General features: G+C 37.2%; 5 protein-coding genes across 5 annotated transcripts; 3 read left to right on the top strand and 2 right to left on the bottom strand.

Moving 5' to 3' along the window:
• Nucleotides 1-13,410: 13,410 nt before the first annotated feature.
• Nucleotides 13,411-15,213, top strand: LOC121776625 (organic cation/carnitine transporter 3-like). The gene has a single exon (XM_042173817.1). It carries the CDS (start codon nt 13,411-13,413, stop codon nt 14,974-14,976), a length of 1,566 nt encoding a protein of 521 aa, XP_042029751.1. The 3' UTR covers nt 14,977-15,213.
• A 13,078-nt stretch (nt 15,214-28,291) lies between these two features.
• LOC121776437 (NAC domain-containing protein 45-like) lies at nt 28,292-29,916 on the bottom strand. The gene is made up of 4 exons (XM_042173612.1): nt 29,687-29,916; nt 29,332-29,597; nt 28,891-29,151; nt 28,292-28,578 (listed from the first exon to the last, which is right to left on the bottom strand). Exons 1-4 carry the CDS (start codon nt 29,841-29,843, stop codon nt 28,369-28,371), a joined length of 894 nt encoding a protein of 297 aa, XP_042029546.1. The 5' UTR covers nt 29,844-29,916; the 3' UTR covers nt 28,292-28,368.
• A 5,586-nt stretch (nt 29,917-35,502) lies between these two features.
• LOC121775905 lies at nt 35,503-37,251 on the top strand. The gene is made up of 2 exons (XM_042172994.1): nt 35,503-35,731; nt 36,810-37,251. Exons 1-2 carry the CDS (start codon nt 35,531-35,533, stop codon nt 36,990-36,992), a joined length of 384 nt encoding a protein of 127 aa, XP_042028928.1. The 5' UTR covers nt 35,503-35,530; the 3' UTR covers nt 36,993-37,251.
• A 10,514-nt stretch (nt 37,252-47,765) lies between these two features.
• On the top strand, nt 47,766-63,232 carry LOC121777041 (protein FORGETTER 1-like). Its single transcript, XM_042174170.1, has 32 exons — nt 47,766-48,446; nt 51,508-51,573; nt 51,666-51,839; nt 51,917-52,047; nt 52,221-52,297; nt 52,792-52,970; nt 53,077-53,154; nt 53,982-54,114; nt 54,648-54,708; nt 54,777-54,858; nt 55,333-55,461; nt 55,569-55,712; nt 55,937-56,036; nt 56,121-56,249; nt 56,799-56,866; nt 56,974-57,146; nt 57,238-57,331; nt 57,410-57,507; nt 57,584-57,719; nt 57,839-57,945; nt 58,892-58,987; nt 59,075-59,162; nt 59,262-59,382; nt 59,577-59,688; nt 59,763-59,886; nt 59,953-60,030; nt 60,115-60,233; nt 61,450-61,503; nt 61,589-61,691; nt 62,284-62,412; nt 62,663-62,774; nt 62,857-63,232. The coding sequence occupies exons 1-32, from the start codon at nt 47,988-47,990 to the stop codon at nt 62,895-62,897; spliced, it is 3,795 nt and encodes a 1,264-aa protein (XP_042030104.1). The 5' UTR covers nt 47,766-47,987; the 3' UTR covers nt 62,898-63,232.
• A 90-nt stretch (nt 63,233-63,322) lies between these two features.
• On the bottom strand, nt 63,323-64,838 carry LOC121777042 (metacaspase-4-like). The gene is made up of 2 exons (XM_042174171.1): nt 64,471-64,838; nt 63,323-64,201 (listed from the first exon to the last, which is right to left on the bottom strand). Exons 1-2 carry the CDS (start codon nt 64,814-64,816, stop codon nt 63,351-63,353), a joined length of 1,197 nt encoding a protein of 398 aa, XP_042030105.1. The 5' UTR covers nt 64,817-64,838; the 3' UTR covers nt 63,323-63,350.
• Nucleotides 64,839-72,089: the final 7,251 nt, after the last annotated feature.

Genomic DNA, 72,089 nt, shown 5'->3' with positions numbered 1-72,089 from the left:
CCATCGTTTTAATTATTTATCTAAAAATATTCCACTATTCAGGTAATTATAATTTACTAACGCTAATTGTTTTTAGAATAAAATTTCCCATAAAAAAATTCAGGTGATCGTTGTGGAAACCAAAATTACCCATTTTATTTGGTTTATTACTCCATGCGTCACATGTTACTCACATTTTTCTTTTTAGGTCGCAAAATTGAGATTGATTTTTAGTATAATTAAAGTAGTATTTTAAGTGCAATGAGATCACTTAATAAAGAAACACTTAACTAATTATAATATACTTAATTAAAATAGTATTTTAAGTGTAATGAGATTACTTAGTGTAATTAACTATAATATACTACCTAATTAACTATAGAAAAGTGCAGGTAACGTAGATCATAGGGAGTATTTGTTTTTATTATTTGGTTTGAACTTTGAAGTTACACATCACACATAATTGTCATTTACTATTCTCTCTATCCCAATAAATATGAAACATTTGGTTTCTGGCAGGGGATTTGATACAATGTTATTTTGTGAGTTAATGAATAGAGTAAAAAAAGAAAGATGAAAAAGAAGAGATGAAGTTGTTTCCATTTTAGGAAACGTTTCATTAACAACCATTTTTGGATAAATGCAACAAACGATAGGACAAAAACGACCCTTTATCCCACTCCTAATATTTTTTGTAAGTAACATCAATAAGATAACAAACGGTTTGGTAAAGCCAAGATCCATCACATACTTGGAGCCAGTTCATCAACATAACACAAATACTATATCCTTGAATGGTCATGATCTGAAACATTTATTAGGATTGACAAATATAGAGTGAAAGTAGGTAGGTATTAGGATTGAATGATCTGGATATCAAGTACTCAACTGAGAACTCGAATGGTCATGATCTGAAACATTTATTTTTCTTATAAAATTGATCCGACAATTGTGGAAAACCCCATACCTTTTATATTGAGTTGTAATGACCACATTTATAACTTTAATCACATTTCCAGCTTCCAGAATTTGTTCAGTTGCTTTCTAGTGACTCACCTCACTGTATTCAATCAATGTGAAGATGTAAGCTTTTTCAAATATGATCAGTTTGAGTTGTAATTTCTAAATACTCCTATTATATTGCCATTGTCTTCCTAAATCTATTTCTAACTTTAAACTGATATGATCTATATTCATTTTTAGATAGTATAAAGATAAAACTAGGCACTAACATAACCTTTTTTTTAAAATTACTCGTACTATTTTATTTTACACTACATAAGGTATAAGCTGGTTTGTTGGGAGTTGGAGGTTTTCAGACTTAGGATTTGGTTTACATGTATTTTGTGTGTATATGCGTTATAGGTGAGTTATAAACCCATATGTATACTGGGTTTTTGGCATCCTTTTTTATACTTGAATAGCTGCGAAAAAAATGCTGAAGACATTTTCTTAATTTGTTTAAGGATGTTAATTTATACTTTTAAATACATCATCTACGCATTAAAAAACTTTCTCATTCTTGACGGTTGCTAGTGACTGTGTTCTCGGTTGTGAAGTAAATATAGTAAATTTTATCTTTTATTTTTAATTAGTATTTTTATTTTCAAAAGACTCTGATTTCTTATAAATATATGTAGCTACTATTTGGATAACAAGGAGTATTCGATTAGTATTGTCTGGTCAGCAAACACTAATGGAACCATTAATCAAATATTTTACGGATTTTATACGTCAGGACAAAAGTTTGAAAGTCACATGCATATATGGGGTTGTGATCAATTGAGATTTTTTAGTCTAATTAGAATTGCGATGCATTATCAGTCACTCATTTTTATTAAATGAGTACTCCAGAATTTGCCATATAGAAATTATTTTAGGATTAATTATTTATGAAAGAGCAGAATGGTAATTCCAGTTACTTATTCATCATCGGCAACGGACTCAGTTTTCTCGCTCTGCAGCAGCGCGGATGACCCTGCGTCCTCCTCCTCCGCCTTGTGCGGCTCGTCGGTCTCCGGAGCAACCGCCGACTCTCCAGATCTGGCCTTCACGGTGTCAAGCATCCGCTTGCTAATTTCCTTGGAATAGACCTGCAAAATCTAGATCACGTCGTCATCAGCGGACACCGCATTTCTGGCGACCTCGAAGGCCTCCTACTCGATGAGCTTGGCGGCTTCGACCGCTTTTCATGCGAAACGGTGCTGTATCGCTTGGAGAGAATGGAGGGGGAATAGAGGGCTTAAATAAGGCGGTTCTTCACTGCCTCGCACGTGCGGTCGGTCGGTGTCCAGATGCTAAAGGAAACGTTGGGGTATTTGTCGGCGGCGGCGGTGGCATTTGAACTTTTTGCAAGCTTAATTATTGATTCGTTTATGGAATTGGAAGTTTTAGGGTTTGGATTATCAATTGTGTTGGATGTGAGCTAGATTGGGGAATCAAGCTTAATCATAACGCACTCTAGGTGTTTGGTGATATTCCCTAGTTAGGAATTCGTTGCTAAGAGTTAGATTCAAGATTTAGCTATCTCCCTTTTTTAATGTCAACTACGCACATATAATGTCAACTACATATATAATCTATGTCAACTACATATACAATTCATGTTAACTACACACATATAATTTCAACTACATATACAATTCATGTTAACTACACATATAATTTCAACTACATATACAATTCATGTCAACTACACACATATAATGACAACTACATATACAATTCATGTCAACTATACACATATAATGTCAACTATATGTACAATCCATGTCAATTACATATATAATCCATATCAACTACGTACATATAATGTCAACTACATATATCTACATATATTATACGTAAAACGTTGTTGTTGACATAAATAATATAGGTTGTTGACATAAATAATATAGGTCGTTGACATGAAAATATTTGTTGTTGAGATTAATTATTTGTAAAATGTTGTTGTTGACATAATAGTTGACATAAATAACGTTTGCTGTTGACATCGTAGTTGACATAATGTATCTGTAGTTGACATCGCGCGAAAATGACAATTATGTCTCCTAGTTGACATAATGTCTCCGTAGTTGATATCGCACGATAATTGTGAATGAGTGGCTGAAAATGCATTTTAGTTCTCAATTAGGCCCAAAAATCTCAATCTAACAGGACCCTACGTGTATGTTTGAAAAATATTATTAATAATTTAATAGTATGTGATTTTTAAGAAAATAGAGGCATAATATATGTAGTTTTAGATAACTTTCCCTCAATGTGTCATTTTCAATCATTTTCCTTGGATAGCTCTTGCAAACAATTGCTTTACATTTAGAGTGAGGAAAAATACTGAGGTAGGATCGTGTAGCGCCGTTAATTTCCATTAATTAACTCCATCCGTCTTCAAAGAATATACACTTAGGGGACGTCACTAGTTTTAATATAAAACTGGTAAAGTAAGAGAGAGGTAGAAAGAAAAAATAATTACAATATTGTTAGTGGAGAATGAGTCACACCTCATTAGGCCATCCACAATAGGAATAGCCCAGCAATAGTCCAGCCATAGCCTAGCCACAAACTTCTCTTGCCACATCATCAGCACTAAAAATCCTCTTGCCACATCATCAAGACAAGCAAATAGCCCATCAATAGCCTAGCCATAGCCTAGCCACATCACTCCTAATTATATAAAACAAATAATAATTGACAATCACACAAAATACGGAATTAAATTTACGACACAGATACGGGAAAACTCAATAATATTATTAAAATTTTAAAAAGTACATTAATTAAAAAAACACAACTAAGAATAAGTTTGTCCCACATCGAAAGTGGAACATAAAATATTCAAGGATGTCTCTATAAAAGAGAAACAACCAAGAATGATTTTGTCCCACATCGAAAGTGGAACATAAAACATTCAAGGATGTCTCTATAAAAGAGAAACAACCAAGAATGATTTTGTCCCACATCGAAAGTGGAACATAAAACATTCAAGGATGTCTCTATAAAAGAGAAACAACCAAGAATGATTTTGTCCCACATCGAAAGTGGAACATAAAATATTCAAGGATGTCTCTACAAAAGAGAAACAACCAAGAATGATTTTGTACCACATCGAAAGTGGAACATAAAATATTCAAGAATGTCTCTATAAAAGAGAAACAACCAAGAACGATTTTGTCTCACATCGAAAGTGGAACATAAAACATTCAAGAATGTCTCTATAAAAGAGAAACAACCAAGAATGATTTTGTCTCACATCGAAAGTGGAACATAAAACATTCAAGGATGTCTCTATAAAAGAAAAACAACCAAGAATAAGGTTCATTAAAAAAACATTAAATAAAAAAAAATTTAAAATCGGCTGGGCGATGCGCTCGGCGATCCGGACCCTGCAATGGCGCCGAGCGGATCGCCCAGCGCCCGTATATCGCCTAGCGCTAGGCGGTTGCAATGGTTCGCCGAGCGCACCGCTTAGCGCCGGGGCTCGGCTAGGCGGTACGCTAGGCGCCATTGTGGATATTCTTAGAGAGAAAGGATTTTCCAAATTAGAAAGTGCAAATTCTTGTGAGACGGACTAAAAAGGAAATAGTGCATATTTTTATGGGACGGAGGGAGTACTAGATTAATATACTAATAATGATGATTAAATTTTTAGTTTGAATATATAGTTAGGGGAGCATTAGGGTGTCACCATAGTTAGAGTGACAACGTACCACAAACCTGTGCTGTCACGTGGCACGCTATCCAGCAATATCAGGGGCGTATCCAGCAATATCATAATAAGCGTTTTAGATGAATTTCTACATATTGCATGATAGTACTACGTGGATTGCAGTGTGGAGTGTAGTATATTGCATTATTGTCTATATAGCAAAATAACGGTATCAAAAAGCAATCTGTCTATACACATACTGCAACTGAAACATTCTATGTCTATACTGCAATACTCAACAATCTACAGTGCAATTCACCTATTACTATCATGTAATTTGTAAACGCCTACTACGTGAATATTGCTGGATAAACCTCTAATATTGTTGAATAACGTGTCACATGGCAGCACGAGATTGGTGGTACATTGTCACTTTAAAAATGGTTGTCATCTTAATATAATCCTATATAGTTAAGTGTTAAATAAGGTGAATTAATGTCTGTAAATTGTATCGCGCTCATGGTGTTGGAGAACGCACGTTACACGTATATCATGATATCAACTAGTACCATTTTATTGTATTATTACTAGGAAAGGATCATACTGCATGTGAAAGTTGGAATTGGCTCAACGAATGTTCTAGCTAGGACTAATTAATGCATTTTCCCTAAAATCAGTTTTGAAAACCAAAATAAACACATGATATTTGAGAAAAAGAAATGAATCTGGAATATTACGACGAAAATTTAAGAAATGGAAGGTGCTACTATCATTAATTATGATGCTAGTTACAAAACCGTCTACACTTCCAATCCGGAACTGGGATTCCGATTTCAAAGAAATTGAAATTGGAATTGACTATTCTAATTTTTTTAAAAGAAAATTACAATAGCTAACAAGAAATTCATGTTTCGATTCAAAACATTTGTTTTTTTTAATGATTTTAGTCATTTTTTCTGATTTTTCATCCTTTTTCGCTATTTCGATTTTGAGCCAAAATTAGCAATTAACATCTAAGTTAAATTTTTAAGGGAAATTGGTCCCTAAAACCATAAACTTTACCTAAAATTTGATATTTCTCACAAACTTTAAAATTGGTATATAATATCACAAACTTTACACTTTATTTGGTATTTCCCACAACATGTCTATTACTATATTTGACTAACTTACGAGTTATTTTTATCATACTTGACACAATTAAATCAACGTGATTTTCAACGTGAATTTTTATCCTACATGTCATGAACTTACAAAGTGGTTTAAAATATCATAAAACGTATCACGGTTGCCTACGTAAAATAAGATTTTGATGAAAATATCTTATTTAAGTGGATTTGGGAAATACTAAACAAAATGCAAAGTCTGTGATATTATACACCAATTTCAAAGTTTATGGAAAAGACCAAATTTTGGGCAAAGTTCATGGTTTTAGAGACCAATATTCCAGATTTTAATGATTTTGAGACTAGAACCAATCCTACTTTGATTAAGCCCGTGAGAAAGATATTATAGTTTCAATATATATCGGATCATAGACCTAGATTGGATCGAACTGGCTATTACAGTTGGCGCTTATAATTCTTCACTTTTAACTATACAAGTAGCGTCATTGTCATAATTCTACCTTTTCAACATTTGTCTTAATTTTTGTATTTAGATTTGATTTCAACAAATAAAGTTAATGACATGATTAAATTATTTATAAATTAGATTAACAACAAACAAATGGAAAAAAGCAATGACAATGAGTAGAGTGGTTTCGTGCTCAATTGCACAGTAACGCGTGCAAAGCTACAAAATGATGGTGAGACCATTTGCAACTCTTTACATAAAGCAATTTTGTTTCATGCTAAATTGCTAAATGCTTTCTCGATCTACTTTGTTCCATACCATTATTATTTCCTCGTGTCTTCATTACAAGTCTCATTTTATTATTCTGACCCCTTATAAAAAGTTTCATTTTATTTTTACTATTTTTGATAAGTTAAAAGTATAATTTTCTCTTTTCTCCTATATGAGTATATCACCAACTTCCCCACAAAATTCATGTATAATTAACAGATTCTCTAATACGTCTAATTTGAAGAACCTACCATAATTTGATACTGGAATAGTAACAAATAAAAAAGGTAGGAGTACAACAATTTGATGATTTTAAAATAAGTAAACGGCTCGGCGTTCATATAAAAAGATCCTGTGGGCCCAGTCTTATAAATGGCTTGATTTTGTAAAAGAATCTTGTGTGTTTAATCTTGCTTAGTAAATCATTATCGGAATTAAAAATATATATATTTAAGAGACTAAATAATTCCGCGACATAAATAAGCACAAGACTCTAATCTCTATATATTTTCCTTCATTGTGCTCTGCTCGTGTCTAGTAAAGTCTTCTTTATTTTAATTTCACTTTTTCTAATGGATTAAATTTTAAGTTCAGATTTGGATCGAGTTATAATGATAGTACTGTTTATTGCATCGAGATAATATTTATGATTATTTAACTTAATATGTAATCAGTAAATGATTATTTCATAATTAGTAGAAAGTTATGAGTGGGACAAATGTAGATTGAGGGATGACCGACTTTATAATCATTATTAAATGTAAATTTTATATTAATTAGCGTTTATAATTGTTTTTAAGATTTTATTTTCATTTTGATTAACTTTTACTATATTATTAAGATTTTGTATTTCACACATAATATTTTTAAAATAATCATTAGGAGTACTTTTTTTAATGAATTAAAATGAGAATAATAATCATACAGTATAATATAGGTACGAGTATAATATTTTTCTATATAGGAATTGGTTAAAATAAACACATCTTATTATACGAACTTGAAAATGTTGCATTGAATGGTATATAGTTAATCCTATGGCTATCAGTACTAATTTAATTGCAGTAAAAGAATTAACTTTATACTTATTTTCATTTATCACGTGTCACAATCTTTCATTCTAACTATTCTTCTACATTTTCATCTTTTTTTTCTCTTAAAAATATACTCCTTGTGTAAAAGATGGACAAAATAACTTATAACAGTCGGATTAACCTGTAACGCGACTAAAATTGGTCCAATTGACCTCTCTAATTGAACCTATGGCATGCATTCATTAATCAAGGACATGCATCTATAGTAAACTTTCGTAATCCATGTGCTAAAAATGGTACTTCCTCTTAGACGTATTTTTTTTATCGTCCCACTATACTTGAATTATTTTCTTTTTCTATTATAAAGTAACACATTTGATCATATTGTATCTTACTTTATTCTCTCATCATCTCTATTTTATTTTCTTTCATATTTTATTCACTACTCCATTTAATTTATTTTAATATAGTTTTTATAATCTTTTGTATTGTTCTTAAATAAAAAGATTCTCATTTTAGAATATTATATATATATATATATATATATATATATATATATGGGAACGTTATTTCCTATTCATCCCTTAGATCCTTTATTCTTCTTAATATGGGCCGTTAGATCTCATTCATCAACGGTCCAGATGATCTGCATTATTACACTATAATGGTGTATTATTAGTCGGTGTGCATTATTCAACTGAAAATCTGCATTATTATACTATAATGGTGCATTATTAGTCGGTGTGCATTATTCAACTGAAAATCTGCATTATTAAATGACATGTGGCACCAATCTAACCGTCGGATGACAAAATCGTGGGGCTAAGAATAAAAAGAACAAAGAACAAAAGATACAAAAAGGAAATGAATACATCCCTAAACTCCTCTATATATATATATATAGAGGAGTGATCAAGGTCTAACTAATTTTAAGTGTATAACTAGAGAATAAATCACAACCATACAATATGTCAATCCAAAGGCTAAAAATAAAGGCAGCAAATCTTTCATATTTAATTAACAAAAATAGAATAAGGGCATTATTGGAAACCAAATTTTATGGTAAAAGCATTCAATCTCACACAGAATTGCTTACACAAAATCAAACTCGGCGACACCGTCCTCCGCTCCGCCACCGCTCGCAGCACCGACAGACCTCCATGCTCGTGCCCTCGCCTCCTCATGCTCCTCTTCCGCCTCCTGCAACTTCATATCTCTCTCATCCATCACCGCCAGCCACTAAGAGGTCTCCGACGTAGTCGATGTGGAGCGGCGTCGCAACAATAGTAGAACCCCTCTCTTCCTCGACAAATTCCATCGCGTCAACAAGACGTAGCAAGACTCATGTTGATTTGCTGCAATCTTCATCGTTTACGCTCACGCTCAGCAATCTCCATTGTTAATTGCAAAATCTTCATTGCAAGAGCTAATTTATCCTTCTCACTTGTGGATTTCGCGATCTACTATATCTGTATATCATCTCAAATGATTATTTCTCCATCGTCAATTGTCGATTTCAAGATCTGCTAATTCAATATTTCATCACAAGAGTTGAATTCACCATCTCATGAATTGAATTATGAGATGATCGAAGATGGTGCACTTTAAGATAAAATTAGTTCACTTTACTTCACTAAAATATCAAACATCATATTTAATTCACTATAAACAACATTTCACTAAATATTATGTGCATCACTATAAATGAAAAAATATTACACTATCAGACATGCAGAATTTACTTCATTATATGCACAACATACATCACTATATACTCATTATACATTATAAGGCATGCATAATATGCATCACTGTATGCTAAATATACTTCACTGAAATGAAAAAACTATACACTATAAACAATATTCTTCACTGAAATATCAAATATCATATTTACTTCACTATAAACGACATTTACTTCACTATATACACAATATACATCACTATATGCTCATTATACTTCACTGAAATAAAAATCAGTGCACTAAAGTGATGTATATTATTCATAAAGTGATGTATATTGTTCATAAATTGAAGTATATTCTCCATGTCTAATAGTGTACTGTTTTTTCATTTCAGTGAAGTATATTGAGCATATAGTTATGTATAATGTGCATATAGTGAAGTATATTGTGCATATAGTGAAGTATGATCTGCATGCCTTATAGTGTACTGTTTTTCCATTTTAGTGAAGTATATTAAGCATATAGTGATGTTTATTGTGCATATAGTGAATTATATTCTACATGTCTTATAGTGTACGTTTTTTTTAAAATTTCAGTGAAGTATATTGAGCATATAATGATGTATATTGTTCATAAAGTGAGGTATGTTTGCATGCCTTATAGTGTACTGTTTTTCCATTTTAGTGAAGTATATTGAGCATAGAGTGATGTATATTGTGCATATAGTGAAGTATATTCTGCATGTCTTATAGTGTACTGTTTTTTTTTTATTTCGGTGAAGTATATTGAGCATATAATGATGTATATTGAGCATACAGTGAAGTATATTCTCCATGTCTTATAGTGTACTGTTTTTTCATTTCAGTGAAGTATATTGAGCATATAGTGATGTATAATGTGCATGTAGTGCATATAGTGATGTATATTGTGCATATAGTGAAGTCTATTGTGCATATAGTGTTGTATGTTCTGCATGCCTTATAGTGTACTGTTTTTTCCATTTTAGTGAAGTATATTGAGCATATAGTGATGTATATTGTGTATATAGTGAAGTATATTCTGCGTGTCTTATAGTGTACTCTTTTTTTTTATTCCAGTGAAGTATATTGATCATATAGTGATGTATATTGTTCATAAAGTGAAGTATATTATGCATGCCTCTTTAGTGTACTTTTTTTAATTTCAGCGAAGTATATTGAGCATATAGTGATGTATATGCTCTGCGTCTAGTGAAGTATATTGAGCATGTAGTGATCTTTCTCCGCGTCAAGCTCTTTGAAACGTTGTCAACAGAAATACACTGCACAAGATCACACCAAATATATTTTCAAACCTCACATTTCAATAAGAAAAAAAAACAGGCAGTGATACTTTTTTCCGATTCTCCAACTATTGCTCAAAGAAAAAAAATCAGAAACTTATAATAGATTTTAATTTTACAAACTGGATTAGAAGAAAACGCAATCGCAGCGATCGTGAGGCGGTGAGGAATGGAGGACACAACGCCGGAAATTGACGGAGGAAAGCACGGTGATGAGCCCTAACTATGCGACGACGAGGAATGGAGGAAATAACGGTTGGAATGGAGGAAACATGACGAAGAATGGAGGTCACGGTGGCGGAACCCTATGTATTCGAGAGAGAGAGAAGGAGGTTTAGAGAAGAGACCGGAAGTGGAATGTTCAAATTAGGGAAAAAGAAGACCCACCTCATTTTAATTCAGCAAAATGACCAATATACCCTCGAGTGAACTAAATTATTCATATAGTGAATCAAAAGATGAATATAATGCTAGAATTCTAAAAGTAATCTTAGCCCTTAATTTCTTGATCTTGTGGCTGAAATTTGTTCTCTAGTTATATACTTAAGGGGTACATACATATATATATATATATATAGGGTTTTGATCTATGAAAAATTAAATCTTAATACAAAAACGCAGAACAAAATCATGCGTTTTATATTTTTAGGTTATTGTTAGTATATTTTTAGGTCATTTTAATAAATGATGAGCTAAAATGATATAAAAATGACATTAAACCCAAATTTTATAAACTAAAACTGATTAATAATGACCTCTCCGTGTTTTTTTGGTTAATTAGTAATCATTAAATACTCATCATTTTGGGATAATTCTATGATGCATCTTGTTTGTTTATTTCCTCATTCTAATGTGTAGTATTCATATTTTTACACGTATATAAAAAGTTATAAATAAAAAGGAATTACTTATTTTAAATAATTAATTAAATTAAGACATCAATAATTTTCAGTTATTAAAATAATAGCATACGTTTGTACATATATTTGTGAACCATAAAATGGGCCTCTCCTGATTGCAAATTTAAGATATTTCTGGACAATGATTTAAGGAATACATATTTTTAAAATTTTGAAATTTAACCAAATTCTAGTACAATTGTATCCTAAAAGTACTACCATAAAAAGGGTCTCTTCATTATGAAGTTTTTAGAAGTCTCGTCTCATGTTTGACCTTAAAAATTACTACTATTTGACTTTATATTATATGAAAAATATACAGCATCCCACTTTGGTTGCTGTGCTATTTAATTGTCTGATTTAATTAATTTTTAAAACTTTTATAATGGCATTTAATGTATTAGAGAAAAGTAAAGATAAAGATATTGGCATTTTTTAGTAAATTCTAAATGTGACTTTAATGACGATAGAACTAAAATGGCAATATAGAATTTGTATTGATGGCCAGAGCATGTAATATTTTATTTTAAACATATCGCAAATATACAAACATCATTCTCAGTATGCTTATTTTGTAGATTTATATTTTTCAAAATAGGATATAGTTTAGTGGCGCCAGAACTGGGGTGATTAACCGGTTCTCCGGTTCTCGGTTAACTGAAACCGACCGGTTAAGTGAGGAACCAGAACCGGTACCGGTTCTGAATTTTGATAAAATCGGTTCCTGTTCTAATCGGTATCGACCGGTTCCTAACCGGGAACCAGAATAAATTTAATTTATTTTATATTTTATAATTTCATATTAATATAACTTAATATACTATTACTATTATTCAAGTTTCTTAACCCTATTTTATAATTTAGGTATTGACTTGTCGAATATTATTAGGTGTTGGACTTTTTTAGGTATTTAATTGTTTAAATTTTTAGTTATTGGATGATGAATATTGTTGCTTTGTTAGTTTATACTATTTGACTTATGTTTATTCGTACTTTTAGGTATTAAGTTCATAAATTTTTATATTTTTAGATGTTGGATTATTAATTTTTTTGGGTATAGAATTATTTAAATTTTTATTCGAGTAAAATTTGAATTAAAATTAGATAACGAACCGGTTCTTCGGTTCCAAGCCGGAACCGGCCGGTTCTTAACCGACCAGTTCCAAACCGAAACCGGTCGGTTCCGATTCTTGAATTTAGAAAATTTTGTAACCAGTTAACCGGTCAACCAGTCCGGTTCTAACCGGAACCGGCCGAATAAGCACCCCTACGCCAGATACATCCTATCTTTAAAACAAAATCTAGAACCGGACCGGCCGAATAAGCACCCCTACGCCAGATACATCCTCTCTTTAAAACAAAATCTCAATCATTTCTTGTTTATTAGAGCCCCAAACACACTTAATTAAAAATAACAGAATTAAAAGTTACAAAGAAAAAGGAATTAAACTTATTTTTTATATAATTAAACAAATTAATGATATTAATAATGTTTTTGTTATTAAAATAAAATAAATAGTATATACACAAAACATAATATTATACTCCCTCAGTCTCATGTTACTCGCACTTTTCATTTAGGCCGTAAATTTGGGATTGATTTTTTAGTGTAATTAAATTAGAATTTTAAGTGTAATGAGACATCACTTAATAAGGGAGCTCTTAACTTAAACTAACATATTAATTAAATGCATTAATTCTAACTTAAACTATAAATAGTATAAGGAGTCTGTGACGAGCCGAAAAGCAACAGTGCAAGTAACATGGGACGGAGGGAGTATATAGTAGTAGTAGTATTAATTAACTTGTTTTGTAGGTGTATGTTTTTCAAAATAGGATATAGTTTGGTGGCACCAGATACATAGTACCTTTAAAACGAATCTTAATAAATTCTTGTTTATTAGATAACCAACCACACACTTTATTAAAAATAACAGAATCCTACCATATACTGTATAAATTTGATTAGACTCCACTCACCACAACCATTAACTCTCCCAACATGACCGATCCCCAGCCCCTCCTCTCCCCCGCCCCGGCCCCGGAAAAGCAATCCCCGGCGCCGGATTACCACCGCACCCCCTCCCTCGACGACATGATCGAGCACTGCATCGGCGACCTAGGCTGGAAGCACACCCTCCAAGCCACCCTCGTCTCATTCACTTGGTTCTTCGACGCCCAGCAGACCTTCATCAGCGTCTTCACCGACGCCGAGCCCCAATGGAGCTGCACCAACACCACCGCCCAGTCCTGCTCTAACGTCGACATATGTCAGCTACCCTCCTCCGCGTGGGCATGGGACACGCCCTCCCACGCCTCCATCATCTCCGACTGGTCCCTCCAGTGTGTTGGCTCTCTCATCAAAGGCCTCCCCGCCGCCTCCTTCTTCTTAGGATGCCTCATCGGCGGCTTCGCCCTCGCCACCCTCGCCGACTCCTCCCTCGGCCGCAAAAAGATGCTCGTCTACTCCAGCCTCTTAATGTCGCTCACCGGCGTCCTCACCGCCCTCTCCTCCGGCGTCTGGATCTACACCGCTCTGCGATTCGTCAGCGGCTTCGGCCGCGCCACCATCGGCACGTGCGCGCTCGTCCTCTCCACGGAGCTCGTCGGAAAGAAATGGAGAGAAAACATCGGGATCGTCGGATTCATTTGCTTCACGCTAGGGTTTCTCTCTCTCCCGATAATCGCCTTCTTCTCCCGAGATTGCTCGTGGAGGATGATGTACCTCTGGACGTGCGTTCCCTCAGTGATATATTCGATCTCACTCGTGTTCTTAGTTCCTGAGTCGCCGAGGTGGCTTTTTATCAAGGGGAAAAAAGAGGAATTCGCGGAGACGTTAAGGAGCATGGCTGCTCCGACGAATCGGAGCAGCCTGACGCAGAGCTTCTTCGGCCAGTGCGGGGAGGAGAGAGCAATGGATGAAAATGACATCTTCTCGGCAGCGAAAATCCTTTTAAGCAAAGGATGGTCGTGCAGGAGGCTGGTGTCGATGATGGTGGTGGGGTTTGGGATCGGGATGATCTATTATGGAATGCCGTTGGGGCTCGGGAATTTATCGGTGAATTTATATCTGAGCGTGACGTTGAACGCGCTATCGGAGTTTCCGGCGTCGCTCTACACTTATTTATTTATCGGGAAATTGAATCGGAAGGGGGCGGTGTTGGGGCTGTGTGTGATGAGCGGGATATGCAGCGTGTGCTGCGTGATGGTGAGCTGGCAGGGGATGCAGATAGTGTTGGAGCTGCTTTCCTTTTTCTGCGCCTGCACGGCCTTCGACATCGTCTTGATCTACACGATAGAGCTGTTTCCGACGTCGGTGAGGAACTCGGCGGTGTCGATGGTGAGGCAGGCGCTGGTGTTCGGCGGGGCGCTGAGCCCGCTGCTGGTGGCGGCGGGGAGGAAAAACGCGTTTTTGTCGTACGGCGTGTTTGGGGTGGCGATTGCGGTGTGTGCGATGTTTGTGGTGTGCTTGCCGGAGACGAGGGGGAGGGCGCTGTGTGACAGCATGGAGGAGGAGGAGGAGCGCCGGTATGACGCCGCTAATGGTGACGGAGTGTATTGTATTTGATTTGACTCATTTATTGCCGCATTAATTCTCTGCTTTATTTTTTTATTTTACTATTGTGATGAAATATTATTAAGTGACAAGTGAATGTAAACCGTTTCGTCTTGTTAACTTTCAACCTAATTGATCTTATAGTATAATTAAACAAATAGAGGATCTCACTTCGAGGTCACCGAGATTGCTAAATTCCATTTTAATTATACTAGTAATCCGGGTCAGACGGCCACGATTAATAATTAATTTTGTTTGTTAGTGTTTATTGTTTATATTTAAAAATTAATTTATCCGTATCAAGCTACATACATACGCCATTGTTTTGGGCATGAAAGTTACTGGGTTGATATTTAAAAGTTAAGTAAAAAGAAAGTAGTAATATATAAAATTGTTATGACAGATTAAAACAATTGTGTAATCAAGACAAATAAAAAATATAAAGATATACAGAATTTACGTGTTTCACCAACGTTGTGTTTGCTACGTTCATAGGCAGGAAACGAAGAACAGATTGTTTTCAGATTACAGTGTTGTGTGTCATACTTCCATATAAATGGGTCTCGTTTGGCTAGCGGCAAATTATACAAATTAAAGACATATTAACAAAAAAATGTTGGGATTTACGCACACAAGGCTTTCACACACTCAATAAGATCACACACACACTCACTGTTGTATGAGATCACACAATGCAGAAAACACACACACTCACACTTTGAGTATTGAAGATGATAATCTTGGAGAGAAAACTGGAAAACTCTTTATTGATTAAACTCTATTCTAAACTACATACACGGTGAGCTATTTAAAGCTCTATAATCACGTAGCAACTGCTACTAACTAACTACAAGAAGAATCAAGAAAGCAAGAAGAATAACCGCTACATCTCAGCTAACTAACTGCTGCTCCAACGGCTAGTTCGGCTAGGTTGCTTCTACCTTCTCGGTTCAAGACCGAGCTCCTTTCTCGGCTCAATACCGAACTCATTCTCGGCTTACAACCGAACTCTTCCTTCTCGGCTTACAACCGAACTCTTCCTTCTCGGCTCATTCCAGCTCAACGCCGAGCTTCCATACCGAGCTTCCATACCGAGCTTCCTTACCGCTGAGCTTACCGACTTCTGCCTTCTTCTTCTTCTTCTCGGCTAGTTCCAGGCTAGTTCCAGCTCGGTAAGCCGAGCTTACCGAACTCCTTTCTAGCCGAGCTTCTTCCAACTGAAATGAGCACTCCATTATTACAATTCTCCACCTGAGGGCTCATCTCAGTTCTTGCACAAACATTGATCCATTTCTTGCAATGATCAAACTTGTCTCTACCTAGAGACTTTGTTAGCATGTCAGCCGGATTGTGCAAGGTGTTAATCTTAATCACCTTTACTCTCCCCTTTTCAATCTCATCTCTAATGAAATGCAACTTTATGTCTATGTGCTTGCTCCTTTCATGAAAACCCGGATGTTTAGCCAAGCACATAGCTGAGCTGCTGTCACAATGAATCACCATTGTCTTTTGGTCAAAACCAAAGTCAGAAATCACTCCCTGAATCCAAAAACTCTCCTGTACAGCTGCAGTGAGAGCTATATACTCTGATTCTGTTGTTGAGAGAGCAACAACACTTTGCAACCCTGACTTCCAGCTGACTACAGTTCCAAACATGGTGAAAAGATAACCTGTTTGGGACTTTCTGTTGTCCAGGTTTGCAGCATAGTCTGCATCACAATAGCCCTGCACAACCTCCTCAGATTCACCTTCCCAGCCATTGAACACAATCCCCCAGTCCTTAGTTGACTTCATGTACCTCAATATCCACTTAAGGGCATTCCAATGCTCCTTTCCTGGGTCTGCCATGTATCTGCTAGTCACTGAGATAGCATGAGCCAAATCTGGTCTTGTACAAATCATAGTGTACATAACACTTCCAACCACACTAGCATAAGGGATAGCCTCCATCTCATCAGCCTCTTGCTTAGTTTTAGGGGCTTGTTCCTTTGATAGCTTAAAACTCTGGGACAGAGGAGTTGATGCAGCTTTTGCATTTTCCATTTTGAATCTCTGCAACACTTTCTCAATATAATCAGTTTGCAGCATCCACAGCTTCTTGCAGCCTCTATCTCTCTGAATATGTATGCCTAGGATCTTCCTTGACTCTCCTAGATCCTTCATTTCAAAGCTTGACTTCAGATCTTGTTTAACTTTCTGAATTTCTGTCATAGAAGGCCCTGCAAGTAGCATATCATCCACATAGAGTAATAGGTAGGCAATGGGAGTCTTGCCTGCCTTCTTGATGTAGATGCAATCATCATATTCTGACTTGGAGAAGCCAATCTTCTTCATCTGTGCATCAAACTTCTTATTCCACTGTCTAGGACTTTGCTTAAGTCCATAAAGACTTTTCTGTAACAGGCACACCTTGCCTTCTTCTCCAATCTTCACATAGCCCTCTGGCTGTTCCATGAAGATAGTTTCCTCTAGATCTCCATTGAGGAAGGCTGTCTTCACATCAAGCTGTTGTAGCTCCCAGTCAAGCTGATTCACCACAGCCAATAGAATCCTAATCGAAGTGTGCTTCACAACAGGTGCAAACACTTCATTGAAATCGATTCCCTCCTGCTGTGTAAAGCCTCTAGCCACCAGCCTTGCCTTGAACCTGATTCTGTCTTTATCAGTGGTTTCTACCTTCTTTTTAAACAACCACTTGCAACTGATCAGCTTCCTCTCCTTTCCATCTGTATTCAGCTTGGATTTGTCCACCAAAATCCATGTTTTGTTCTTGAGTAAAGACTCTATTTCCTCATTCATGGCTTCAATCCATCTTTCTCTATCTTTACTCTGCATAGCTTCTTTATATGTGAGTGGATCTGCACCATCAATACCTTCAGCTGCACACAGAGCATAATACACAACATCAGAGAACTTTGTTGGTGGCCTTGTTTCTCTTCTAACTCTGTCCCTTGCAAGCTGATAGTCCCTGATAGAGTCTGATATAGACTCACTAGCCTGGTTGCCCTGAGTTGGAGCCTCTTCTTTATCTGAATCAGACTCACTCCCTGAGTCAATGACTCCACCTGCTCCTAGGCCAACCCCCACAGGCTCCACCTTGAAGAAATCACCCTCATCTTCATTGGAGTCCGGCTTATCTTTCAGGAATGGCATCTGATCCTCCAAGAACACCACATCCCTACTCACCAAGACCTTCTGCTTACCGGGCTCAATACACCAGAGCCTATACCCCTTAACACCTCTCTGATACCCCAGCAAGATACATTTCAGTGCCCTAGCTTCAAGCTTACTTTGCCTAGCATGAGCATAGGCTGCACACCCAAACACCTTGTATTTTGAGTAGTCACTGTGAGCTCCATACCACATGTAATCAGGAGTTTCAGATTTCAGGGCAGTAGATGGGCATTTATTGATGAGATAGGCTGCTGTATACACAGCCTCACCCCAGAATCTGCTGCTCAAACCAGACCCAAGAAGTAAGCACCTCACCCTCTCTAGGATTGTCCTATTCATCCTTTCCACAACACCATTTTGCTGAGGATTACCAGGAACAGTCCGGTGCCTCTTCATACCCTTCTCTTTACAGAACAGATCAAACTCAGCAGACAAGAACTCTAGGCCATTGTCTGTCCTTAAGCATTTAACACTTCTACCCTTCTCTAGCTCAACCTCCTTACACCATATCTTGAACTTTGTGAGTGTTTCAGATTTTTCTTTAAGAATATATACCCACAACTTTCTTGTATAGTCATCAATGATAGCTAGATAGTACTTTCCTCCACCAATTGAACACACCGGTGAAGGCCCCCAAAGATCACTATGTATGTAGTCTAAAGGGGCTGTAGAAGAGTGAATACCTGTAGGATAGGGTGCCTTCTTAGCCTTTCCAAGTATACATTGCTCACAGGGGTCCATCTTGTTGAAATCTCCAGAGATCAGACCCTTCCTGATGAGTTCTTTCAAGCTTCCTTCGGCTGGGTGGCCCAATCTCTTGTGCCATAGCATTATGGAATCATCTGACACTGCATTGCTTTCTCCATCAACAGCCTTAGCCTTCAGATAATAGAGAATATGCTCTCTGTCAGCCTCCATCATCACTGCATCTCCAGATTTCACAAACAATTTTCCTTGACTCATCAATATGGTGAACCCTTTCTGTTCCAGCATTCCCAATGAGATGAGGTTCCTCTTTACTTCTGGAATATACCTCACCCCAGTTAGGATCTTTATAGAGCCATCTTGTAGGCTTAGCTTTACCTTCCCTATTCCTTTGATCTGACAAATGTGGTTATTACCAAGAACAACCGTACCCGATGCTTCTTGAAGATCATGAAACCAGCTTCTATTGGGGCACATATGGAAGCTGCACCCCGAGTCCATTATCCACCTATGACTGACCCCACTGTCACTGATATTCATGAGTTGAGCAGGGGGATCAGCACTCTCCACACAATCAGATTGATTGTGTCCCTCTGAGGCCATCTTTCTCTTCCATGCATGACAATCTTTCTTCAAATGTCCAGGTTTCTTGCACCAATAGCAAGCTCTGGTTTCCTTCTGAGCATCTGAACTTGAGGGTTTAAGGCCCTCAAACTTCTTCTTGAAGTTCTGCTTCTTGAACTTCTTCACATTCAAGGCCTCTGCAGCTTGAACATTGGAGCTTGCAGAGCCTCTGTTGGCTGTCTTCTGGAGTTCTTTGGCCATCAAGGCTGAATAGACTTCTGCATAGGTGATAGGTTTATCTCTTCCATAGATAATTGCATCACTTAGCTGGTCATACGAGCTAGGCAAGGCATTCAATGTGAGAATGGCCTTATCCTCATCTGAGATCTTGACATCAACAGATCCCAGGTCATCAATGATCTTGTTGAACTCCTCTAGCTGCTCAATGATGGACCTATCTCCAGAAAAACTATAGGCATACAGCCTCTTCTTGAGATACAGCCGGTTTGCCAAGGATTTGGCCAAGTAAACTTCATCTAACTTGTCCAAGATCTCCACCGCAGTCTTGGCTTCTTGAACTTCCCTCAAGACCTTATCTCCAAGGCACAGAATCACTGCAGAATGTGCCTTGAGCTGCATCTCCTCCATCTTTGCCTGAGCCTTTTCATCAAGCACTGGAGCCTTTCCTTTCTCATCCGGTTTTGCAAGAACTGCCGCCAAGCCTTGTTGAATTAAAACCGCCTTCATCTTCATCTTCCACAGGCCATAATCATTCTTGCCTGTGAACTTCTCTGCATCAAGCCTTGCTGCCATCTCTGAAACCGTTTGATCCTCTGCAAATCAGCTTCAATATCCCTTTCCCACAGACGGCGCCACTTGTTGGGTTTTACGCACACAAGGCTTTCACACACTCAATAAGATCACACACACACTCACTGTTGTATGAGATCACACAATGCAGAAAACACACACACTCACACTTTGAGTATTGAAGATGATAATCTTGGAGAGAAAACTGGAAAACTCTTTATTGATTAAACTCTATTCTAAACTACATACACGGTGAGCTATTTAAAGCTCTATAATCACGTAGCAACTGCTACTAACTAACTACAAGAAGAATCAAGAAAGCAAGAAGAATAACCGCTACATCTCAGCTAACTAACTGCTGCTCCAACGGCTAGTTCGGCTAGGTTGCTTCTACCTTCTCGGTTCAAGACCGAGCTCCTTCCTCGGCTCAATACCGAACTCATTCTCGGCTTACAACCGAACTCTTCCTTCTCGGCTTACAACCGAACTCTTCCTTCTCGGCTCATTCCAGCTCAACGCCGAGCTTCCATACCGAGCTTCCATACCGAGCTTCCTTACCGCTGAGCTTACCGACTTCTGCCTTCTTCTTCTTCTTCTCGGCTAGTTCCAGGCTAGTTCCAGCTCGGTAAGCCGAGCTTACCGAACTCCTTTCTAGCCGAGCTTCTTCCAACTGAAATGAGCACTCCATTATTACAAAAAAGAAAATAAAAATAAAATAGAGAAAGAAAAAACAAAACACTGCCCGAACCTAAATATTGCAGTAGCTTGGGATGGTCTGAAATGAAATACTGCACAAAGCTTGAGATGGAGGAAATATTAGTTTTATTAGGGATTTATGATACTGTAAAAAATTATATTTATTAGTAATTTTGAATAAAATATATTATACCAATTAATTAGGTGAATTAATTTTAGGTTAATAAATTTTAGAAATGACATGAGTTTTGTAAGAGCAAATAATTGAGAAATGAAGTGAAATGGATAAAATAAGAAAAGAGGAAGAGAAAACCTAGTGAAAATAATGTTAGTAGATTATGGAGTTCACGTCCTAAAATATAAAATTTAGAAAGTTTCTATTATTAAAAAATGACATAAAATGAAAATAGTTTTTTTTAAGAGAATTAAAATTAAATGTATACAGAGTTGAGTTGGTCTTCAGGGTGCACAGGGACCACCTATTTTAATTACTGTTATCAATGGACGAGAATTGAATATATCAATTTTGTAATGCACTTACATGAATTAAATAGATACTCATAATATAAGATCAAAATATTTAATTTAAAATATATTTAACATGCAAAACGCGGGAAATTAACAATTGTAAGGAAATCGGAATCCTTCACATTTTAAAGTTGTTTGAATTCAAATTACATGGAGTTCGAACTTTTCCACGAATCCTGCTAATACATCAATACATTTATAAAAAAATGTGATACATTTATCACATATTCACATGTATAAAAAATGTTGCTCTCTTCAATGAGGTTTAAGCCAACCTTAACCGTCAACTCCTTTTCTGATTACATCAACCAAATATCTATTGTTGGAGATTGTAACTGAGTGAAGTATAGCTAAAGTGCATGGGAGCAATGATGAGGAAAGCTACACACAATCGAAGGAAGCAAATTTCAATATTTGGGAGCCAACGGCTACTAGCCGTTAGGATTTGTTAGTTAGTGGAAGTTGAGCTCGGTTTTGAGCTTGGCTGTTGCAACCGATCAAGAAGTGTAACTTCTCGTTCACTTCATTAGTTTGTGATGTATATAGATAGCAGCTATAGAGTTCAGAGTAGTTAGTTGATTGTTCATCATCATTCTTGAAAGAAATAAAAGGTTCCTATAATTTTCTCCCAAGATATACTACTTCCTTTCTTCTTCGGTTCTTGTCGATCAAACTCTTTTGTTTCAACAATTGGCGCCGTCTGTGGGATGCCAAGTTGATCGATCAAGTGTGTAGAGATGGCAGCGAGGCTCGAGGCAGAGAAATTCTCGGGCAAGAATGACTATGGCTTGTGGAAAGTAAAAATGCGGGTGGTTCTAGTGCAGCAAGGGCTTGCAGCGGTTCTGACTTCGGCTGAAGCAGATGGGAAAGCGAAAGCGCCGGCACTAGATGAGAAAGCCCAAGCCAAGTTCGATGAGATGCAGATGACGGCCCACAGTGCTGTCATCTTATGCTTAGGAGACAAGGTTTTGAGAGAGGTTCAAGGGGAGACCACTGCTGCTGGAATCTTGAAGAAATTGGATGATGTCTACTTAGCAAAGTCTCTGGCTAATCGTTTGTACATGAAGAGGAGGTTTTACTCCTATGGCTTCTCTGAAGATAAATCCATAGTGAAGCAGCTAGAGGACTTTTGCAAAGCTGTAGATGATTTGGAAGCAGTCGATGTGAAGATGAAAGATGAAGACAAGGCGATTCTGGTCTTGAATGCCTTGCCCAGCTCTTATGATCAGTTAAGAGATGCGATTCTCTATGGAAGAGACAATGCTATAACATACAATGAGGTTTATTCTGCACTCAAGGCCAATGAGCTGCAGAAGAATGGCTCTAGAGGGCCGGAAACACCATCAGAATCCCTGAATATCAAGAAGTGGAACAAAGGAAAATTCAAGAAAAGGTTCGAGCTGCCTAAGTTTGATGCATCTGGTGTGAAGGAGAAAAGATCCTGCCATTGGTGCAAGAAGCCTGGGCACATCAAGAAGGATTGCTATGGATGGAAAAAGAAAATGGCATCCGAAGGCAAATCACACACTAACATGATCAGTAGTGATGGTGAAGATGCGGCTGAAGTAATGAATGTGGTGGATAGAACTGAAAAGGGTTCTTGGATAATGGACTCTGGGTGCTCGTTCCACATTTGCCCATATAAGGAGTGGTTCCACAATCTTGTTAAAAGCACACGGATCAGTATTGCTTGGAAACAACAAAGCATGCGACATCACTGGGATAGGGAGCATAAAGCTCAGACTCTCTGATGGCTCAGTCAAAATTCTTTCTGAGGTAAGGTGCATACCCGAGGTGAAGAGGAATTTGGTATCATTGGGGACCCTTGAGAGAAAGGGTTACTCATTTGTGTCTGAGAATGGAGAAATGAAGGTCATCAAAGGGCAGCAAGTCAAGATGGTTGCTCACAGATCTGGGAGTCTGTACTATCTGCAAGCTGCTGTGATTGTTGGTGAATCTCATGTTGCAACCATGAGTGATCTGAGGAGATGGCACCTTAAATTAGGCCACCCTGCAGAAGGAACACTGAAGGCCTTAATCAAAGGGGGTAAGATTGATGTTAAGTGCCAAGAAACTATGGAGAAGTGTGAAGATTGCTAGTTAGGGAAAGCCAAGAAACTGTCATTTCCAACAGGTAACCATACTTCATCCTCCCCTCTTGATTATGTTCATTCGGATTTATGGGGCCTATCTCCAGTCAAAAGTGTTGGTGGGGGAAGATATTATATGTCCATCATAGACGATTTCTCCAGAAAAGTGTGGGTCTACATTCTAAAGGAAAAATCTGAAGCATTCTTGACAATCAAGAATTGGTGCAAGGAAATGCAAACTGAAATCGGGCAGACTCCAAAGATTTTCAGAACTGACAATGGCTTGGAATATTTATCCAAGAATTTTGATGCATTTTGTAAGGAAATGGGCATCAAGAGGCATAGAACCGTGCCAGCTAATCCTCAGCAAAATGGCACTGCAGAAAGGATGAACCGGACCTTGCTAGAGAGAGTGAGGTGTTTGCTGTCTTCTTCAGGTATTGGGAAGGAGTTTTGGGCAGAAGCTGTAAGTACAACTGCTTACTTGATCAATAAGTGCCCTTCCTCGGCCATTGGTGGATCTATTCCAGATGAAAAATGGTATGGCTCAAGCTCAGATTACTCCAAATTGAAGCCTTTTGGCTGCAAGGCGTTTGCACACATTAAGCAAGGCAAACTGAATCCAAGAGCCTTGCAATGTGTGATGATTGGTTATCCAAGAGGAGTGAAGGGGTATAGGCTGTGGTGCTTGGAGCCTAACAATCAGAAGATCATTATTAGCCGAGATGTTGTATTTCTTAAGGAAGATATGCCATTCTTGATCTCTAAGAACCATGAAAGGCAGACTGATAAAGAAGATGAGATCACTGGTTTTGATTTGCCACCAATGGAGAGCCAAGATCGAAGAATGGAGTCAAGTGAAATAGGTGGAGCTTCTGATGGTCAACAAGATTCAGAGAATGCTAATCAAGTTCCATCAGATGAACCCCAAGAGCATCAGTTGGGGAGAGATAGACCAAGGAGAGCAGTCAGAAGGCCAGCCAGATTTGATGACTATGAAATGTTATATTATGCTCTCCATGTGGCTGAGGAGTTGGAGTCAACTGAGCCTACCTCGTACACTGAGGCTGTAAGTGGGCCAGAGAAGGATCATTGGATCCAGGCTATGAAGGAGGAGGTTGAGTCTTTAATTAGCAACAAGACATGGATTCTAGTAGACAAGGCAGATTCCAGAAAAGTGATTGGGTGCAAGTGGGTGTACAAGAAGAAAATTGAAACAATTGATGCACAAAAGATAAGGTACAAAGCTAGACTTGTTACTAAGGGGTTCAACCAAGAAGAGGGGGTGGATTTCAATGAGATTTATTCACCCGTGGTCAAGCACAATTCCATCCGGATTCTATTGGCAGTGGCTGCAAAGCAAGGATGGGAATTGGAGCAGCTAGATGTCAAAACGGCATTTCTAAATGGAGATCTAGAGAAAACCATTTATATGAGCCAGCCACAAGGCTTTGAGGTCCCTGGACTGGAGCAAAAAGTGAGTATGTTGAAGAAAAGTATCTATGGACTCAAGCAGAGCAGCCGGCAGTGGTATCTCAAGTTTGGAGAGAGTTTGAGTAAACTGGGGTTTGCTAGATCTTTATATGACAGCTGCGTGTTTGTGAAGAAGCAGAAGAAAGGGCCCATTTATCTTCTTCTATATGTAGATGATATGCTCATCTCTGGGCCAGATATGGCAGAAATCATAAAAGTGAAGAAGTAGCTCAGTTCTGATTTTGAAATGAAAGATTTGGGGAGTGCAAGAAGAATTCTTGGGATGGATATTTTCAGAGACAGAAAGAATAAGAGACTTTGGTTGTTCCAGTCTGATTATGTTCATAAAATTCTTAAGAAATTCAGAATTGACAACATGAAATGCACTGCAACCCCAATGGCTATGCATTTCAAACTGACCAAAGATCAGAGGGCCAAGTCAGAGGATGAGAAGAAAGAAATGGAGTTGGTGCCTTACTCCAATATTGTGGGTAGCTTAATGTACCTGATGATTTGCACAAGGCATGACCTTGCTCATGCTATAAGCACTACCAGCAGGTACATGGCAGACTTCGGGAGGCAGCATTGGAGTGCTCTTAAATGGACATTTAGATATCTTGTTGGGGCAGATAAGCTTGGGATTCTATTCTCTGATGAAGGTGGAGCTGAGGAGGAGCCTTTGGTGGGGTATTGTGATTCAGATTATGCAGCAAATCTGGACACAAGAAGGTCCCAGACAGGCTATGTTTTCACATTGTTTGGATCTGCAATTTGTTGGAAATCTGGTTTGCAGAGTGTAGTTGCTCTATCTTCAACTGAAGCTGAGTATATGTCTTTAACATCAGCAGTGAAAGAAGGAAAATGGCTACTCGGTTTGATAGCAGAATTTGGGGTGCAGCAAGCTAGTGCTACAGTTCATTGTGACAACAATGGAGCTTTGTGTCTTGCTAAGCACCAAATGTTCCATGAAAGGAGCAAACACATTGATGTGAGACTACACTTCATAAGGGATGAGGTGGAGTGTGGCAGAGTGAAGCTGATGAAGATAAACACAGCCCATAACCCGGCGGATATGCTTACAAAACCACTAAGTAAGGAAAAGTTCTCTTACTGCTGCAGGTTGGTCAGAATGTGTGTAGTAAATGATTGAAGCTTCATCAGTTGAGGTGGAGATTGTTGGAGATTGTAACTGAGTGAAGTATAGCTAAAGTGCATGGGAGCAATGATGAGGAAAGCTACACACAATCGAAGGAAGCAAATTTCATTAATTGGGAGCCAACGGCTACTAGCCGTTAGAATTTGTTAGTTAGTGGAAGTTGAGCTCGGTTTTGAGCTTGGCTGTTGCAACCGATCAAGAAGTGTAACTTCTCGTTCACTTCATTAGTTTGTGATGTATATAGATAGCAGCTATAGAGTTCAGAGTAGTTAGTTGATTGTTCATCATCATTCTTGAAAGCAATAAAAGGTTCCTATAATTTTCTCCCAAGATATACTACTTCCTTTCTTCTTCGGTTCTTGTCGATCAAACTCTTTTGTTTCAGCACTTAGAAAATCTAAAATATACTAACAAATTATATTTGTGATAATTCTTAGTATTATATTGTGTTACACATGTCTTTAATTATTATCAATCTAAATTATTGATTTTCCAATTATGAGTAACGATCATCCATATACCTATGCGGCAGAGTTTCACAGTGTGCATTTTTTTATTTAATTTATACGTGTAGATGCGTGCTATTATTAATACGAGTAAAATGGCCACGTTAATACAATATCTAATAGAAAAATCCCTGCTTCAGATTTTACTATCTACCTTTTCAAATTTCGACAAAATTGTCCTACCTAAAAACTTTGTTAGGATGGATTTAATTCTATCCCAGTAATTTGAACAGGCAGGTCATCCCTTAGTTATAATTAGGAAATTATAAACAGACAAGAAAACACAATCACACACATATATATACACAAATTTAGATAATTTCTTTTCTATCAAACAACAACAAAAAAAGTTCTATCTTTGCATATCTTGACATGAAACCCGTATTTCTTATCTATTTTATATATCTTCTCATATCCCATCTTTTTTATCAAACGACTCCATAATATATGTTGGTTAGTTAAATTTGTGTTTGTTATTTTATCAAAAATGTGTTTGTGATTGAGGGTTATTTTTAGATAATCATATTTTTGGTAACAAATTAATCTATGGCAAATTAAGAAATAGTACTTGGATAACTTACTAGATTATTTTTGTATTTTTTTTATGGGAAATTTTATGTTTCCACGTACCACTCAAAATCTCAAATAGCATAACAGTTGATTAATAGCTAAAGAGGTAAGAAAAAATAAAATACACTCAAATCAGAATAAGATAAATAGGATGTTTTGGTGCAAAAAAGGGCTGGCGATTAATACTATCAATTGTTCCATTACGTTTTCTCTATTCAAGTAATCCCAAATCAGTAATCACTGGCACAAAAAATGGAATTAAATATACCGTATCACCTAATTACTCAATTATTATATCCGAAAATTAATTACTTATGCATATATGACTTTCTATAACCAGCAAATTATAGCATTCAATTCTCCTTGAGATGCTAAAAAGATTCTCAATCGTGTACGTACAGTAGTACTGAAATTAATTCACATATCCCAAAGTCGAATTCAAAAAATAGTTTATCAATTAAGCTGCACTGCGTGGACATTATTTTATGAATGCAAAAATTGAATAATACTATAATCAAACATTCAAACTTCAACTTCATAATTACATCGTTAAAAAGTCACAAATGACCTTGTACTATTTTGGGCCGAGCTGTGGGCTCTTACAGTGTTAACAAAAGCCCATATTTATTAGTATACTCCATTTTGAGATTACCCAACTTTAATTAAACCCACCCACTTAGAAACCTATATAAATAGTCTTGTTTGTCCTTTTTCATAATGCATATACATAATACATGCATGAACTCTACTTTTTTATTACCAAACTCAACTCAAATAATTGTAATGGAGAGAGACTTAGTTGGTGATTCGCTTCTTCCAATTCAATAAGCCAGGGGATTGAGTTCTTATGAAAGTAATAAGGGAACCATTATTGATCTTTTTCCCCCAAAATGTAACACAATTTTCGGACGAAAATCAGTATACCACACCAAATTAAACGAACAAAAAAAACTAGATGTCAAGAAAATAATAGGAAATTGAGATGTTACCACAAAATTATCTTACCTCTTCCATATGATCATTACAAGTATAAATCAAACCAACAAACAAAAAAAGAAAAGAAATATATATGTAATAAAAGAACCCTAACCCAATGTCATCATCACTACTACCTCTGTAATTTTTAAAAATATTACAAAGTGTGAGCATAACTATCGTGTGTAGAGCACAAGGCATAAATCTCATCTAGAGTTGCAATGCCGTTGAGACAATCCTTGAACCTATCCGAATCCGCCACGTGTTCACCGCCCGATTTCCACTCCGTCATCGGAAAATCTATCTCCGCGAAGTCGTTTATCCCCACCGATGGATACCATGATTCATAGAATAAACCTGTGTAATCCTGCACATTTATATACATATGTCAAATTGGATTAAAAAATTAAATAAAAATAAAATATTTATTCATATTATTTCGATTTGGAAAGACATTTTAGTCAGTCAAAAGAAGTCATGGGAAATGGTGAAGGAAAAAAGCGATTTGATTCATCAGTTTTGGAGATATTTTCCACTTTTATATGTTGAGTTAGTTCATAGCTCTCTACTTTTTCTCACTTTTATAATCGATCAAAGGGATCATTCCTGGGACCATCCATCTATCTATAACGTAACAACAGTAATAATTACTACTTATTATTTTAAAAGTATTATTTACCTGAAAATTGAAATTTGATATGTTTTCAGTGCCATTGCAATAGATATGATCCATCACGGAGCTATTCACTTCATCCGATCCGATCTGAGCCGTTGAATCTTTGGAGACGACCGTGGCCGGTGTGACATCGGACGAGGTATTTTGATCCCGGGATGTTTCTGGGGTCGCGCCTTCGTCCCATAAAACTTGCTCCGCGACGGCTTCATTAGTCTTTTGTGAGACTATGTTTTTCTTCATCACCCGACATAGTGCATAAGAATCCTATATAAATGTGAACAACGGCTATAATTAAAGGAATGCACTTTAATTAATTACTAGTTCACATCTATGTGTGACAAAATGTTACATTATAGTACTAAAATTTAATTCTAAAATGTAAATTAAGTCTGGCGTTATCTAATCTAAAATGTGTGTTATTATCATCGTATTCGTATTAATTACCTTGAGAGTCGATGTGGAGGACGTGAGGCGATACTCATGCATTACCCAATCAGTTCTAACGCCATGAGGCGCCCTTCCTCTGTAATACACCAATGTCTTCTTCATGCCGACCGCGCGCTTTTGTGAGTGCACGGTCCGGTCTTTCCCGGTCGCCTTCCAGTAGCCCGAGCGCGTCGCGCGATTTGTGCGTGACCCGTTCGGGTATTTCTTGTCCCGTGGGCCGTAGAAGTACCACTCCATGTCCTTACTCGGCAAGAAGGACTTATCTGTCAAATCAAAATTATTAATATTTCTCACAATATATCAAGAAACTAACATTAATTGATTTGACTAATATATGAACTATAGTACTTACCGGGTAAATCCCAGGGCTCACATTTGTAGAGATCAACCTCGGGGATGACGTCGAGCTCGATGGTTCCACCGTTGATCTTGCGATCGAGATAGTAGGCCACGAGCTCCTCGTCCGTAGGATGGAACCGGAATCCGGGAGGAAGTGTCATTGGCCCCATAAGTATTTGTATGTCACAGAACTTTTTTTTGTAAGTTTTTGGTGAAGGGGAGAGAATTTTGTGAAGGGATGAAGATGGAGAAATTGGAGGGTTGGACAACAATGAGATGTATTGTATATATATGTGTGTGTGTATATTAGTATAGAGAACTATTGAGGATCAAAAGCCACTAAAGTGGTCCTCGTCATCCTATGTCTTTTTTGCATCAACCTTATAGTTTTTTAGTCTCTTTCAAATTTTATATTACTGTTAATTTAGTTTTGGGTTCACACTGCAAAATAAGGCATCAATGTTGCTTGTATGTATGAACCAATATTAACTACTACTATTTGTATAATTGTATTGATTGTTTACTAGTACTTGATCTTGATACTCATATTTTAGTAATTTGTGAGAAGATTTTAGGGTACACAACAAAATGAACTAGAATCACCAAATCAAGATTGAACACTTTAACTTTTTTACCTAATGCGATGAATTTTACATAAGATGAGATAAAGTGATCACAAGATGATGATGGATGTATTGGGATGGGAGAGAGAGGGGTGGCTTTACAAGATTCTGGGGAAGTATGATTGGGGGAGGTGTGTGAAAGCAGAGATGGAGAAGAAGAAGCTTTCATCGCTTTTGTCTGCTCACAAACTAACAAAAATGAAGGGGCCCTCAGAAAGGCTGCATGGGCCACCACCACCACCTCTTCCTTTTTCTCATATCACTTGTAATTATCACACCTCTCCTATTCCAATTCCATCTCTATTATTCTACACTATACTACTATATTTTAGTGTTGTATTCATACTCACAATTCGAATTTGTTACGGTTAAACATGAGAACTCATCTCAAATATTAACAGAGAGAGTTTATATAGTCTATAAACATCTTACAAAATCGATGCGAGACAAGTTTACTTGCACTGGAGTTCGTAACAGACAGCCTAGCTATGCATATATAGGCTCAAGAATATTTTCTTGTTGTTACATATAGTAATAAAGATGTATGTGTGTCAAATACATAACAAGAATGTTTAATTAATAGTAGTAGCTTTATTAGTTTAGGCTAGCTGGTGGATCCACACTGTTTTTGGTATCTTCAAGTTTAAACAATATTTCCTTTCCTATTTTGGTAGCTTCAGCTACAAAAGCCCAAGTGATATGTTGTTAATTTACTTATTAGTTGCGAATCTCAAGGAGTCGGTTAAATCGGGATATGAGGTCTTCTATTACAATTAGTAGCTAGTATTATAGTTTTATTTATACCTCACTTTTATTTCATATATTTAATTGTATGTTACTATATACAAAATGCATACTAATAAATGTATACGTACACATTATATGTTAGGTGATGGGGTACGGACTAAACAAGCCCAACAGCAGTGACGGCCCATCAGCCCAAAGCCCAAGGAAGAGTATCAGTTCGGCATTACCAAAGAGTTCGGCCCCAGCCTACAGCTCGGTAAAAGCCGACCAGTCAAGCTCTACTCTCAGATCGGCTAAAGCTGCTCGGCAATAGTTCAGCAGTTCGGTCTCAGTATTCGACCGAACTGGAAGATAGTCAACTCATGCAGGATCACATGCAGGATAGTGGACCAAGTACAGAGATAGTGGACTCATGCAGGATCTCATGCAAGATAGTGGACCCATGCAGGATCTCCATGACCTCCACGACATCCACAACCATCATTAGTGGTGATGCAAGCCACGATCTTAGTTCAATGTATAAATAGAACTTAGATCAGATAGAAAAGGGTTAAGTTCTAAAGGAGCTCTCGAGACATAAAAGATCATATAGCAAGTCTGTATTGTAAGCTGTAGAAAACAGATCAAGCAATACAACTCTGCCCTCTTTTCTTCCCGTGGACGTAGATTTACCTCAGTAAATCGAACCACGTAAATCTCTGTGTCGTGATCTGCATTTTCCTGCATTCATCACCATCAAAAATTCGCCAAACCATCACTGGTAGACAGTGCTGATCAAATTTAAACGGTATAATTAGGTCATTCCGTAGCTGTTTTTAATCTGATTTAAACTATTTTCTTGTGTAAGTAAGACCATGCATACCATTTTAAGAGGAAAACAGTTCATTCCGATTTCAAAAAGACCATTCTACACTTTATATGCAAAAATTTTAAAACTCAATCCCATCCTTTGAATTTTTTTGATCTAATGGTTGAGATTTGGTGTCTAGTTATGCGTTAAAATTTGATATTTATTGATCATTACATACGTAATACTACATCTGTTCCATTAAAAATGAAATATTTTACTTTTTTGATTATCCCATTAAAAATGTCCTAAAATGGAAACAACACATTCACTACTTTTTTATGTCTTACTTTATTCTCTCTTCATTAACTCACAAAGCAACATTGCATAAAATCTCTTGCCGAAAACCAAATGTTTCATATTTAATGGGACGGAGGGAGTACATGTTTGATAAATAATATAATACAGATGATGAGTTTGATTGGTGATTGTATTGTAAGTAAAAGCCCTAAAAGTTTATAAAACAGGAGTTGCAATACAAATTTATGTTTGAATTCCATAAAATCTTATAGACAGAAGGATGGCTAACACTTAACACTAATTTGGCATCATAATTAACACTCTATCATTGGAAGAATATACTCAAAATATTGATCATGTCATTTAACGACAAGTGAAACTAGTGCTCGTGTTGCACGCTTTGTATATATACAATTACTATTCACTACTATTTTTTCCACCCAATTATCAGCTTATTTGGTCACTAAATAGCCTACATGAAGGCCCCTCTTGTAATTTTTGTACTCGAACAAAATATGAATTGCATCCTTTCATTGAGTGTAGTGGCTCTTTTTTCTCTATTGTTCATTGTTGGTAGCTCATCGTTGCTAATTTTTTGGGGTTCTACTATATGAATTAGGAGATGGGGTCCATAGCATGAAGGAGATCAATTCTCAAAACTTTACAATATCCCAAAGGAGTAAAAACACTTTGATGATTAAACATTTGAGGAGATTAGAAAAACTACCTGGCATTGGCAACCCATCACCCCCTTGCTTTTGAATTTTGCCTGTCCTCCAATCTCTACTTTTCCTTTTATGTTTTAACTTCTTTTACTTCCCTTTCCTTAAAATATCATTTTCACAACCCCTAAAAGATAGCATACTAACAAACTCTATAATCATTACATTACCCTATCTTTGACTGGTCCCTCTCTTTTCTTTTTCTTTTTCCCCACAGTACTTCCACTCTACCAACATCAAATTTCATGTTAACCTAAAAATTATACTAGCATACCATGTTTGAACTTTTGTTTATTAATGATATCATGTTTTAAACATTCATTACATCCCTACATAAACATTTGTCTAATATTATCTTCAAGATTAACTCACTTTCCATAATTGGAATGTTTGTGTGCATGGCCTTGTGAATGTATGCGCTAATATGTGTCGGATATTTCCTTTTTTTATCGGGACAAATTTGTGACGAAATACTAAGAGTTGGGAAATGGTCACGAAGTAATAGAACCAATTGTTGACTACAAATTAAGGTGACCCTCACTTCACTTCACTTCTTTCAGCTCTTAATGTGGTTTGTTGTGATTTTCCTTCGATTCGTTGTTGATGAAGTTGGTGGCTATTGTTTCTCTTTTTTTTCTATGTTAGGATTTATGAATTTTATGCATGGTGTCTCGGCAAGTTTATTTATAAAAAGTTTATATGCTCCAAGTCCAACGGCTTATAAGATATTTTAAATACAAATATATCTAAGAGCAAATTTTCATAAATTTTGGATAATTGAGCTTATAAATTAGAGATAAATCGTGAGTCACAGAGAGAATATTAATAGGAAAGAAACCAATTCCAATGGTAGATATTTTAAATAACAAATCATCGTATGCTTTATTTTTAATTTTAGTGTTGCTTAAAAGATTATGAATCAGAATTAGGAGCTTATTTTCTCAAACATTTCTCAAATAGGTTATTAATGGTATCAAAGAGTTTATCTATTTAGAAGCTTAAATGTTAGCAAACAATTCTCGATTATGAATTGTTTAAAAGAGTAATCCATCTCAAACAAACCCAATTAAGTTGCATGAACATATGAAACTCACTTGCACAACATTTCATTAACATTCCTTATATTGCACTCTTGTTGGGTGGAGGGAGTAACATATTATAATTGTATCATGCATGCATGAGGCACACAATTAATGATAAAATTTAATTGCACTACACAAAATAAGTATAACCAAATTAAGTTGGATAGTAATAAAGAATGTAAACTGCTAATAAAGGTGGCCCTTGTCATCAACCGTAATTGGAAGCAAACCAACAAAAACAGTACTTTCATTTTAAAAAGGGATTACAGGGATAAATATTTTTAAATGGGTATTAAATTACTAAATAGTGGTATAATTAGTAACTCAAGTCTTTTCTTTGCCGAAAGCCCCTTTCCTTCATACTTTGCCCACCGCCCTCCTCCAATTCGTCAGCTTATTCATTAAAATCAATTTTCCATAACTAATTACAGCTTCTAAAAACTAATTTTAATATTAAAGTGATGCATCTAAAAAGTTCTTAATGAACTAAAATTAAATATGTAGTAATCAAAGAAAATAGAGACATAGAAAGCCTTTACATGTCAATGGCATAATTATTCTTGTGTAAAAAGAGAGTCAAGTCTTTAGCACAAAACGCATTCACACAGGATTACGTTGGAATAGCGGTGCTTAAGTGAACTGGTTGGGCCCACAAATACGCTTTTAGCCCAATAATTTACAAATATTTAAGGACCAATTAATTACTTTATTTTTAATAAGTAAGAGTTATATGTACAAAAGCTACATGCAATGAGAATATGAGATCAGAGTTTATCATTTTATGCATATATGAATATTTAAGAATAGTGTGTTAAGTTAATGATGAATAAAGTAAGAGAGATGAAGAGAGAATCGAGTAAGTGAGATCATTATTTTTTACTAAAAATAGAAATGATTCAACTTTCCCAAAATAGTAAATTAACTCTATTAATATGGAACAAATGAAGTATGTATTTGCCGTGGTGACTATATAAGAAGATAAAAAAATAACCTTGCCATTTTGTTTTCTACGTATTTGTTATTTAAGATGTTCTTCAAACCGAGTTTCCACGCTTCAATTGCCATGCTCAAGTCAATATTGGATTTTTCGCCTACAAAATTTGTTGTCAATTAGCTCTTGTAATTTTAGAGATGCATGGGAATATTTTCAAAATATGAAAACCGCAAATATGATTATGGAAAAGTGTTGAAACTAAAAATGTAGTTTTCTACATATGTTTTTATAATTGTGGATGCTCTAATTTTGTAAGTTGTGTACTTGTTGCTATTATACACAAAGTTGACCGAAAAATAAAAATGGACATATGATCAAGAGTCTGATAATTTCTGTACTTATTTTTCATATTTAATTTGATTTATTTTCAATTAATGTGGATGTGGGATACCTTTTAAATCTTTGTAATAGTTAGACAATCAATATTGGAACTAAGCAATAAGTATTAAACAAAAAATTGTTTTTCGAAAAAAATCTAAAAACATGGACATGGAAATAATGGGCTTTTAAGTGGGCTACAAGCATTCGGCCCGGTATGAAGTTTCTATATCCATGATATAGCTCTCCACTGCAGTTGAGTATCAATCGAGTAATCTAGAATAATGTCGTTTCTATGGGAGAAGAGCCAGACATGGAGATGGCTGGTGACCAAGACCAGGGATTCGAAGCCCTTCTTTCTCACCTTCGCCACCGTCTGCGGCGTCATTCCCGGGATTATCGGCTACTGCGTCATGCAGGTCACCAGCTCCAGCAACCCCGAGCTCGAAGCCAAGCTCCGCCAGTCCGCCCGCCCCGAATTAACGGTAATTCATCTCCGATTCTCTTCCAATTTCTCTTCCGCCGTGAAATCTGTTTTTCATATTTGTTATTATATTTTTGGAATTGGCGATATTGAACTGATATGTATTAATCGAGAGCCGTCCGATGAATACTGAGATCGGATTCGATACCTAATTGCTGGAATCTTTTAGGTGAAGGTTTATTTTCGGATAGATAGAGTGTGTTTCAGTGAGATTAGGGCTAGGGTTATTTTGAAATGGACTATTCTAATTATTTTAGGGTTGTTTACTAATCCGAATCTGCCTTGATTAGTATAGGTTAAACTATTTTTTATTGTGATGGATTTGAAACTTTGGGATATCCTAGAGCCCTTGATTGTTTCTATAACTTGCTTGATTTATGTTTGATGAAGATAAACCTACTCAATAGTGTATATTGTCGGCTCTGAGTAGTAAATGCCTCCTTTTTATGTTGACATCTACCTTTAACCCGTGATAATAATATTTATGAAGAAGGATAACCATTTTGAAAAGATAAAATTTGAGCAAAAACATGACTTCATATGAGGTAATTCTAGGTTTTGGATTTCGGGTTTTCCTACTTCATATGAGGTAATTCTAGGTTTTTGGAATTCGGGTTTTCAAACTTCTACTTTTGTAGATTTCGTTCTATATGTTTGGATGTACAAAATCTTGGACGACCAAATCAAACCTAGCCGGAAAAACAAAGAATCATTGTGTGTGGATCTAATGTTAGTTTTGGTAAGTCGGGATTAAGTTAAACAAGTCCGATACCATTTGTTTCACCCATTTTAAGTATGGTTTGGTTTCATTTGGGCATTTTCCGTACAAACCAAAACCATAGGCATCAAGTATATATTGACATCTTTTTACAACCTATAGCCTCTAAAATAATAAATTGGCTTCAATAGTTTATGTTAATTCCTTGATCATCTAGCTTCTATTGCACAATTTGCATGACAATTACATATTTTGCAGTCTCCATTAAAAGATGCCCGTGATGTTGTCTTTTCACCTCAAAATCATTATCAATATTACATTATGTTAGGGTAGAATTAAAATTTGATGTTGTGATGGTCAGATGATGGGTAAAGTTAATCAAGAGAGGCTAGCAGAGTACCTGGGAGAACTGAAGAGGAAAGAAAATACAAATGACAGATATGTTGCTGCTTTAAGAGGCGAGACACTGACTAGAAAGCCATATGTGAGAATTCAACCAGTCCCAAACCCAAATAGCTCTGTGGTCGAGGAGGAAAAGAAGTAAACGTCAAGACAGGATTAGGTCCTCATATGATAAAGACATAGTAACCGGTGGCTAGTCGTTTGTGTTTATTTTGGATTTCAACATGATCAAGTTGAATTTATCCTAAGGAATATTGATTATTTACTTGTTTTCTGACTTATTAGTCAAGGAATACCAAGTACATTTGTGCGAAGGAAGTGATGTATTGCGCAGTCACTTTATTGAATGTATTTTGAAAGTATATTTGATCAAAAACATTAGAGAATGGTTTTGTTTGAAATATGTAGTGCTACAATATTGTTTTATTCAGCTCAGGGAACGACGGTCGTGGTACTTGTTGTCATCACTCTTAAGCTCGATTTGACAAATGCATTGATTTTGCTCTGGTGAAAAAGTTCAAAAATATCAAGATAAAATACTTGCAATCCTGAGATTTACACCATTGCAGGATACAACCTTGTACGTAAAAAAACATAGCTGCTACATACCATCATTCATATATACATTCACGCCTCACAACATATATACACTATTGGACTTCCGATTTAGCTGTTAGGAGCTGATCAGCATGTACAACATCGATGACACACCATACAAGGAATAAAATTGAAGCAAAGCCGAAAACAAATTCTTCCATAATACATATGTGCTTCTGCAGAAACTGGATATTTTCAAGAATACAGCCTGAGTCGACTTGTGATGCGCTTCCGGCAAATGGGACATTCGAACAATCTTGAGCTGCATTCACTGCAAGTCTGGAATCAAACAGTGATTGCCTGAGATTATTGTACTAATTCGGCTATGAGATACTTTTACTATTTAGATTTTACCAGGTGTCCGCAATTGAAGGCCGTGTTCTTTGCATTGGTTAAGCAAACGGGGCAAACCTTCGATCAAAGATCATGTCAAACAACACTAGTATACCACTTTTCTTTCTCCGTTAACGCTAAATTATTTAGAAGCTTTTGATGGATTGGAAAAGCAGATTTTAACATCGGAATATATTGAATTGGACATGTATGGCTTCACGAACAGTCCTTACCTGAGTTTGGTCATCTTGCGCAGAAGCTGAACTGTCGTGATAATCCACTGTGGCTATTGTGTGATGCTGGTGGTGTGTATGGCACCGGTGGAGGCCTAGGAACTATTTTCTTAGCTTTTCCAGTCACTCGTCTTTTTTCCAATTTGCAAGTTGAGAGAGAGATGTGTTAACAGAAACTTCAAATTATATTTAAGCTCTGTGCTAAGATACATGCTGCTATTCACTATCTTCCAAGGATATCACCTTAAGAAGGTTCAATACGCATGGACAATTGATTGGCTTTATGAAGTTAACACTCAATTCATAATCAGTGCACTTTTGTAACAGTGAGAAGAGATACCCTAATAAACTGAATTCACGGGCTGCTTTATATTGGACAGGAATTTCCATCAATGCAGCAAGAGCGAAAGCTGTCTCTTTTTCAGCAGATGATGTGGACTTCGACATTATCTCGGTAAAGTTAACAACCTGAAAATTCGGGAGACTACAAAACTATTACTAACAACTGGTTGGTTATAGTATGAGGTTTATATGATGCTCAAAAAGAGTAATACATGAAAATTATCAAAATCACGATCAGGAATTTTGTCATCAAATTTCTTCATATCATCCCATGGTCCATCACCAACACCAGCAAGAATAACTTGAGAGAGGATAGAGACTGATAACAAAAAAAGTTGTCATGTATAGTTTTTTTTTTTTAGTTCGATGTGTTTCTAAACTGAACACAAAACTACATAAGGTCCCTTGTAAATTATCGCAAGAGCAAATTCTAGATTAGTAATCTGTCCAGGAAAAAACTGTCTATAATTCCATCTATTTATTCAGAATTGTGCAAACACAAATGGACATGGAGAGTAGCTAGTTTAGCTCAAGCTCAGTAGACTTTTTCTTCAGGATGCCATATATAAGCATGGTAAAATTCAAATAAACTTCCATGACTTCTCTTTGTATACAACTTTACAAATCGAGGGACTAACTAACTTTATTAATTTTAAACATCAAGATGTTAGCTAAAACACTTTTAACGTGAAGAAACTAAACTCATAGTAGGAGGTTGTTTTCGTGTTTCTGAAACTTAAAAGAATTTATGAAAAGTCGTTATGATGTTGTGAAAAACAACTTTTGTGGAATTGTTTTTAATCTTACAATGACTGTTGGCTCATGGTCGCTAAACCATCGTAGCCATGTCGCTCGTCTCCCACGACTATTATGGCCACAACGATTGTGTCTCGCCTATGGAAGGGCATGAGCTTCATACATCTAGTATTCATCATTAAAAGAGAAACATAGAGTCTCCTTAGTATAAGCTAATACTCTCCATCCGTTCCATACTAGTGGACACGTTTTTTTCGATACGCGATTTAAGAAAAATTATGTTAGGTGCGTTAAGTAAATGAAGAATAAAATAGGTGTAGGGATCAGACTTAGATCGGATTCACTAATTACCAAGACCTCTTTATTCTTGTACAAGGAGCTCAGTCAAACTCCAACCAAGCGACTGATATTACAAGTAAGTTTACAAAGAATTTGAACACCGAATACAGAATAGGGATCTAACTATTACACAAGTTAAGAATCCTTTCCAAGCTCCAGTATCTTTAACCTGTACACTCAACAACAGAGTTAGTATCACAAGGAACCGATCCTCACGGATCTAACAAGATTACACAGAAAGAAACTTCAAGTAATGAGTCTACGGCTCAGAACACCCGCCGAAGGCTCAAGCCTATTCTCCAGAACTTAGATCCAAAGGAGTAACGCCGAATCAATCGGTGATTAACCTCACACTCCAGATTCCAGGCCAACACAACCCCCAAACACCAGATCTAACCAGTTCAAGAACACACCATCACAGAAACGCTCCAGAAACAAAACCCTAGGTCACAACCGACTCAGCTCCTCTACACTTTCAACCGTGAGAGAGCATCAGAAATCCGGCGAAAAAACGTCGGAGAAGAAGAACAGAAGTGAGGGAATGAGAGAGAGTAGAGAGAGAGCGTCTGAAGAGAGAGAGAGTGGATATGTGAGAATGATAGAGTGAAACCAAGAGTCTCACTCACATAACAAACACAAACCTGGATCCAACGGCTGGAGACAAGGATCCGAGTGAGGGTGCACGTGGCGGCATCTGGAGTGAGAGGTAAGTGTATTGGATCAAGCCCAGTTATCACACTTATGGGCCACAAATAAAACAGGCCCAAGTGTAAGTCCACCAATATTCAACATACTCCACCTTGGACTTCATTCTGGGAAACCAGCTTGTACCAACCCAGCTAGGATGCAATTTCATCACAGCCTACATGGCGGCCCCCTCAGCCCCAAAGGACAAAGTCCACTGGCCTTTTTTTTTTGGGAACCACCAAGCTGCCTCCAGACACCAGAGGGACTAAACCCATTAGTCTAGGAGAACTTCTTGCCTCAGTCCACATACCAGCTTTACCAAGGAAGGTAGGATGACTGAGGTCTTTGTATCCCCGGGACATGCAACTATCCTAAATCAAAATGCAGGAATTTAATGCAGAAAATAAGTTTTTCAGCAGGCAAAGGTTTTGTACCCATATCAGCAGGGTTTTTATCAGTGTGCACCTTATGCAGAAAAACTTCACCTTTTTCTACTATGTCCCTAATGTAATGGAACCTTACATCAATATGTTTAGTTCTATCATGAAAGACAGGGTTTTTGCATAACTGTATTGCAGACTGAGAATCAGAAAACACAGAGGGAGATAGCTTCAGAAATTTAAGCTCAGAGAGAACTCCCTTTAACCAAACTGCTTCTTTCATTGCTTCTGTGATAACAATGTACTCTGACTCTGTAGTGGACAATGCCACTATATGCTGCAATTGAGACTTCCAACTGATACAAGAGCTGCAAACAGTAAACACATGGGAGGTAGTTGACTTCCTCTTATCCCTGTCATTTGCATAGTTAGAATCCACAAAACCAGTTAAAGAAACACCATCTTTACACTTAGAATAACACAATCCATATCTTGCAGTATGTTTGAGATATCTCAGTAGCCATTTCAGAGCTTCCCAATGCACAGATCCAGGATTTGACATATATCTACTAAGGCATGAAACTGCATAGGCAATATCAGGCCTAGTACTTACCATCAAATACATTACAGACCCAATTGCATTAGCATAAGGAATCTTCTTCATAGCATCAATATCAGACTTGGTTTGAGGACACTGATCTTTACTCAACACAAAATGAGAAGCCAGAGGAGCAGAGACAGGCTTTGAATCAAACATGTTAAATTTTTTAAGAATTTTGCACACATAAGGTTCCTGATGCAACACAAGGGTGGAAACCTTCCTATCTCTGAAAATATTTATCCCTAAGATCTTCTGAGCATCACCTAAATCCTTCATGTCAAAATTCTCACTTAAAGCAGACTGAACAGACTTTATAGTTTTCAAACAAGGTCCCATAATAAGCATGTCATCAACATACAGTAACAAGAACACAGTCACAGGGGAATCAAGATCCTTAACATACAAGCATGCATCAAAAGTGCTTCTTACAAAACCCAATTTATGCATACAACTGTTAAACTTAATATTCCATTGCCTTGGAGATTGTTTCAAACCATACAAAGCCTTTTTTAGTAAACACACATGATTGGGAAACTTGGGATCAACAAAGCCTTCAGGCTGTTTCATGTAGATAGGTTTATCTAAATCACCATGCAAAAAGGCAGTTTTGACATCCATCTGTTTTAATTCCCAATTAAAGTGAGCACACAAAGCAAGCATCAATCTGACAGTAGTGAATTTAACAACAGGAGCAAAAATTTCAGTGTAGTCTACCCCCTCTTGTTGAGTAAACCCTTTTGCAACTAATCTGGCCTTGTACCTCAGACCCTCCACCTCATTTTTCAGTTTGTATAGCCACCTGCAATCTACCACAGATGCTCCAGGAGGCAAAGGGACAAATATCCAGGTAAGGTTAATCTTAAGAGAATGCATCTCCTCTAACATAGCCTTTTGCCATTGATTCCAAAACATAGATTTAGTTGCTTGCTTATAAGATTGGGGTTCATCCCCATCAGACTCATGCACATTAAAAGCCAAATTAATAAGAGCAATCAAGCCAACAAATCTGGTAGGTTTTGAAACATTCTTTCTTCTAGCTCTATCCCTAGCTAACACATAATTGCTCAAGTCAGCATTATCAATAGCATTTTGCACCCCAGAGGGACTTTGCATAATATTCTGGACAGGAGAATTATTCCTTACAGGACTAGCATGCATATCATTATTATCAACCATGTTATCCACATTTTGAGGTACAATATCATTTAAATTTCCCTCATTGGGTGTCTCATCAGATGTAAAGACTGGATAAGTGTTCCAGAATGGCTGCTCCACCTCACTTGGAGTATCATTCTGATTCTCCACACCAGTGAGTGGCTCTGTAGACTCCACCTCCATAAGAGGTTCATTGTCCACAGATTGTGGAGTTGGGTCAACTGTCAACCTTAGGCAAGGGAATTCATCTTCATTGAAGACAACATCCCTGCTAATTATGACCTTAAACCCTGGTTCATCCCTTATCCAGACCCTATAACCCTTAACACCCTTAGGATATCCAAGGAAAACACCTTTCCTAGACCTAGGCTCAAGTTTATCAGTTTTGTTATGCACAAAAGCTGCACAGCCAAACACCCTTAGATGAAAAAGAGATATAGGTTTACCAATAAACACATATTCAGGACATTGTCCATTGAGAGGCACAGAGGGAGATCTATTTATCAAGTAAGCAGCAGTCAACAAAGCCTCACCCCAAAATTTCTTAGATAAACCAGATTTACTCAGCATGCATCTTACTTTATCAAGCAAAGTCCTATTCATCCTTTCAACCACCCCATTTTGTTGAGGTGTATAAGGAACAGTTCTATGTCTTTTAATACCATATGCAGCACATAAATCATCAATCTGTTTATTGCAGAATTCCAAGCCATTATCAGTTCTGATTGCTTTAATCTTCTTACTAGTTTGAGTTTCAATCAAAATCTTCCAGGTTTTTAGTTTCTCAAAGACATCATACTTATGTTTCATGAGAAAACACCACACCTTCCTAGAGAAATCATCAATAATGGATAGGAAGTACACAGAACCAGAGTGAGAAGACACAGAGGCAGGCCCCCAAACATCCATGTGTAAATATTCCAGAATACAGTTACTCACATTAGTAGGCACAGGAGAAGGGAAAGAGACCATGTGCTGTTTACCCAGCACACAAGTATCACAGAAAGGTAAGCTATCAACCACATCAGACTCAGATAAAATGGCATGCTTCTTCAGAATGTTTAAACCTTTTTGGCTCATATGCCCTAGTCTCTCATGCCATAACATTGTTTTATTACTTTTAACCACATTAGCATAGGCATTTTCACATGACAGAGGCACTGCATTGCAGACATATAAACCACATTTCTTGCTGGCCTTAAAGAGACACATAGATCCTTTGCAAATTTTCATGCCACCATCCCCCCACTTTTCCCCCATCCCAGCAGCTTCAAGAGCAGTGCAAGATATCAAATTGTAGCAAAGATCAGGGACATATCTCACATTTTTCAGACAGAGCACAAAACCATTGTCAAACTTTAAACACACAGTGCCAATACCATGAATTTCACATTTCTTATCATCAGCCATAGACACATAAGTATTAGTAACAGGTTTTAGCTCAGAAAAGACCTCCTTGTAAGGACTAACATGATAAGTGCAACCTGAGTCACAGAGCCAGTCATTTGAGGTAAAGGGGCAATCAGGAGAGGCATTAATAAACATCAGATCATGCACCATGAAAACACATTCATTATCAGCATCATACTTAACCACATTAGCAAGATTTTCAATTTGAGTGTCATTATTGGGGTTTTTCTTCCTTTTAGGCTTAGTGCACTCCTTTTTATAGTGTCCTACTTCCCCACAATTGAAACACTTCCTAAAAGATTTAGGATCCCTGCTATTGGACCTAGATCTATACTTTTTTCTAGACTTAGAGTTGGAGCCTGATCCATTATTAGAGTCTTTACCCCCTCTAGTTTGAGATCTACCTCTAACATTTAGAGCCTTATTAAAAGCACTCTTATCTGCAGCTCTTTCCCTTAATTCCAATTCTTTAGATTTTAAGGAGCTCACAATTAAATCAAGGGGGGCAGAATCCCTGCCATACTTAATGGCAGCTTTAACATCACTATAGGAATCAGGTATGACATTCATAAGAGCTATGCTTGTGTATTCATCTATAGTTTTATCACCAGACCTTTTAATGTCTTGCACAAGCTTCTGAAATTTATCAATATTATCATCAATGTCTTTAGACAAATCAAGCTTAAATTTGAACTATTTTTCCAGCAGATACATTCTAGAAGACATAGAAGTCTCAGTATACAGAGTATCAAGATTTTTCCACATTTCAGAAGCAGATTCAATATGATCAACCTTCCTAATCACAGAATCAGACAGATTTAACACAATAGTGGCTCTAGCCAACTCATTCATCTCATCAATTTTATCCTGATCAGTACCCTCAGGTAAGGAACCATCAACAACTTTAAACACCTTTTGTTGAATCAAAACACATTTCATTTTCTGTTTCCAGATCACAAAATCATTTTTACCATTGAAAGGGATCAAACCAACAGGTTGAGTCATTTTTGCAAAGATTTTCACAAGAGCACAAGAAACAAGACAAACACAGAGAGCCTTACACACCTTAAAGCACAGAGACATTTAGCAAACACTTAGAACACACTTTCTCACAGACAACCAGCCTCAAAATCCCTGACTGTCACGAGCACACTGGCAAAGGCTATCCCAGTTCGCAATCACTCACTCTTGGAGGGCGCAGGGGGTCACTTTGGCAGTATCAGTGCTTGGTGGCCAAGTGAAATGAGGTCAGATACACAGAGCACCACCAAACAACAGCAGAAGCAACAACAGAACACAAGAAAGCAGTTAAAACCTAAGTTCTTGCCAAGAACCAACTACCAGCAACAATAACCCAAGCCTAAGGTTGGCAACTACAACAGAAAACAGTAAAACTAGAAGGTTACAGCCAATTTACCAGAGTGAACCCCCTCTCGAAGGAGGATTCCACTTGCCCACCTCCTTATGCGACTTGGCGTGCCGATCTAGTCCCCCCGTGGCTCTGATACCACTGTAGGGATCAGACTTAGATCGGATTCCTAATTACCAAGACCTCTTTATTCTTGTACAAGGAGCTCAGTCAAACTCCAACCAAGCGACTGATATTACAAGTAAGTTTACAAAGAATTTGAACACCGAATACAGAATAGGGATCTAACTATTACACAAGTTAAGAATCCTTTCCAAGCTCCAGTATCTTTAACCTGTACACTCAACAACAGAGTTAGTATCACAAGGAACCGATCCTCACGGATCTAACAAGATTACACAGAAAGAAACTTCAAGTAATGAGTCTACGGCTCAGAACACCCGCCGAAGGCTCAAGCCTATTCTCCAGAACTTAGATCCAAAGGAGTAACGCCGAATCAATCGGTGATTAACCTCACACTCCAGATTCCAGGCCAACACAACCCCCAAACACCAGATCTAACCAGTTCAAGAACACACCATCACAGAAACGCTCCAGAAACAAAACCCTAGGTCACAACCGACTCAGCTCCTCTACACTTTCAACCGTGAGAGAGCATCAGAAATCCGGCGAAAAAACGTCGGAGAAGAAGAACAGAAGTGAGGGAATGAGAGAGAGTAGAGAGAGAGCGTCTGAAGAGAGAGAGAGTGGATATGTGAGAATGATAGAGTGAAACCAAGAGTCTCACTCACATAACAAACACAAACCTGGATCCAACGGCTGGAGACAAGGATCCGAGTGAGGGTGCACGTGGCGGCATCTGGAGTGAGAGGTAAGTGTATTGGATCAAGCCCAGTTATCACACTTATGGGCCACAAATAAAACAGGCCCAAGTGTAAGTCCACCAATATTCAACAATAGGAAATGAAAAGATAGAAAGATGAAGAAAGAATAAAGTAAGAGAGTGTAAAGTAAATGAGAAAAAATGTGTTACTTGTATTAAAAATGGAAATGACTTCACTACTATAGAACGAAGGGAATATATATTTATAACTTGACTTCTTTAATGTTGTTGACAGTTTACTTAATATAATAAATACCTTCTCTACGTACCGATATAAGCAACTAAAATTTCATTTGCACATTCTAACTTTCAAGACTTATAGCAAAATTTAATCAAGTATACAGCAAAATGGAGCTTTGCATGTGTCATCAACTCACACCAACAAATTTCAAACTATCGACGCTTGTATTAGAACCTAACGAAAACACATAATAATATAATTAAATTCATGCACCAAATATCAAAACATATGGAAGATATAATATATGTGTTTCACACAACCGCACATCATAACATGGTCTGATTTCATCACATTATAACATGATCCAATTTCATGTGTCCTAGTAGTTTCTTGTTCGAACTTGAGTGGTTGATGTTTGCATCTTTGACAAATAACAAGCAATGACCAACATGATTATATACTCACATACATACTACATCGCACATGCTGAACGAACTGTTTTTGTCCGACTAATTTTGAACAAGATCGTCCCAATAACAGAGAAATTATCCAGATTCATACTCTGAATATAAAATTATTAAACTATAAAAATAAGTTAGAGAAAAATTATACAGCATCTCAATATAAAAATAAGATGAAAGTAATGGTATTTTTAGCTTTGAAATGGATAAAAAGTAATATAGCCTTTCGTTTTGATTCCATTAGAGCATCCACAATAGCTTTCGCCCAACAATAGCCCAATCATAGCCCAACCACAAACTCCCCTGCCACATCATCAGCACTAAAAATCCTTCTGTCATATCATCAGGACAAACAAATAGCCCAGCAATAGCATAGCCACATCACTCAAAATTACATAAAACAAATAATTAACAATCACACAAAATACATAATTAAATTTACGACACAGATACGGGAAAACTCAATAATAATATTAAAAATAAAAAAAGTACATTAATTAAAAAAACACAATTAAGAATGAGTTTGTCCCACATCGAAAGTGAAACATAAAACATTCAAGGATGTCTCTATAAAAGAGAAACAATCAAAAATGAGTTTGTCCCACATCGAAAATGGAACATAAAACATTTAAGGATGTCTCTATAAAAGAGAAATAACCAAGAATGAGTTTGTCCCACATCGAAAGTGGAACATAAAACATTCAAGTATGTCTCTATAAAAGAGAAACAACCAAGAATGAGTTTCATAAAAAAATACATTAAATAAAAAAAAAATTTAAAATTGGCTGACCGATTGCTTGCCGATCGGGAGCCTACAATGGAGGCTAGCCGATCGGCGAGTGCATCGGCTAAAGCCCGAGAATCGGCGTGCGCACGCCGATTTGATGCTCGCCGCTTGCAATGGTTCGGTGAGCGGACTGGCGAGCGCCGCGAATCGGCTAGCCGGTGCGCTCGCCGCCATTGTGGAGGCTCTTAAAAAAGAAATGTAGTAAGTAGTATATATTTTTTCCTAAATTTCGAGAAGTGCGTGCGTCTACTGTGCGAACTGCTCGCCCGAAAACACCTGCCCCAGCTAGCTACTTCACCAACATGGCGAGCCACCGTGGTCCTAATTGACGCTCGTGGCGAGCACGTGGGTGGAGGCGGCGGGAGTGACTTGCATCAGCGCCTTGCACTTGCACATGGATCTTCACGAACTCAATCCTCACCAATAGAGCGCCAAATCCCCCTCTACTTTTTTATTCCTTTTTGCCGCTCCCTCTCTCCCCCAAATTCACCTCACCTCAACCAAACCCTCATTCACATTCACGCACTTTCAATTTTTCAAAATTGAATCCAATTTCCTCCTAATTCTCACCACTCCACTCATCACTCAATCCCCTCCATCGCCACCAATCCCCAATTTCCCCCATGGGGCAGCCCTCGTTGCCGCCTCCGCCAATCGCCCCTCCCCCTCCCCCGCCGCCGGCTCAGATCGGCTCCGTTCCCGCCGCTGGGTGCCAGGTGCGGTGCGCAGGCTGCAAGATGGTCCTCACCGTGATGCCCGGCCTGACCGAGTTCGTCTGCCCTACGTGCCAGCTGCCGCAGATGCTGCCGCCCGAGCTGATGCGGCCCAACCAGGCCCAGGCCCAACAGCATCGGACTGCCCCGGCCCACGGCATTGATCCGACTAAGATCCAGCTGCCATGCGCCAACTGCAAGGCCATACTCAATGTGCCGCATGGCTTGTCTCGCTTCAATTGCCCCCAGTGTCAAATTAATCTCGCCGTCGATCTCTCCAAGATTTCGCAGGCGTTGGCTCCTCCAGTCCGCCAGCATCCGTCTCTCACTCTGCTGCCACCGCTGCCACTGCCAGAGGAAGTCAATGAGGTTTTCCTTCTTCTCATTTCAATTTGGCTACTGGGATTTTCACAATCTGAGTTGTTGTAGGCTGACAAGTGTAATGCTGGTAGTTTTGTTTCAATTTGAGTTAAGATAGTGAAAGGCTAATTACGGTTGCAATTCATCCCTTTAAATGACATGCATAGACGCCTGGGATTTGTTTTTGGGTCCTACTGAATGTAGCATTGGTGGATAAGTTGTTTAAAGGCAAAGACATGAAAAAATATTAACTTTCATATCATGCTTCACTACCTGACCAAGGATATTAATGCCATGTTTTAGCTGTTCAATTTTTTTTGCATGGTGGGACATAATTCAGTATAGTCTGAGTTGATTCTGAATAATTTTATGTCATAAGTGACATTATCCTATCCTAGCAATGGAGGACTTTGTTATTAGCTTCAGATAAATGTTCTTATAGTATGAGTATCCACATTATACTTGACAATCAATATCAGTATTTTTTTTGTGGTTTTTTTTCTCGTTAAGTTTCACTTGTGAACACAGGATATCTAATATCTGATCTTTATAAAATTGGGAATACTATTATTGAGAAAATGGGAGCTTTTCAGCGTGACTACTTTTTAGTTTGAAGTCTGGACTTATTCGTTGTTCCTGGTATCAATTATCAACTGGTATATACAGTTATCAACTTACCATCTAATTTTGCCTTCAGATAGACTATGATGAAACTATGTTATTTATCAGTGGTGAATTTTCCCTTGCAGTATCTTCCTTCATTTAAATTGTATGAACAAACCTCATCCATTTGCTTCAAACATGCAACTTAACAAATAACAAACATTTCTTAGTAAAAAATCAATTCTTGAAGAATTATTTTCTTCAATATCTGCCAAGCTATGGCTCAAAGGTCCACAAAAGGTGGTAGTTTGTAAGTCATGAGCATGCACATATGTGGGAATTATTTTACTTAGAGTATGTTGATAGACAGATTTCCTTTCAAAAATCGTATTTCTGGAAACTCTTAAAAAATGAGAGACCGTAGCTGTTGTTATCTTGAGGTTCTATTGACAGCTCTATATTTGTACTGTTATCTATAATGATTCTAAATTGAACGGGTATCTAGATTATGTTATTTCAATGTTTACCACTAAAATTTTTGGAACTAATATTTTCTCATTTTCAGTCAGCCTGTTCTCCCACATTCTAGATCTGCATATTATTTTCTTCTCATGCATACCAAAGAACACATCAAGTAGAGACATTATATTAGACTAATAACATTAGCTTTCTTGTTTTTGCCTCTTAGACTGTACCCATTGGCGGTGGCAAATGTTGTGTTTATGGTAGAGTTTTTGATCCGTTAGTTAGATTACAATGTTTCATAGAAATTATAATATGTTCTCACATTTTCTTGTCAGAGTGTATATTTTTAGGCTATTAATGCAAAAATTCTAAAATGCCCCACGTTGCACAGCAAAACCTGGATATTTAATGTTCAGGCTCACTGACTCAATGTCAGATATGGATACTTTGTCATAGTATCTCATTTTCCCGCATGGACCCTACTTTTTTGAATGCAGATTTGCGCTTCTAAGCATAGAGCCAATAATATAAATTAGAGAATGTTAATTTGGATCAGGTAGAAGAAAAAAAAAATATTAAATCCACCTTGTGGAAGGGTACGTAAAATTTACCATCTTGCAGTAAATTCATGTAACATGGGTGTTCAGATTATTTCAAGTTATACGCAAAAAAGATATCCTTATTAGAATTAAAAGCAAGGTGCTGGCTGCCTCATCTTAAATGGAGACATGTCTAGCTTCTTGATATATCAGTTGAAACAATGGAGAAATACTGTGAAGCTTAGAATACATGCTATACCCTGGCGTTAATCCTTGCAAAAAACTAAATAAGTAACGAGATCAGTGGTTGAGTATGAAGGGAACTGCTATTTGTTAAATTAGGTGAAGGTAGGTGGCTTTGGATAGAATTGGCGATCTGGACCTATATATGCTTAAAATTATAAAATTACAGTTGTTCTAGATCATAGACAAGCAATAAGGCACGAGGAAAAGTGTTGTTGAAGGGTTATCGATCAGTATATATTTCTTGGTTAATTCTCCTGTGAATACACGAACTGTACTAAAATTTTTGTTTTTAACCAACTCTATTTTTTGGAATTTGGAATGAGTCAAAATTTTGTTGGTCAATAACTCGGTTCGCATTTCGCAAAGCCCGATGTGACATCCGAAGGTACCATTGAAAAGTTCATTATGGTTTTTTTTGCTGGAATTGGATTCATATATACCACAAACCAGAAGATAGATATCATTGAAAGTTTTTCAGTGGTATATTCGGATTTCACATTGGACACTAGAGAACTGAGTTATAGGCAAACGAAATTTGAATTCATACCAAATTCTATTTTTTTAAAAATTCATGTGTATTTTGACAAAATAATAGAGTTGCTAAAAAACCAAAACTTGTGTACAGTTTGTGTATTTGCAGTTATGAAACCATATTTCGTATCTGCTACAACTGTTTAACTTATCACGGTAATATTATTGGCCTATATTTCTCGACTGGGTTATCCAAGGGGTGGGTTTTTGATTATTCTTCTACAGTCAAGTTTAGCCAACCATGTCTGACACCACTATATAGTAAGTTCCAAAAAATCAATTGCTTGACTAGGTTTAGTATTTGTCTATCAAGCAATCCAAATGTATCCCCAGGTTTACTCTGTATCTGTTTCGGATATGTAATGCACCCGTTGCCCATTTTGCAAGAGGATTGCTTATTACTGAGTAGAATGTATGGGTTTTAAGTAAGAATATATTATAAAAATTCGCCAATGTAGCAAGAGGAAAATATGAAATATTGCTTTTGCTATAAATGAGTTGGTTAATGCATATGCTGATATATTGAGTTGTTACATTAAACTGCTTATATTGAATTTACTGCTTTGGGTGCATGAATACATTTTGTTCATCATGAAATTTTTTCTTCTTTCCCATCCTTATAACATATACGCTCATTGTTTAGAACCTTGTCAATTATTAATGCTTTTCTCCCTCACTCATGCCAGGTGGCCATCGAAGTGGAAAGGGAAGAAGATGAAGGTGGATTGGCTGGAGAAACATTTACGGATTATGTATTCCATCCCACTGTTCTCTGTCTATGTGATTTTCAGGCTTCTGAAAGATATGGACCAATTCTAATAAAACTTTACCCTGTTTCGTTCAGCGACCACCTAAACTATCTATTGGTCCTCCTCATCCAGATCCTGTTGTGGAGACATCGTCTTTATCTGCTGTACAACCTCCTGAACCCACTTATGACCTCAGGATTAAGGATGATCTAGAACGTTCAAAAGCATTGTCATGCTTACAGATTGAAACTCTAGTCTATGCTTGTCAGGTTACTTTAACAAACTTACGTGAAACATCTTCTGTGCATCGCCAACATAACTTACCGTAAAACCTTCCGTGTGGCAGAGACATCTCCAGCACCTTCCAGACGGTGAAAGAGCTGGTTTTTTTCTTGGTGATGGTGCTGGTGTGGGTAAAGGAAGGACAATTGCTGGGTTAATATGGGAGAACTGGCACCATGGGAGAAGAAAAGCGTTGTAAGTATTCAGCAAGAACCAATGTTTCGGTATTGTGCATTAAAATTGGCTAGAGATCTCTTGTGTTTACTAGCCACAGTGATTTATCAGTTATGAGACATTAATGAGCTGATTGGCTGATTGCTTAGTTCATTAGGATTTTTTGGATTATATTTTACTAATGGCCCATGCAGGTGGATATCTGTAGGTTCGGACTTGAAATTTGATGCTAGAAGAGACTTGGACGATGTTGGTGCGACATGTATAGAAGGTTGGTCTGGACTATATCATAAGTTTATCCATATTCTGATGGGAAGTGGATTTTCTTAGTAATTTTTGTTTTGTGATTTTTACTAGTTTTATGTTGAAGTAAATAGAAGAACATTAAGACATTGCCTTGCTCATTGATTTTATTACTGAATAGGTTTAGATATCAACTTTTGGTTCCTTTCATGTTATATTAACATGTTAGGATTTATTCTGCTGCATCGACAAGAACCATAATGTTTAGATTAGACCTTTCATCGTGATGCTAGTTAACATTTGGGGTGGCATACAGTCTGCACATGTCAGCAATTTAAATGGGGAAAAGACACTCTTCATTCTATTTATTGTTCTGTCTTTGTTTTTTTGTCTTATTGGCTTGTGCTATGCTGTTCCATACTCTGTTTGGCTAGCAATCAATACACAATCATATTTTTTTTAATTTCATTGATATACTTTTCTAACATGTCATATTTCATTTGTCATAATTTTCCTTTGTAGTTCATGCTCTGAACAAGCTTCCTTACTCTAAGCTCGATTCCAAGGCTGTTGGTATTAAGGAGGGAGTTGTTTTCTTGACCTATAGCAGCCTCATTGCATCCTCTGAGAGAGGACGTTCGCGTTTGCATCAGCTTGTGCAATGGTTTGGTGACATGGATGGACTCATTGTATTTGATGAGGTAGGGCTGTTTTAAAAGCCATCTTATGGCTCTATTTAGTATTGACTAGTTAATATGATCAATGATGTGATGAACTTTTCTGTTACTTGTAAATGCATTCTTGTAGTGTCATAAAGCAAAAAATCTGGTTCCTGAAGCTGGGGGGCAGCCAACAAAGACGGGCGAAGCCGTTCTTGATATCCAGGTGGAACTCCTCAAATTTTGTTCTATAATGTTGCTCCCTCCGTCCCACTCTAAGTGGAGCATTTCTATTTTGACACGGGATTTTATGTAGTGTTGTTTTGTGAGTTAAGGGAGAGAGTAAAGTGAGAGGGAAAAAGTAGAGAGAGTGATGTTTCTATTTTTAGAAATGTGTCATTTAGATTGGGACATCCCAAAAAGGAAAATGGTTCACTTAGAGTGGGACGGAGGGAGTATTAATGTTATTCCCAAGCTATTCCTGAGGCTTGACATTTTTTTGTTTTGTTTTGTTTCGTAAAGTTGAGCACTTGGTAATATCGTTTTCCATCTGTATTTGCTTCCTTTGCTTCCACTGATTCATATACTAAGGGTTAGAAGACGTATATAGATTAATTAACCTATGGCAAGATTCAGTTTTAGCATTTATAACATTTATGGAAATTTAGGATCAAATGCATCCACTAACATAATACATCACTGCCTGAAGAAAGCAACCAGATAATGTGCTAACAAGGATGTCATAAAAGCATTTATGCTCTTAATGGGCACCAAGATGCTTATGTTGGAATATCTGTCCCATACAGCATCCCGAATTTTATTTATAGCTCTTGTCCTCTAAATTATTATTTTGACCTTTTATGGTTCTCCTAATGATGGTTGTTTTCCAGCATGTGTGCAGTGTGCTGCTGCAGTCTTTACTGCTATGTGAACCTGTGTGCTTCAAGACCCTCATTTTCTGCACTTACTTTCCATCTCAACATTTGCACTTTATATATGCATCACATAATTTTAAGGATATTTTCTTTTTGCTTATGAATTTCTCCTATGCAGGCCAAACTTCCTGATGCTCGTGTCATCTATTGCTCAGCAACTGGTGCTTCTGAACCACGCAATTTAGGCTATATGGTCCGCCTCGGTCTTTGGGGATCAGGAACATCATTTCTCAACTTTCGTGAATTTTTAGGTGCAATTTTCATTTGACATGTGCTTACCTGCTTAATATGCTCTCAATACTGGGCGAAATTTAATTCACACTCTGAGAACATATTCATATAGTTTGAACTTTGGAATTGCTTGTGTAGCAATTTACCTTAGGATCTATCTTTTTATGTGGTCATTGCCCCAATATTTTGCAAACTCTTTTTCCCAATCCGAGGGCAAAATCTGGTTCTAGATATTCCACTTTCTATTTTTGAGGTTTTGTTCATATTTGTAACATGCTCTGTTCATACAGAATGTTCTTGATGGATTTTGAATTTTGGTGTATCGTTCCCGTTGAGTTCTACTTGTGCTCCTTTTCTTTCTCCACTTGCATACATGTTGGCCCCACAAAATAAGATGTGGCATAGAATGGCTGGTTAGAAATGTTTCAAGAGTGCACACGCTTTTAAGCTTAATGAATATTTTCTTAAGCGTATTTTTTTTTCTGTCATCCACTTCTCTTCCTATGAAGTAATTCTTTAAATGAGCATTAACAATATATGTTAATTGTTTCAGGTGCAATGGATAAAGGGGGTGTTGGAGCTCTGGAACTTGTTGCCATGGATATGAAAGCAAGGTTAGAACATTTTTTTTGGAATATCTTGTAAACTCCTAGATTTTTAATTGAAACTGGCTTCTATTTAGGGGGATGTATGTTTGTCGCACGCTGAGCTACAAAGGTGCGGAATTTGAAGTGGTTGAAGTTCCATTGGAGGCCAAAATGACGGTATGTTCAACATCACTTTGTCTTGCAGACATGAAATGAGGGTCTTATTACTTACTATTAACTAATCTTCAATGCTTTATGATTACCTTTTGTAAGATCTAGATTGTTTCCTATTCAATATTGGCATTTTTGATGTACATATATGCATCCATGGGCCGAGATCGGTCTTAGTTATGATATAGGGTGTTGTCTCACCCTAATGCAACCCTATATATATTGAGAGTGATTCAAATTGGTTAAGGTATGATACATACATGCATTTTTTCTCCTGTCTGTTATTATATCTGTACAAGTTCACTGAGGAAACCTATCCATCAACCAAGTAACTCATGTATTACTTGTATTTTATTAGTTTCTTGTTTTAATTTAATGAATTTGTTAGTAGTTTACTTCCAGTTCATTCCTTTTGTAGTTTGATAAGTATTTCTTATGTGGCTATCTTGTGCTTACTAGTTTTTGTTTTGCTGGTTTCAGGAAATGTATGAAAAAGCGGCAGAGTTCTGGGCTCGTTTGAGAATGGAGTTGCTAGCAGCCAGCACCTTTCTCACCAACGAGAAGCCTAATTCGAGTCAAGTGTGGAGATTGTACTGGGCAAGTCATCAGGTACTGTAGTAAATATTTTTAGCTTCGTAGATCTGACCCTTTTCCCATAGGTCACTTCTCATTATGGTAATGTATGTGTGTGTGTTTTTGTTCTTTTTGGTATACAGCGGTTCTTTAGGCATGTTTGTATGTCAGCTAAAGTGCCTGCAGTGGTTAGACTTTCTCAACAAGCATTGCTGGAAAATAAGTGTGTGGTTATAGGCCTACAGAGTACTGGGGAAGCAAGGGCTGAGGAAGTTATTACTAAATATGTAAGATTGTTCTCCACTGTATGTTTTTGTGCAATTCAAAGTATAACTTAAACTTCCATATGTCCTAGTGGCATGATTCTGTATGAAGAGCAAAAGAAAATTTCATGTTTAGTACTATGTGATTACAAAGTTAATTTTCATCTTTATCAGTGATATTTCTGATGGATTTTGTTGAGATAACTTTCTCTAATTAACTTCTTGAAACTTTTCATTGTATTGGATAGGGTTTGGAGCTTGATGATTTTATATCTGGGCCTCGTGAGTTATTATTGAAATTTGTTGAGGAAAATTATCCCCTCCCAGACAAGCCTGAACCACTTCCTGGTATTTGTTTGTTATATGTTTTTTTATTAACTTCTCCTTATTTGGCATGTAGTAGTTAGTGACTTCATTTTGCGATTTGTGCAGAGGAAAGTGTAAAAGAGCTTCAAAGAAAGAGGCATTCAGCTACACCTGGTGTGTCATTTGCAGGGAGGGTAAGGAAAGTTGCCAAACGGGAAGTTGAAAGCGAAGAAGAAAGCGAGTGGCAATCTGAAAGTAATTACAGTATCTTATGCGATAATTTATTTCTGCAAAATCAACAATCAATTATGACACCCTGAATCCAGCTTTATACGTTTTTTGACATGTTGTAATTGCAGAAAACAATTGCTGTAGATGCACATTGCCATCCACTTAGTATCTTCCATAACCATTTCTTAGATCTTCCTGTTCGAGTAGTTAGAGTTTTAATTGTTTCTCTAGAAATCTTATTGAGAGTCTGAGACTGCAAGTCCTTTGCTTATATAGTCTTCAGTTTCATCATTTATTTAATGCGTTGATGCTAAAATATGAGTTTTTAATTATGAGTAGAAGAAAAAAAGAGCTGTTTTGCTTTTGGTTAGGTTGTCCCATAAATCCCTGCCCTGTATCTGAGATATGAGCTTGGACGTATGAGACACTGAGACCTCTACTTACTACAAAAGCTGATATTTTAATTACAATAAGTGGAGCTGTAAATACGAATCGTATAATCTTTATTTTACTACTTGCTTTGGAATTATTATGATTTCTTTAATTACATAATGGTCTTTGTATAAAATGCAGGCGACACTGACCCTGAAGCTGAATCTGATGATGAGTTCGAGATCTGCAACATTTGCAGTTTGGAAGGGGTATATTTCATGTACCTTGTCCCTTTTCTAATATGACAACGATGATTTGGATAGTTGTTTCATCATTATTTTTTCGTCCCTCATTGTCTACTTATTCATGAGTATAGGAAAGGAAGAAATTGCTTCAATGTTCATGTTGCAGCCAGCTTGTTCACCCTGCTTGTCTGGTTCCACCTGTTGTCGACGTAATATCTGAGGATTGGTCTTGTTATTCATGCAAGGAGAAAACAGAGGAGTTTCTCCGAGCTAGACAAGTCTACTATGAAGAACTGCTGAAAAGGTACCAACCCTTATTAAAATCTGTTTATGCTTTCTCTTAAAAGTATTTCGAATCTCTTATTTGTCTCTGTGCATTTTTTTCACCAAATTAGATATGAAGGAGCCCTTGAACGCAAATTGAAATTTCTAGAAATAATACGATCGTTGGATCTCCCCAACAATCCGTTAGATGATATTGTTGATCAGGTAATTTCAGTTTTCATAAAGTACAAACAGAATTTCTTATCCATACACCTTATTTTATTGGCTGTGATACTGGAGCAGCTTGGAGGCCCTGATAAAGTAGCAGAAATCACAGGGCGACGAGGCATGCTAGTCAGGGCTTCTGACGGAAAAGGTGTTACTTATCAGGCACGGAACACGTGAGTTGTGACATGCCCCTATATCACCATTTTGAGTTGTGTTTGTAGTTGCTAACTCATACGCTGTGTGCTTTAGGAAAGATGTGACCATGGAAATGGTCAATATGCATGAAAAACAGCTCTTCATGAGTGGTAAAAAACTAGTAGCTATTATATCTGAGGCTGGATCTGCTGGTGTTTCTTTGCAAGCAGATAGAAGAGCAGTCAATCAGGTATCGTGATTGGAATGTTTTTTCTAGTGGTTTTTGTGGTTCTGCCTTAGGATCATGCTTTATTACTTTAATGTCATTTTCTTGTTCATTCATGTTGAATAATTTTGTTCTTGGAACAGAGAAGAAGAGTTCATCTAACTCTTGAACTGCCTTGGAGTGCTGATAGAGCCATTCAACAATTTGGAAGAACTCACAGATCAAATCAAGCTTCTGCACCGCAATATAGGTGGTTATGAATTTTGATTTAATAAAAGACCTTATGACAGTTGTTGCATCAATATGTGCAAACTGAGTTTCACACTGGCATAAAAGTGGCAATAGTGAATTCTACCCACTAGAAAGTGTGAAAAGAATTCTACTTGTTTGAAACTATATAGAATCTACCTACTTTATTGGTGAAGGGTAAATATCCGAATATTCTACAAAAATATAAAATTATAAATACATATTACTGATATGTACAAATTTAATTTCTTCACATCTTCAAAACATTATTCTGTTGTAAGATTTTTTCTAACTTTATTTCATGCAAAATTCTGAACTAGTAACTAAGGAGTAATGTTTATTTTTTTATTGCTTGTAACAAAGTAATGTTATTTCAACCTCTTTATGTTGTCCATGTGAGTTTTATAGATGTTTTTCATATATTATTCTTGAAACTTTAAAGCAAATTTAGGACTGTTTTTTTTGCTTGTTTCATGTTTGCACATCCCAATTTGAATTGCCGGCACTGAGCCATTTCATTTGCAGTAGAGGACTTTTCTCTACTGCACGATGTCCTCTTAATTTCTTTTGCAAAAAGAAAAATTTCATGTACTAGTACTACACATGCAGTGATGACTGAAAGTTGAATTAATAAATTTGGGTAGATTTTATATATTTCAAGCAAGTAGTTGTCTTTTACTTCAATAAACTGAATGTGGGTATTTCCAAAAAGTGCCTAACCTAATATGAAACCAGTGATTCTAGAATCAAAAGTGTACATCACTCATGTCACACATGAGCTTGAAGGTATGCATGGGGCATTGATAATATTATTATGAGTCTGGAGGTAAGCCTGGTGTATTGTTATTTGGCATACTATAAATTCACAGTTAACAAATTTTTAAAGGGACATTAACCTGAATAAGTGAATATGAAGATGTAAGTATATTAATTTTCTATTCTTATAGGCTGCTTTTCACAAATCTTGGTGGTGAACGACGTTTTGCTTCAATTGTTGCAAAGAGACTTGAATCTCTTGGAGCACTGACACAGGGAGACCGAAGGTAATACCATTGTTGTAGCTGATAAGGTACATTTCAGTTTCTTATTACCTACCCGCACTAGTTGGCTTACATCATCTTATATTGCAGAGCTGGACCATCTCTCAGTGCTTACAATTATGATAGTGCATTTGGAAAGAAGGCATTAATGAATTTGTATAAGGGACTCATGGATCTGGTACTAATCTCGGTGATTTTTTTATATTGCAACAAAACTTCCAAAATGGATTTTACTTTTGTGTGAAGGTCTTATTGTTATATTGTTTTGAATCATTAGGAACCTTTGGCCATTGTTCCACCAGGATGTTCATCAGAAAAGCCTGAAACAATAGAAGAATTCATGACAGAGGGAAGAGCTGCTCTTCATTCTGTTGGAATAATTAGAGATCCAGCTACCGGTAATACTAAGCATCTGAATATATGTATTAGCCTTCTCTTGACTATTGTTTCACTTTCCATTTTGTCCCACTGTGTTTTCATATATGGCAGCTTCTAGAAGGTAGTTTCATAGATTCTAGCTCTCATGTACTAAGATTCACCTACATCCTGTGTTTTCATAGCCCAAATTATAATTATTCACTAATGCTTGTAGGTAATGGGAAGGATGCCGGAAAGCTTTCTGGCCGTATAGTTGATTCAGACATGAATGATGTTGGGCGTTTCCTGAACCGAATTTTAGGACTTTCTCCGGGGATTCAAAATAGGTTTTGTAGTTTGTTTGACCAGTACTATTCTGTGTGTGATGGTCATCATAATAGTTGCACTGATGGTATTGCAGGCTGTTCGAGTTATTTGTTGGAATCTTTGATATTCTTATTCGGAAAGCACGTATTGAAGGGCACCTGGATTCTGGTATTGTTGATGTGAAGGCTAACACAATCGGGTTGCAGGGAGCACCAAAGGTTACAATACTCAGTGAATTTGTGGGTTAAACATTATAACCCGTTCTTAATATACTCATTTTTCAGACTGTGCATATTGACAATATGTCCGGAGCATCCACTGTGTTGTTTACTTTCACCTTGGACCGAGGAATGACATGGGAGGTATTTAATTTATTTTAAAAAGTCCAAACAGATAGATTGTATTGGTTTCTAGAAGGTCAGGGATGTTTACTTTTCTTTGTGCAGGCTGCTTCCTCATTGCTTGAGGAAAAGCAAAAGGGTGATACTGGATCAAGTAACACTGGATTCTACGAATCAAGGAGAGAATGGATGGGAAAACGACATTATGTTTTAGCAGTTGAAGAGTATGTTTCTTCTTGACTTACATTTACATTACCATTACGGTTGTGTAGTACACGGCTAAAGAATTTATGTGAAACTGGAGATTTGCATTGGTCACTGGGATCAGTTTTTAAACCCCAGTTAATGTATATAATTGTGAATTTAAGTACTATTTTAAACTTTAAAATTTTTGTTGAAACAAATTCAAACTTTCTACAATTCTAAGAGTTTATTAACTATTGACTTAAACTAATGTTCTATTTTTCGAAACGTGTTCTATGACCCCTACTTTCTACCAACACGGAAGTACTTTTCCTCTCTAGCTTTCTGTCTTCATCTCTCTATACTGCCTGTCTCCTCGTCTCCAGCAGGTTATCTCTTTTTCTTAGGGAGGCTCCTAGGCTTTTGACTTTTGAGTGATTCACGGCGGGTCTCTTGCAACCCATTTTGAAAGGTTATTGGTAATTGGACCAGCCTTGCTCCCATGCCTAATTGAAACAGTCTGAAGTTCTAAACAGCGCATATTAGTAGTGTATTGTCACTGAACTGTAGTGGCATGTTAATCATGGTACTAAGCTAGATTGCGGAACCATGATTAGCTTTTTTAACATTGTTTGAGCCCTTGAGATATCAGATTATTTGTTATTAAGATTAGATGCAATTTGTTATTAAGATTAGATGCATCTTTGTAAAGTATAGGATTGTGATAAAAATATAACTAATTTCTGATGCAGAACTGCAGAAGTGACATTATTAGATAACACTAAGTTCATTTTAGAAAATCCAGATTTTAAAAATATGGAGGTCATTTTTAGATTGTTTCAGGTCATCATTTCTAAATTTAACTAAACACTGACTAATAATGACCTCCGTAAACGATCTAAAAATGAACTCCGTGTTGTCTAAAAATGACACTTCTGCATTAGGAATTAGTTGTTCATATATCACAACCCTCTTAAGTATATGCATAACATGGAGAAAGAATGTGCAAGTAGCAGAAATGTGCTTTATGGAGTATAAAGTCTAAAGATGACATTATATTTTGTATTCTTACATTTTTCAGTCCTTGAACTTTGGTCTCATTTTTTGTTTGCCATGCTGATTGCTTTATTTTGCTCTGGTATCGTTTTGCTAATATCTGGAGTAAACATACAAGTATTTACAGATTTACCAGTTTGCAGATGCGGGCTCATATCCTGCTAATGCTTATGTGTCTAAATCTTGTTATCCTCATTTCAGCTCTGATTCTGGAGAGTACAAAATTTTCCGACCAAACCTTGGGGAGTCTATCAGGTGCATAGACATTCCAACCCCAAATTTCACATGATTTCCTTATCAGTATCTCTGCTAGGCTTCTGAGATCACTTCCAATATCCAGGGAGATGACACTAACAGAACTAAAAGAAAAATATAGAAAACTTTCAGCTCTTGAGAAAGCGCGTACTGGCTGGGAAGGTGAATATGAAGTTTCTTCCAAGCAGGTAACTATCCCATTAACTTTGACTTAATAAACTTGAAAAGCTTTGATATACTACTATTTTCTTTTACGGTTGAGGCATGACAACATGGTTATATATAAATATAAAATGGAAGTCTTCATTTATAAACATGAGCGCATATACTTACTAGAATGAAACTACATTTGATGCGACGTGAACGGGATCAATTGCTGGGAGAAAATAAGAGTAGATGAGATAATAGGAACTTCCAAGGGCACCAAACTGCTGTAACCTTGTGTTAATAATTTGTACTCCCTCCGTCCACGAAAAATAGTCTCACTTTGCCATGTTGGGATGTCCAAAAAAAATAGTAACTTGCAGGGGCACCAAACTGCTGTAATTTGTTGTAGTAAGTTTATCGTTGCTGCTAAACCACTCCCCATCTCATAGTATTTGTTTTATATCCTTGCCCCCCTCCCCCCCCCCCCCCCAAAAAAAAAAAAAACCTTCAGTACAAAACTGTTTAACATAGAAAATGCTTCATTTGTAAAATTACTTATGGCACTACGGTAGCTGTTATGCCATTGTATTTTGACAATAGAGTTGCAACAGCTTATTGAGTTTTCACATGCAGTGCATGCACGGTCCCAACTGTAAATTGGGCAGCTTCTGCACTACAGGCAGAAGGCTACAGGAAGTGAACGTTTTGGGTGGCCTCATTCTTCCTGTTTGGGGCACTGTTGAGAAGGCACTCTCCAAGCAGGTTACTCCATTGTTTTTTTAGCTTTATATAATGCATGATTTCCTGGTATACTATACATGCTTAGGTCAATATTGTAATCCAGCATATGAAATGATTGAAATAATTGTACGGACATGTTTCCTCGTGGTGATCCTAATTTATATAGGTCCTCGACATCTGTTATGCCTAACAGTCTCATCCATCCCGCTGCTTTGGAAATCTTGGTTTAATTAGCTATTTATTTAATTGACATAGTAATTCCTTTTGACAGGCTCGTCAAAGCCATAAAAGAATCCGGGTTGTGCGTATAGAGACCACTTCTGACAATCAACGAATTGTTGGGTTGCTCATCCCAAATGCAGCTGTTCCAACAGTTCTGCAAGGTCTCTCTCTCTCTGTGGTTGTGGCCGTCTAGATTTCATCTGTGTCTTGAACTGTTGTGTCATTGAGATTTTATTGTGGTAGATCTGGCTTGGGTTCACGACATTGACGACGACGACGAGTGAGGATTGGGAGGGCTGAGACTTGTTTTGCCACTTTTTTTGGAGGGGCGTCTGCCTAAACCGTTTGCTGCCAAGATCAAGGATTATGACTTCTAACGTGCTTTGGCGAAGCCATCAGCCATATGGGATTGGCAGTGAAAGCTACGCCCACATTTTTGAGCTTTTTGGTGCAATCAACTATCCTCACATTGTTAATATCCCATTTTTAAGGCCCATTGGATATCTGTTTTTTGTATATTATTATCAATAGCATTCATGTAATATAGGTAAACACAAGAAGATTGTAACTCTCAGAAAACTCATCTCAAATACAAATTCATTTTGCTCCATTTATTAAATTATTGACTACTTATTGAAAATATCACAATAATGGATTCTTATTCTTGAAACCAGCCACCACCAATGCAATTGCAATTGGGGTTACAGAAACCTAACGACAATGCTGTGAACAATCCATCAGCAAACAAAAGGAGCATCAACATGGTGATCACCGCAATATAATCCGGGACGCTGAGTGTAGCCCTGTTTCTGCAAAAGATCCCTCGCCTTCGTGACGAGCTCGTGGTTACTCACTCTACCATCCGATTCAGCAAGAATCGTCTGAATTGCGTTACTGAGAGCGCCAAAAGATTTAGTGGCGTCGCCGGAAGGAGTGGCGTCGGCCGATGTCTGATTAGTCTGGCAGCCGCTGATGAGAATGCTGGTATCAGCCAGTCCTTTCTTGCTTGCTCCGGCATAGGCCTCCTGCTTACTCCCAACAGGGGCTGCCAGCGCAGGTTGCGCGTAGCTCTCGTTGTTCTCAAGCTTCTGCTGCAGAAACTGCTGAGCTAGCCCTCCCATCATTCCAAAAAACCCTCCACCTCCACCTTCACCTCCTTCACCATTGCCACCTTTGATTTTTCCAAATATGAAATTCATGAACTTCTTCACCTTGGGGCTTGCATCTTCCCCGAACACGTCGAAGAGCGTCGGCCGCAGCTTCCCCACATCGATATCTTCCTTGCCAGTTTTCTGCTTCAGCAACTCGATCAGGGTTGAGATCGGCAGAGATTTGTTCTTCACACCTTCAACTTCTTCCTCTTCCTCGTTGTCTTTGCTTTGGCCAAGTCCAACTTTCCTGCGCAGGTAGTTTCTGAAACCTCCAGATTCCTTCTCATCTTCATCATCATCATCCCCACTCTTCCTATGACTCTCTCCGATCTGCTCCTTTGATTCATCAATCAGCCCTCCGCTGTGGCACGAATCCGACACGATCGTGATCTGGCAACCGCTCGGCACTTTGTCGACCAAATCTCTGAAATCATCATCTGATTATCACAAACAAATCATGAATCGCATTAGATCTCCAAACCAAATCCAGCATCTACACCAACACACCAGATTCATACGCAGCGACAGCGAAAAAACGTTGAAATAAATCGTGGAATTTGCAGAAAATCAACAGCAATCATGTATCGCATCGGATCACAAAATCAGATCCACAATCTACACCAACACACCAGATTGATATGGATCGACGACCAAAAAATTGAAACCAATCGCGGAATTCACAGAAAATCAAATGAAGTGAGCTAACCGGTAATGAGGTTCATGTCGGTGGGGACAATGCACTCGTCGTAGCCGGTGTCGTCCTGCTCGCCGGTCTCGGCGGGGAGGCGGGTGCCATGGCCGCTGTAGTGGACGAAGAGGAAGTCGCCGGGGCGGGCGGAGTCAACGAGATCGGAGAGGGCGGCGCGGATGTTGTGGCCGGTGGGCTGCTTGGCGGAATCTTCGGTGTCGATGAGGACGGTGATGTCGTCGTCGGAGAAGCCGTAACGGTTGATGAGGCAAGTGTGCATCCGCCGCACGTCGTTGATGCATCCTTTCAGCTCCGCCTTGGTCCCGGGATAGTTGCACCCGATCAAAACAGCCTTCTTCGCCATGGTTAAGATCAAATGAAATGAGATTGAATTTGCAGCCTGTTTAATGCACCTACTCACTCACATATCTAATTTTATACAAATTCAGAAACGTATATGCAAATAATAAAATGAGAAGAATAATTATAATGAGCACCATGCATTTTAATTTGTATCTTGATTTTTCAAAAATCACTTTGTGTTATGAACATACAAATTTGGTAATGAAATTTACGTTTATCAATTAAACAAAACTTAATAAGTTACCAACTAATTTTTCAGCTAAAAATATCGAGGAAGAACTACCGATTGATCTTATATACATGATAAATACTAAATAAAGTGAGCTATATAATTCAAAGCTACAATAATAAGAAATAATATGAGTATACAATTCAACCTCCTCACATTATAGTCGATTGTTTTATTTTGCATCTTATCATAACCGAATTGAACATCGACTCAAACAAAATAACTGAAATAAATTCAAAAAATTAGAGACAATCAAAAGACACTGTCATAATCGGATTGCATCATATGTTGTTATTATCTTACAAAAAGATTGAACAAATGGCTGCTCCTTCACAACATTATTTCTCCAACATTTCCAGATTGGGGTTTTCTTTTGATATGATAATTTCTAGTTATGCATTGGTATTTATTTATTTACTGATCACTATCCTTTATATGCGATGTCATTTTATAGGTCTTGAAACGCAAGTTGCACGGACGTGCACGTGTACATAAAGTATTAACATATAGAGTTAGTTAAGATAGCTTAATAACTCAACTCAAAATCAGAGCATACCAATGGTTGGTTCACAGTTTGAGGAACTAGGCCTTCATTCAAAGGTTCCTCTTCTGTCTATGGAAAGGGTGTAAATTTGGCACAAATATATAACTCCCCCATTAATTCAACTTTGAGATTTGAAATACATTTGCTTTCTTTGAGTTAATGCTTTTATGGAATCTTAATTTAGGGCATAATGCTATCTTAACTAACTCTATGCTAACCCTTTAATATTGCTAATTATTATACATATGTACAGGTGTAGCGTCCGTGCAATGTGCGTGCCCGGACCAATAAAATTGATATTATGCATACAGGTCCTCCATTCTACCAATATAACTCTAGGTATAATTTTTTCTCAAGTAAAACAAATAAATATTTTAGAAATATATTTCACCCATGAGCCTAGTTGGTGAGTTGCAGCAGCACGACAATTTGGCTGTCAGTGACTCTAACATTGGGGCTGCACTGTCAAGCATGAGCTCCTCAATCGCGTTAACGGACAGTGAGACCACCAAGAATGTCGTTATTGCTTCGCAATACATACATTTCAAGTGTTGGACGCTTTATTTAGAGCTCCCAAGAACTTTGTTATCAGGATCGCTTGGCGTTGAGTGGAGTAGGTGAGGGATCAGTCAGGGTGTGCTTGGAGCCAGAAGAGCTTCATCGCGTCTCCACCATGGCTTCTGATCTAACAATTGAACGAATACAACCTTAAAACTCAAGAATTTCAATCGAGAATTTAAAGAAAATCCTCCCTCCACTAGGACAAAAAATACTACTACTAGTATATTATGTGCAAGCTTGAGAGATAAATAGAAAAGAAATGAGAAAGTGAGAGGAGATGAAAAAGTGAATGATTACAAGAAATAAATTACTATATACAATCTATACTTTCATCATCTCCCGTACTAGCTAATAGTATATGCAAGTTATGACAGAAAGAGCAAAGAAATTGATTATTTTAGTGTGACAGAAAGAGCAAGAAATCTCCGTAACAAATATATGTATGCGTGCTCGTCCGTGCAACTTGTGTGTCAAGACCTATAAAATAACATTATACATATACATATATAGGGTAGTGAGCACCAACGCCTAATGGTGGAGCTGAGGGGCGTGGTCCACGAGCACAATGTCGCCTCGGCAACTAGTTGGCCCAGTAAGACCAGATCATCGGCTTGAGGGGTTGACGAAGTGCAGCAGTCGACACACGAAGCAGAAGAGGCTCTTTCGTGTTGAATCAATCTCCCACGGAAACCATTGTTGGTGACACACTTACTCTTCCACCATATGTCAATACTTACATGGCGCAAACGGTCGCCATTAACAAACTCTCTGCTCTCCAACATCATAATCTCATCAGTATTTGGTTATTTATTGATCACTATCACATATTTCCTCCGTTCTCTAGTAATAGAGTCATTTTTGTGAATTTATAATAGAGACTGGTTACTCATAACATAAGAAAATACAAAAGTGCCTACGTGCATATAATGCTCTAGTTCAGAGAATTCATTTGTTGGCTTCAATATAGATAACTAGGGTAATGAACATTTGGATAGCACAACAAAAAATAAACATTGGAATATTTCTCTATACACTTTATCCTTTCAAATGTCTAACCAATCTTTCTCTACCTCTCTCGATTACCATCTTTAAGAAAAGCAAATTCAAGAAACAAAAGGTGTGTATGTCGATAATTTGAGGTAACTTTTTGATACTTATGTGATAGATTTCGAAACTATCGGGAATAAATTATACTCCATTTGTCTAATAAAAGATATCAAATGCTCTTTCTCTAAACAAGAAAAATAGCCAAACGTCTAAAATATAATGGATATAAAATCAAACAAATATTAAGAAAACCAAGTCTGTATTTGTATTTGTATTTGCAAAGATGTGCTTATATCATCATAATTCAAAATCAAGAACAAATTTTCACTTTTAGATGAGATTAAATCTTACGAATTTTAATAAATAATATAGATAAAATATCAATAAAAGGGTAAGATCATCATTCTATTATCGTATCATAATTTTCATATTTTTTTTATATCAATATAGTGTATTACACATATCAACACAATGACATGAGTATTTCACAAGTACATGAAAATATCAACACAATTTTATTGAGCTTTTACATGCATTATATTGAGATTTTTTGATGTATTTGTTGATAAAAAATCTATTTATCAACATATACGAAAACTGAAATAAAAATCATCAAATTTCATGATCCGAACGTCGTCAGAACATATGCAATTGAGATCTCGTTAGAATCCTTATAAAATTACCTTTAATTTGATATATTTTTGGCGAAAAAAAATTTAAATCGAAAGAGTTAAGTAAATTTAAAGTTTTAGGATAATTTTAATAAAAGAGAATTGATATTAATACCATTTATTATTTAATTAGCAAATAATCATATCCCTGCAAAGACAAGCTAGCCTTATTTGAATTTTGGCGGATATAATTTCTAAATAATTTTGGAATTTAAAATATCCTACACTATTCGTAAAATATGTTTATGATATATAACTCCAACCATTTACCTTCTGCAATTTAAATAAGTATTCTGTACGATCATTATAAACATCACATAATATTGACTAATTCTAATCAACTAAGAAATGTTTTTCATAACAATAAAATAACTAATCCACCACATTTTACGCACATACAATTAAATGTCCACGTACTTACAAATTATTTTTCTTTAGTGTGGGGCAGAAACTATGGTTTGGTTTAGAAAATCGAATAGTTATGAAGTTGGATTGTAATTTGCGATGTATATCTGTGTGGATTTTAAAATAGAGAATTGTTACTCGTAACATAATAGAATAAAAAAGTATTTTTGATGTTCATTTTATCCAAAAAGATTGAATTGGATTTTCAAGGATCAAATTTGATGTTCGTTCTATCAAAAAAAAAATAAAGATTCTAAACAAGAAAAAAAAGGCTCTTAACACCTGAAATATAGCAATGGATAAAACCTACTACTATCCACACTAAAAAAAAGACTGTTTATCGAGCATCAATAGCGAGCACAGTTAACTGTGCTCGGAAAATAGCGAGTACCTTGACCCGTGCTCGGAACAATACCGACCACAATTGAAGGTGGTCGGCAATATCATAAAATGAGGCGTTAACTTGCGAGCAATACAAGCACAGTCAACGTGCTCAGCGTAGCAATTTAAGTCGGGGAACAATGAGGCACCGATTTCTCAGGCATTGTGCTCGAAACATTCCGACCACCCTAAATGTGCTCGGAAAAAAAAGACTTGTATAAATATTGCCAAGCGAATTTTGGAAAATATTTTTAAGAAATAGCGAGTACGCGTTTTGTGCTCGAATAATTCCGACCACCATAGAGGTACTCGGAAAAAAAACTTGTATAAATATTGCCATGCGAATTTTGGAAAATATTTATAGGAAATAGCGAGCACGTGTTTTGTGCTCGGATAATCCGACCACCATAAATGTACTCAGAAAAAAAAGACTTGTATAAAAATATATGTGTCACGCCCGCATTTTCTAAGGATAGAAAACACGGTTGATCGCGACTAGGGGAGGACTAAAGAAGCCGGGAAGAAAGGGTAAAACAACACAACTCGACCATAGCTCGAAACAAATGGGAATAGCTCGAATAAAATCAGAGTATCTCAACAATCAACAACTCAAAAATGAATATCATCTCAGCGATACAAGAACTCAAAAGAAGGACAACTACTCAGCGGAAACATTTGAGAGAAAGAATATGCCACGTGTGAAGACGTGACACATTCTAGACACTTAAATTTCTTCAACGGTCTCGCTCAACACCCACCGCACCCGTCACGCTCAACCTGCACATTTTTTAAAAAGAAATGCAGGACTGAGTACTTGATGCACTCAGTGGACACATGCCAAAATAATTTTCATAAAATATTGTGTCAGCATTTAAAAGTGAACTCGGGGTTTTATAAAAGGCCAAGTCACCAAAACATTTTCTCGCTCAAAAGTATGGCTGCAGCCCATTTTTCTCTCTCCTCGTACCATATCTGAACCTCATATGTGGAACGAGAACGTGGCCAAATTCTCGATCACTGGACCGACCAACTCGAAAGATAGCGCACGATCCCCTCTGTGTACACTAGTTTGGATAGGGACTCACTCCCTAGACAAACCCGAATTCGATTAAACTCATAACTTCTAGTAGGGACTCACTCCCCACTAGGGCGATCAGATAGGCACATCCTCAAAAACAAAATACGGCATGACACAATATATTTGGAATTTAAGCTCATAACTCATACCTGAAAGATATTATGTAAATTTAAAAGTAAGCCTACACAATAATGTAGGATAGAAAGCCCACCTCAAATGCTTAACTCCTCAATCACTTTCTAGTTCAACCACAACAACGTGCAAAAGTTCACCCTTTTGAAATAATATGATATGCTAAAAATTAGACTTTGCAAAATCACTTAATTTAAAGACGATGCATGCATCCTACGCGCTTGTTTATTTTATCCATGGTTTTAAAAAACGAATTCTAAGTTCTTGCACATAGTGGATTCAATTACTTCTTTATCTACTACCGGAGATTAACATATTCCAACCTATCGCATAAAATAAACTAACTGAAAACCCAAATTCTATTTACTAATCAAGGAAGCCCAACAATCTAAATACCCAAAACACATTTATTAAACTTAAGATGCCCAACACATTTATTAAACTAAATAAAAGAAATAGAGATTAGTATATATGCTCCCACCATCAACACGTAACTCACTCACCCTCTCTGCCTCAACTCTCCAATCCCTCTCTAAGAGCATCCACAACCGTGCTCTTGCCAGCGAGCACGGTTGTGGGCCCGGACCCACTTTTTCTGTCTGCTCTCTGACAAGAGCACAACACCCACAGCTGTGCTCTTCCGCAAGGACGAGCACAATTCTATTTAAAATTCAATTAACAAAAACATTTCCATAATATTAAAATTCATTAAAAAAACCTAAATAATATTACAAATGACAAATAAAATAAAAACGACATAATTAAAATCCTAAAAATTAAAAATTATATAATTAAAATACTAAAAATTTAAAATTACATAATTAGACTCCTAAAAATTAAAAATTACATAATTAAAATCCTAAAATTTGAGATTGAGAGAATTGTTTGGTATAGTGTCATTTTTTTGTGTTTGAAATGAGACTATTTATAGATGAAAGTACGAATTTTGGGGTAAAAATAATGAAAAAAATAAATTAAAAGTATGGAAAAAATTGATATATTTTATTAGGAAGTGGGAAAATATTTTTTTATTAATTTTGAATTTTTCAGATTTTTTCGATTTTTTTAAAAAAATAATAATGATAAATCAACGGGCCAATCAGTGCATGCCACGTCGACGCCTCGTGCTCTTGTCGTTGGCACGGACGTGCTCTTAGCTCGTCCTTGCCAGCGGTACGGACGAACGGACGCCGTCCGTCCACCGTTGTGGATGCTCTAACTCTCTTCTTCCTTTTCTCTCTCTCTCTCCCTATGCCATTCTTCTACAAATTCACAGCAAACAATTCCCTCAAAACAGATTCTCTCTTTCTCAATTTTTCATCCAAAGTCAGAAACAGGGTATCCATCTCCCTCGTTCCAAAACCGGCGCCGCTCCACTGCCACTGCCTCTCCGTCGAAGACAAACCGCTGCCGCTGACTTCATCGCGGCGTCACCGCCGCCGCTATCGCTGTTGGATCGTTGCCTCCCCGCTGCAGCCGCTGATCGGGCGTTGCTGCTCTTCCGGGGCAACCTACCACGCCGCTGCTGCTGGTTGCTGTTCTATGTCGCTATTAGAAATGGGCCACTCACCCCTTAAAAGGCCTCATAAGGGGGAGGGTTATCCACACTTATATAGATTAGATGGGATCTTCACCAAGTCGATGTGGGACAGAATTTAGAGAATTTAACCCGCCCCCTCACGTGTGGGCCGGAAAGGACATCGGTCTTCCATCACGTGGGTAGGCAATGCAAGAGAAACCATCATCGATGTGGGCCGGAAAGGACATCGGTGGAAAGGACATCGGTCTTCCACTCGTGAGGTAGATAAGAGATAAAGAGAAAACCATCATCGACTTGGGCCCGCTCTGATACCATATTAGAAATGGGCCACTCACCCCTTAAAAGGCCTCATAAGGGGAGGGTTATCCACACTTATATAGATTAGATGAGATCCTCACCAAGTCGATGTGGGATAGAATTTAGAGAATTTAACAGTCGCCGCCACTCCAGGCGGTCAGCTCCTCCATCGGCAGCGCCGCTTCTCCAACCGGTAAGTTTTCCCCCTCCCCTCTTAACTCTAAGGGTTTTAAAGTATTTTAATTGGTTCTCTCAAGGCTTAATTTGAATTAGTTCAAAGGGCCAATTACTACTGCAGATTAAAAATTGGATCTTGGACAAGTCCTCACAAAGGGTTCAAAATGTTGTATAAATTTCAGTGAGTGAACTATCGTGAGAGTACAATTATG

The sequence above is a fragment of the Salvia splendens genome, chromosome 18 (assembly GCF_004379255.2).
Source record: "Salvia splendens isolate huo1 chromosome 18, SspV2, whole genome shotgun sequence".
Taxonomy (NCBI): Eukaryota; Viridiplantae; Streptophyta; class Magnoliopsida; order Lamiales; family Lamiaceae; genus Salvia; species Salvia splendens.
Note: the sequence above shows the minus strand (reverse complement) of the source record. Positions and strands in the feature narration are given on the sequence as shown.

What these genes read in the sequence shown, in the direction of transcription:
- LOC121776625 (XM_042173817.1), top strand. Translation starts at nt 13,411, where the DNA reads ATGACCGATCCCCAGCCCCTCCTCTCCCCCGCCCCGGCCCCGGAAAAG.
- LOC121776437 (XM_042173612.1), bottom strand. Translation starts at nt 29,843, where the DNA reads ATGGGGCCAATGACACTTCCTCCCGGATTCCGGTTCCATCCTACGGAC. An exon ending in TGAGCCCTGGGATTTACCCG is followed by an intron (nt 29,598 to 29,686) that starts GTAAGTACTATA and finishes TTGATTTGACAG; the next exon opens with ATAAGTCCTTCTTGCCGAGT. An exon ending in TATCAAATTTCAATTTTCAG is followed by an intron (nt 28,579 to 28,890) that starts GTAAATAATACT and finishes ATAAATGTGCAG; the next exon opens with GATTACACAGGTTTATTCTA.
- LOC121775905 (XM_042172994.1), top strand. Translation starts at nt 35,531, where the DNA reads ATGTCGTTTCTATGGGAGAAGAGCCAGACATGGAGATGGCTGGTGACC. An exon ending in CCGCCCGCCCCGAATTAACG is followed by an intron (nt 35,732 to 36,809) that starts GTAATTCATCTC and finishes TGTGATGGTCAG; the next exon opens with ATGATGGGTAAAGTTAATCA.
- LOC121777041 (XM_042174170.1), top strand. Translation starts at nt 47,988, where the DNA reads ATGGGGCAGCCCTCGTTGCCGCCTCCGCCAATCGCCCCTCCCCCTCCC. An exon ending in CAAGCCTGAACCACTTCCTG is followed by an intron (nt 56,037 to 56,120) that starts GTATTTGTTTGT and finishes CGATTTGTGCAG; the next exon opens with AGGAAAGTGTAAAAGAGCTT. An exon ending in AATTAGAGATCCAGCTACCG is followed by an intron (nt 59,383 to 59,576) that starts GTAATACTAAGC and finishes TAATGCTTGTAG; the next exon opens with GTAATGGGAAGGATGCCGGA.
- LOC121777042 (XM_042174171.1), bottom strand. Translation starts at nt 64,816, where the DNA reads ATGGCGAAGAAGGCTGTTTTGATCGGGTGCAACTATCCCGGGACCAAG. An exon ending in CGACATGAACCTCATTACCG is followed by an intron (nt 64,202 to 64,470) that starts GTTAGCTCACTT and finishes TGTGATAATCAG; the next exon opens with ATGATGATTTCAGAGATTTG.